At 35.4% G+C, this 71,900-nt stretch overlaps 6 protein-coding genes across 8 annotated transcripts; 4 read left to right on the top strand and 2 right to left on the bottom strand.

Annotated features, from left to right (window-relative positions):
- Positions 1-407: 407 nt before the first annotated feature.
- LOC136797617 (protein CFAP20DC-like) lies at positions 408-9,163 on the top strand. The gene is made up of 5 exons (XM_067054206.1): positions 408-557; positions 3,293-3,862; positions 4,266-6,367; positions 6,807-6,913; positions 7,838-9,163. The coding sequence occupies exons 1-5, from the start codon at positions 537-539 to the stop codon at positions 7,942-7,944; spliced, it is 2,907 nt and encodes a 968-aa protein (XP_066910307.1). The 5' UTR covers positions 408-536; the 3' UTR covers positions 7,945-9,163.
- A 3,942-nt stretch (positions 9,164-13,105) lies between these two features.
- Positions 13,106-13,867, bottom strand: LOC136797471 (uncharacterized). The gene has a single exon (XM_067054046.1). It carries the CDS (start codon positions 13,865-13,867, stop codon positions 13,106-13,108), a length of 762 nt encoding a protein of 253 aa, XP_066910147.1.
- Positions 13,868-14,715: 848 nt separating this feature from the next.
- Positions 14,716-16,642, bottom strand: LOC136797616 (uncharacterized). Its single transcript, XM_067054205.1, has one exon. It carries the CDS (start codon positions 16,141-16,143, stop codon positions 15,385-15,387), a length of 759 nt encoding a protein of 252 aa, XP_066910306.1. The 5' UTR covers positions 16,144-16,642; the 3' UTR covers positions 14,716-15,384.
- A 15,745-nt stretch (positions 16,643-32,387) lies between these two features.
- On the top strand, positions 32,388-34,629 carry LOC136797615 (uncharacterized). Its single transcript, XM_067054204.1, has one exon. The coding sequence runs from the start codon at positions 32,909-32,911 to the stop codon at positions 33,998-34,000; it is 1,092 nt and encodes a 363-aa protein (XP_066910305.1). The 5' UTR covers positions 32,388-32,908; the 3' UTR covers positions 34,001-34,629.
- An 894-nt stretch (positions 34,630-35,523) lies between these two features.
- On the top strand, positions 35,524-53,392 carry LOC136797614 (oncoprotein-induced transcript 3 protein-like). Of its 3 annotated transcripts, XR_010845274.1 has the most exons (8): positions 35,524-35,634; positions 36,710-36,853; positions 39,167-39,270; positions 41,167-41,259; positions 43,721-43,843; positions 44,516-44,638; positions 52,442-52,606; positions 53,185-53,392. XR_010845274.1 is itself a non-coding variant. In XM_067054202.1 (7 exons), exons 1-7 carry the CDS (start codon positions 35,546-35,548, stop codon positions 45,634-45,636), a joined length of 1,086 nt encoding a protein of 361 aa, XP_066910303.1. In that variant the 5' UTR covers positions 35,524-35,545; the 3' UTR covers positions 45,637-45,808. The 3 variants fall into 3 exon arrangements, 1 of the variants encoding a protein (XP_066910303.1); XM_067054202.1 differs by lacking the exons at positions 52,442-52,606; positions 53,185-53,392 and adding an exon at positions 45,227-45,808; XR_010845275.1 differs by lacking the exons at positions 35,524-35,634; positions 36,710-36,853; positions 39,167-39,270; ... (1 more) ...; positions 43,721-43,843; positions 44,516-44,638 and adding an exon at positions 51,766-51,947.
- Positions 53,393-56,168: 2,776 nt separating this feature from the next.
- Positions 56,169-67,478, top strand: LOC136797573 (transient receptor potential channel pyrexia-like). Its single transcript, XM_067054158.1, has 9 exons — positions 56,169-57,321; positions 58,317-58,478; positions 59,935-60,170; positions 62,963-63,220; positions 63,447-63,825; positions 64,050-64,252; positions 64,730-65,020; positions 65,705-65,987; positions 66,401-67,478. The coding sequence occupies exons 1-9, from the start codon at positions 56,493-56,495 to the stop codon at positions 66,418-66,420; spliced, it is 2,661 nt and encodes an 886-aa protein (XP_066910259.1). The 5' UTR covers positions 56,169-56,492; the 3' UTR covers positions 66,421-67,478.
- Positions 67,479-71,900: the final 4,422 nt, after the last annotated feature.

The following is a 71,900-nucleotide window of genomic DNA, read 5'->3' as shown; positions in this document are numbered from 1 at the left end:
GCTTGACTTTCTCTATTATTTTTTATTGTCTGCCAGTTGACTCGGTTTCATTTTTTTCTATAGTATGAAAATAACAAGAAGAAAATGTGGGTAGAAATCATGATTTCGGTGCTTCTTTGAGTGTATTGTTTATTCAAAAAATTACACTATTTTTAGGATTATTCTTCATAACCATTTCAGTAGATTAAATTAGGTATAATCTTCACAATTCCTGATAAAATTGATGAAAGATAAAGAAAATTTACAATTTGTTTGGTCTGATTTATGGTTGTTTTAATTAGGTATTATCTTCATAGTTCTTGGTAAATTGAAATAATCCAAGGCGTTAGCTCAGTCTGGTTTGTATTAACGGATATTTTTCTTGTATTCAAGTTAATGTTAGGTTTACGATTGATTTTCTTCTCACCAGACGCAAAAATAATAAACACTAAAAGAGGATAACAAACATGAAATAAAACCTTGGTACTGTGGTTGTATTTGTTTTTGGTACCTTTGTTCTTGCACAAGAATAATGAAAGAGTTTGGTTGGACGAAACATGTTTAAAAATGAATTTCAGGTAGGTGAAAACACATGTATTTGTTTAATTTACACTTCTTTATTAGGACCCTGTTTATAACTAGTCATAGCTTTCACTAAATGCCCCCAATGAAAGGTCATGTCATGCACTTATAAAGCTTGTAATGCTTTAAAGATTGAAACATAAAAAATAATCAGGAATAATTAATTGATTTGATTATTGATTGATTTAATTATTGATTGATTGATTGATGTTCTCTGTTGACTTGCCTAAACACTCTGCGCATCTAAATAGGGCGAAATAAACCAACACTAAGACCCGGACTCCCTCGCCTACGCTGTGATTGCACTTCTCAAGCAAAATCTTTTATGTTATTGGTCAAAAGAAAATAAAGGAATCCATTGTGGTCCATGCAGAGTACATCGAGAAAAGTTGAAAGGCCTAATTTTTTTAAAGTGCATAGTATTTTTCATGATGCAATCTTTTCTCCAAGTGAAAAGATTGAATCCATTAAGATGATTGCAAGCACACAATGAAGAGACGTGCCTTCGGAAGCTAACTTTTGAGTTTAAAGCTATATACTTTCACTTTATGGTGTTTCTGTCTGACTGTCTGCGTGCCTAGTCTAACCACGTAAATGCCTTCGGGAAGGTCCCTCTAACTTGGAAAGCTAGAATTTGAGCTATTTCACCAAACTACTGGAGCGCAAGTTATTACGTATGCTATCACAACTGAAAAAGTTGAATGTGCGCATATACAAACTTTTTTCATGTTTTCCAAATAACTTTACCACACTGAACAAACAGTGAAAACACTCTAAGTGAGGTAATCTATTTTGAAGACCAAAAAAATAAAGTTTGTTTACATTGATTCACTTCAATTTTGGATTCATATGATACTTCTACTTTTTTGTATTTGCCGGTATCTTGTTTTACCAAGTTAAGAAAGACATTCCCGAGTTACGACCATATAATGGGCTTTAAAGCTCAAGAAGCTCTATAAACAATAAAGTAGTTATTAAAAATAACAGACAAAGATAAATTACAGTTTGAACAAAAAATATCAACAATGTACATTGAAAACTTGAGCAAATTTCTTTAAAGATTCGAAAAAGAATTGAAATCATTGCTGAAATGAACTCTGACTAAATTAGAGTATTTATTCAGTTTTAAAGACAAGAAACAAAATTAGACATACAAAACACTTTTTCCAGTCAAAGACGAAAGAATCAAATCATTATCATAACCAGTCAGCCATTTTGTTTGTTTTGATTTGCAAAAGTAATATTGTAATTCGTGTTATGGTGTAATTATATACTTTTTCTATAATTTGCATTTATAACACTAGCTTCAGCTTTTCAATGCTAAATCAAAACTTATGAATTGTAATATATAATAATTGTAATAGCATATAATAGCATATAACGTAATATGAAAATGTGTATAGCATTTGCCGCTGTATAATTTACCGCCATATTTTTGCGGAACACTTAATTAGCCGGAACATACAATACGAACAAACGCGCGCGCGCAAAAATTCGAGATTCCTGTCCAATATCCTTGCGTGAAGCTATGAAGGCAATAACATTTTAGGCTGAACATTGTAAGATTATTGGCCACCTATAGAATTGAAGAAATTAGCCAAATTTGCTCAAAATTATCTGAAATTCATAAAAAACATGAATGTAGTAATTCTTTTACTTCAAACTGTAAGTTAGAGCAGATTTGCTCGACTAGAAAGGCCAATGTAGTAACCATGTAAGACACTGGATTCTAAATCTAGATTTAGAACGCCATGATGTAAGTGTATGTTACACAAAAGCACTCCTACATTGTATTTTCGATACCGTCGTCGAGAAGAATTTTCCTTGAATTTTCGTTACCAAACTCCTCAAAAGTTGACCGCGCCGCTGAGGGTTGACAGGGTTTCTTCTATCCTCATTCATTTAAGTGTCATGAAAAATATATTAAATTAAAAAAAAAATATTAAGCAAACTTATGTTACTTTAAAAGTATCTATTGATTGTAATAAAGGTATTGTTAGCTGAAAAAGATAGGAATTTACTCGTCTTATTGAAAGTGTTAATTCTTGCGGGTTTTTTTTTTTAATATAAAGACAAAAAAAGCCAACTTGCACCCTACCCTTGCAAAATCAGCTGCATAAAAATGAATTATTCAAAACGAGGTCTAACTCTCTCATTTGACTTTAGGATGCTTTTGAGAGTATAAAAATTTTGTAACAGTCCATTTTTTTGAAAATGTGAGATGAGAGAAATCATAGATTATGTATGCTAGAATATCAGTATGCTGTAACAAGAGAGAAACATGTTTTTAATTCATGAAAGAACTTGAATACGAGGTTATCTAGAATACACGTTTTTAAGAAACACACTTTTAAGAAACATGAGGCTCAGAATGCCTAAAAACTAAGAAACATCTAAGAAACATGCTGAGGCTGAGAATGAGAAAATAACATTTTTTATTCGTTTTTTTTTTAATAACCTTCCAATCCAGCCTTCCATGAGGCTGATTATGTCAAAAAGTTTAGAAACATGTAAGAAACATTTAAGGCTCAAAAGACCGATTTCTTAAGAAATATCGAGGCTGCTTGGTAAAACTAGTTTCTTAAAAAAAAAACGTGTATGGATTCTAGATTATACGCCAACTTCTTCTTATGGGATGGTCAATGCTAATAACGATGACTCTAGATGTTTAAATTCTAACTACAGGTATTAAACTTCAATTTTATATCTCTTCTTTCTTTCTTTTTTATAGGGAGGTCCTTCTCTCGACGTCTTTTCCGTTCACGGTAAAGATCCTTTATCCAAGTTGAAAGTACATGGTCCATCATCAGCAGTTCGGAAGGAATTTGATAACTTATTACGAACATTCATCCTCAACTTGAATGGAGATTCTGCGCGATCCAAAATCGCGTACCCGAAAAACACGAAACAATCATTACATCTAACTCAGCAATTTCTCATCCTTCAATTATCACTTCAATCGGGAAATTCATTCACACTTGAAATTTCAGTCATCACGCAATCCAACCTAAAGCTACGCATCATCTTTTCCAGCTCAACGCGCGAGATTTCGATCACAGCTCATCACGTTAAAATGCCTTGTTCCGTAGTCGAAACTGATTCTTGGATCAACCTAGGTCTTGATATGAAGGATCTAGTGGCAAGTTATTTCGAAGGAAACTCCTTTAGTCACGTTGACAGTCTTGTGATCTCAGCCAACTGTAAATTGAAGAGAATATTCACTTTGAAGGACAAACCGGAACACAGTATTGATATCCCGAAGAATTTAAATTTTCCTGTCAACATACAATTTTTAACACAGGTGAGAGTTTGAAAGTAACTTTGTTTCAACTATCTAATTTTAAATCTTTTCTGTGTGGGAATCACCTCTTCCATCCAGCTGAAAATCAATCCCTCTGAGATTTTAACTGCAGCCAGTTTACGATTCTCTTTCTTTAACCATTTGCTTTTCATAGTATTTCGCCTTAGTCTTACAACAAACTAGCCCGGGGACCACTTATCAGCGCCATCAAGTCTATCAAAAAGCCAAATTTGGCAAACATCGTTTTTTGGCTTTGCTTGAGGTGGTAGCAGCAAATCCATACCACTAGATCCAGTCTCTATTTGGTGAAAACAACAAACATAAGCAGTGATTTTCACTTCTTTTAACCCATGCTCTCAATCATGAATGTCAATATGGAATTTTTATTCCCTTTCCTTTTCAGATTATTGATTCACAGACATTTGACGAAGCCAACATCAATATACGTGCTGGTACTGGTGGCCACCCACTCAAACGAACACCCGTCAAACCGTCAACAAACACTTCAGAAAACTCTCATATCGCTTTCGGATCTCGTATTCGTTCAGGATCTCGTTCTAAACTTGATTTAGAGGAAGGTACCGACTGCTCAAATACCGCACGTCGTTTTTCTAAATCCGGAAAATCAAAGACTAAGCAATCAACTGATTCAAATGGCTCTGAACCAAGTTTAACTTCTAGAGGTATTAGCATTCTACCTTCGAGACCATCGGCTAAAAGCGTTCGCCAACTAGATTTGAACAATAATGAATTGGAAGCTCGCCCGCCAAGCGTTCAGGTGGAGAAGAAAACACCATTACAACCTCGACCGCCGTCAGGTAAGAAAAATAAAACACCAAACGTACGAAGAGGGCGTATTGTTAAAAGTGCTGACGTCAGATCACGCGAAATACCTGCCACAAATGACCGCCCGAAACAACAAATCTTCTCGAAAAGTGCTGACTCAAGAAACAGGCGGCGCCCTTCTATAGCAGAACCAGATGAACTACCAGCTGTTCTCAAAATCAAGAAAGGTATTTCTCGCTCAGCATTCGATCTAGAACAAACAGAGAAAGATATCAGTGATAACCGAGAATTGCATTTCAAAAGTAAATCTTTGACGGTTTTACCAAAAATCGGATCAACGACTAAGCGAAATAATAGATACGGCAGAAGTATTTCTATCTCCCAAACCGAGAACGATGAGAGTGATACAAGAGACGGTGCCGATGATCAAATAACAAGAGCCGAAAATGATGTACCGAATAACGAAGACTTGACCGACAATGTTTTCGCATCAACGACAAACGACGAGGATGAAACGAACGAGGATGAAACGAACGAGGATGAAACGAACGAAGAATTAATGGCTCTAGCAGATGAAAATGAGATTGATGACTATTTGAAATTGAGAACTCGGAGTAGTTGTCGAGAAGATGAATCTACGTATAGTAGTTGTAATAGCGCCAACAGTGATTTGTATGTTTACTCGTCTAGACCAAGATCTGTTATTAGACAGAATCGTAACTCGTTAAGTGTTTCGCAACAGAAATCGTCGACCTCTCGTAGTCGGCCAGCAAGTGAATCCAAATCGCGGTCTTCTTCACGGAACGGGGATGAAAGTGCTCCTAGACCGAAATTTCTTGATCAACCACAAAAGAAGTCTTCACCTGAGGCTCAAATCTCACCTCATCAAAATGGCGGACATAATGACACTTACACTATTTCTAATGCTTCAAACGGTGATCATAAGGAGCTAGAGAAATCGTTTGGTGTCGATTTGAGTTGGGAATATTCAGAGTCTACATCTATGCTTGTTCTACCACAAGAACTAAAGAATGAAAATACTAGTAATAAGATACTGTCTTCGAAAAACATGAATAACAAAAAACATTCCTACGAGAATATTCCAGATTCTGGAATATCTGATATTGACTTAGAGAGGACAGATAAAGAATATGTAAACGAAGAACATAGAAGCTCTGGGAATTCACCAGAACTACATGTCACAGATATGAATCAGAATTATACCCACGAGGAGAGGACGTCATTGAAAAATAGTCACTCCTTCGTATCACAAGATGAAGATCAATTGAAAATTGAAATTGACCAGAAAACTGACACCAGTAGCGGTATCATCAGCGACTTTTCAAGTAGTGATAATCTGAACAGTAATGGTGAAATCCAGCCTCAAATCTCCAGAGATTCAGAACTAACGAGAGCAGAAAAACAACAGAAAAGTATTATCCCCTCATCTTTCATTATGAGAGAATCATGTGATTCAGATAGTATGTCATGGTTAAATAGTTCTCAAGATCAAACCAATAATTCAGTTGCCATGACAATGGATCATAATAACAAAATGTTAGATAAATCACCAAACATGGCTTTAAGACAACGTTTGAAGGAACAGTTAGGTTCACTTATAATGCAAAGCAAAGATGCAGAAGATAGTGATAATGTTTCAGAATGTAGTGATGATACAACTTATACGGATATGCCACCCAAGAAGTTTCGAAACTACAGGTAATGTTACATTCCTCTTCTGGCCCCGGAGAAAGGGAGGTTACATAGGCAAACGGGTTCGAGTGGGTACCTCTTTGGATATTCAAAATCTCCGGAAAGGGTCGAAAAAACCATAAAATCTAATATTTTCAATCCCCTATTTTCCTAATTTCAGTTTGTAAAAGCGTTGAAAAAAGTGAATTCCTATATTTGCTCCTCATAAGACAAATTTGGGAAAAAAGTCCCAGTTAAGGTCCCAAAATTACCCACTTATTGGCTTTTGTCATTAGTTTTTTATCCAAAAGTTCCAAATCCCGTTCGCTGTGCGAACACCGTACTAGTCTACCATAAGCGGTTTATGTGTGTTCCTTTATTTTCCACAAATATTCCACAGATAATGTTTCACAGATAGTGATGTTTCCACAGATAGTAATGCTTTTTATTTCACTTATCATTGTAGATACCAAGATGAGATTCAAAGTTTGAATTCAACATTGGACTTATCAGCCACCATACCAGCAACACCCCGCGTTGGTGAACAAGCAGATCCGAACAATAACTACCCAGGTATGTTGATTTGTAAATGGACGCTTTTTTATATAACAGCAAAGTAAAGCTTCAAGGCTAAAAATCTAAGAACGTTTTTAGAAAGATTTAAATGCTTTGCAGACTCCAAAACATTCAATTTTCATTAAATTCAGACCAAAATTCTCAAAATAGTGAAAATGGGCTCTTCCAGAAAAAAACCATTCATGGGGGGTGGAGGATATATTGTCCAGGGGTATTGAAAAAAACCCTGAAAAACTGCCATGTCCATGGGGTGAATCTGCGATGTCCAGGGGTAAATATTTCTGTCCAGGGGGTCAACTTGATGGTTGTCCAGGGGTAAAACACGTGTCCAGGGGGTGAAAAATCGAAATGTCCAGGGGTAGATCACAGAAAAAATAATATATCCTCCACCCCCCATGAACGAATTTTTTCTGGAAAAGCCCAATTATAAGAACATTTTTTTTTAGACTTGAAACCTTGGAAAAAATTCAGAATTTCTTCATTGAATCTTATCATTTTTGACGAAAGGGGTCCGCAACCCATTGAGTTTCAAGCCCGAAGGGCTAGAGGTCAATCTCTAACCTTTCTCAGGCAAGAAAAATTGAAGCCTTAAAATATGCGCCGTATTTTTGATGTCGGATTGAATCTAGCAATTCCTTTGGTTTCGAGTGATATATTTTTCGAAATAAGCGGTAAATTTTAGTTTCAATCTGTCATTTGTGTAAAAACCAGGCGGGTCGCTCAAGGCCGCGCAACTTTGGTAGGATTTGTTGGCTTCAAATCCTACCAAAGAGATTGACCTCTAGCCCTTCGGGCTTGAAACTCAATGCCGCAACCTGAGCATATTCTCTTACGCATACGTCCCAGCGCGGAGTAATCAGAATCTTCTCGGAGATCAAATATGCACTGTCTAATATAGTTTGAGATTTCTTTTTTTAATAGGTAAAATGGACGGTAGTCAATCAGAAGAACTTTTGGATTTGAAGTTCGATCCAGACCTCAATTGTTATTACGACCCTATCACTCACAAATATTATGAGTTGAATTGACCATTGGATTTTATAACGAGTGTTACATTCTGAGGTATAATTTCTTTTCTTGAAGGCTTGTACATACGCCATCTTTTGGAAGTTTTAAAGCTCGATGTATGATATCTGCTTGTTTTGGATTTATTTTGCTAAGTACTAAACCATTCCTTCCTTCCTTCCTACAGTGAAAGTTGTTGTAAAAGACGTACAAACCTTTTTCCCTTCCACGTTAAAAAAATAAGTCCTTTGGAAGCGATGATGATAGATTTTCAAAGTTTTTAAAAATCAATATTAGTCAAATGATAATAGAAGGGCTATAAAAATATAATCAGATGGCACAGTAAGTTCAGTGTTTGAATGCTAACTTGCAACAACATACAACCTCTCCATATATTCAAATCAAAACTGTTTTTCAATTTTTTGTTTTTAAAAAAATCCAAATTTTTAAAGTTAGCAATTGCATATGATCAATTGTAAATAATATAGTTAAATCGTATAGGTTTTATAACTTTATAACCATAGTTTCATTTTCTTAGCTAAATTTTTTCTCAATTGGGTTTACTTTTTCTAATTCGTGGAACTACCGTAAACCCTCGAATAAGCGCCCGGGGGCTTATTTAATTTTTTAGGCTCTAAGGGGGGCGCTTATTCAGGCGGGGCGCTTATTCGAGCGGGGCGCTTATTCGAGGATTTACGGTACATTATTCGAATCTTTCTGTTATCCGAATTCAAATGTCCCCTCAGCTGGGAAGTCGTACAAATAATTCGAATCTTTCTATACTTCTTTAGTCCCTTGAAGATAGAATTAGAGAGGGTCAATTGAGTTTATTCTCAAATGTTTTCATTGGCCAGTCGGCTAGGATGCTTGGTAAACATTCAAAAGCTATCCAGGCGCTGCTTTTAAAGATGTCAACCTGTCAATTTTGATTTTATTTCGCTCTTATTACTGGGTAATCACTTCATCCCTGGCAAGTCAGGTATTCTTATCAAATCTACCTACCATTCATGGGACATTTTTAACTTAAAGAGGCTCCTTAATGTTGTGACTGTATAAAATTTAATATATTGAATGATTTTAGTTTTAAACTGGGAAAACATTTTTCTGTATATATCAAAATTGAAACATAGAAACTTATAGAAAAATCTATTTTTACTCTAACCGTTGTAAATATTTTAAGTTATCCAAAAACATTGTACATTTTTAATGGTCATGAAATAATATACTACTGAAACATATCTATCCACAGACACGTGTTCCGTCCTTCCCAGGGCTCACCAGTGCGGGCTGGGTAAGCTTCTGAATCAGCTGCACATAATTGGGGATTGAGAACGAAACCTGCATATATCTGTCCTTACACCTATCCGCAGACACGTGTTTCGTCCTTACCACAGGACTCATCAGTGCGGGCTGGGTAAGCGAGCATAGACTGCTCTTGTCACCGGGGTGCTCAAAACCATATACTTTGTATTAACACATACTGAAATATAGAAAAAGTCAAATATGATTGTTGTAAGTGCTCGTAGTCCATTTGACAAGCAATTCATTTAAATATTATATAAATAAAATTTAAGAGGAAAAAGAATTCGGCCACTCTTCGTTGTTTGTAGGTCTGATAGGAGAAAACATTTTATTTTTTCATGCTATATATATCCCTATTTTAGACTGTTGCATGGTGAAATACACCCCCTTCTCACAGACCCGACGGGATTTTTTCTGCCAGTGGGGGTAATAATAACATTGATATTCCTTTTGACGAGGGATTTGAATTCCATTGTTTTTGAGCAAGAAAACAGTGGGGAGTTTTCCACTGGGGACGATATTTTGGCAAATTTCTCCAGTGGGAAGTTGAGGTGTTGAAATTTAACTCTCAATTTTTATTTATTTTTTATTAAAACATAGAATTACATTAGGTCTTTATTGGGTATATAGCTAACTCACGACCCGGCCTATTCGTGTTCGCCTAACGCCGAGCTCGGAATAGATATGAAACTAAACAGCAAAAAGCCCAGACTTAAAAGTTAGATGCTGGAAAATTGAACACAAAAAATGCCTTATTTTTCAGATTTTATTTCATTCTCAACTTCAGTTGAGTTAGAATCTGAGAATGTGTGTGTGTGTGTGTGTCTGTGTGTGTGTGTGTATGTCCCAAAACTTTGGGGCAGCCTGGAGACTTCAAAAATTGGGGCCTGGGGACGAGTTTTTCGCCAAAACGAGGCTAAAATTTTGGGGCAGCCTGGAGACTTCAAAAATTGTTCGATCTGGCTGAAATTTTGCACACTTGTTCCTTGGGTGAATATCTGGTGGTGTTTTTTTTCATTTTTTGAAAATTTTGATTTTTTGGGGCCTGGGGACGAGTTTTTCGCCAAAACGAGGCTAAAACTTTGGGGCAGCCTGGAGACTTCAAAAATTGTTCGATTTGGCTAAAATTTTGCACACTTGTTCCTTGGGTGAATATCTGGGGGTGTTTTTTTCATTTTTCAAAATTTTTGATTTTTGGGGCCTGGGGACGAGTTTTCGCCAAAACGAGGCTAAAGCTTTGAAGCAGCCTACAGGCCTCCAAAATGGTCGGATTTGGTTGAAATTTGGCACACTTGTTCATTGGGTAAATATCTGGGGGTCTACAATTGGGCCTATGAATAATTTGAAGCCACTGAAGTTGAGCCCAGTGCGTTGCGCACGTTCGACTATTGTTATTATAGATGATAAATATTCAAAATTCTAAAACCTATAAGAACAATAATGTAAGTTGAAGTTTACCAAGATTACTGGTTGATGATTGGTCAATGTTCAAGGAGCTGGGTATCTGAAAAACCCTGCCATTGATTCACTCACACTTGTTTGGCTTGCTATCCGAGTTGGCTCCAAAACTGGTGCTGCTTTCTGGTGATCATTTCTTCTCGAGCTACGCGTTGAGACTCATGACCCGGCCTATTCGTGTTCGCCTAACTCCAAACCGATGGGGGTGAGTGAGTTTTTTATTACTTTACAAGCTTTTTTTATAAGAACACGAGGCTGAAAATTGGCCAAAACCTAAGAGTAAATGGAGAACCATTGACTTCCTAGCCGGAAGGACTAGACTCGAGATGGAATGGATGGAAAAGGAAGCCACTTATTGCCTATCCAGAACTCCCGCACGTGGTTTTTACACAAACGCTATATTGAAAGTAAAATCTATCGCAAGATTTCAAAAAATGCAATCCTCAAAAACAACATGATTGCGGCGCGTTCCGGATGGGAAATAAGTGGTTTCTCTTTCTCGTGCATAGGAATGGTTAGAGATTCTTCTCTAGCCCTTCGGGCTTTAAACTCAATGTGGAGAATAATCTGATTAGATTTCAAAAATTACTGATTTTGAACCTATTTAACTAACTTGTAAATTTAGTTATAATACTCTTTTTTTCTAACAGTGCTTTCTTAGTAACCCGTCAGTCAGGAAACTTACAGAAGAAGTGAGTTGCCACACTGAGGCTCACTTTTTTTCCGTTGGGACGATTCCAAGGTGTTGGTTTAGGGAGATATGAGTCTAACGTAGAAGATTCTTTCTGTAGAGGAAAGAAATAATTCCACAAAATCTTTGAAATAATTTTTCGAGTCTTTTTGAAATTCATTACAATTATATTTACACGACATGAAGTCATAGTCATCCTATTTGCAAAAATTACCTTATAAAATGTAAATTACGAAATACCTCCGTATTATAAACTAAAACTAAATCTAAAATGATATTTATATAACCTAGATGTTTGAGTTGTTTTTAGTGGTCTCCAAAATCACAGTAAAGACAGTCTTTTTTTAACCTTATCACAAAACGTCAGAAAAAGCATGGTTTTAACCTTTAGAAGCCGCTGTCTTTTTTTGAAAAAGGTCAAAAAGTTCATCATTTTTTTCTGGAAATTTATTCTTTCAAAGGCAATTTCTGGACCAGGACAAACGATTTAGGTATCAACTTTGGTATCGTTGGAAAGCTCTTTCTCTCAGCTACAAAAAATAGCAGATTTTTTTTCTCTGAATCTCAAGTGGTCAGGAGTTATGACCAAAAGACTGTGTATCGGTAAAATGGCCTTTTCAAAACGTATATATACGTATTCTGGCTTCTAAGGGTTAACATAGACTCTATTGTTTTTCATTTCTCATTTAAAACGCCTTTATCTACTTTCTCTTAGTACCAGTAGTCATTTTGGACTGTTTGGACCAGTTTTAAAGATTTAAAAACTTTTTATTAACCTTTAGAAGCCGCTGTCTTTTTTTGAAAAAGGCCAAAAAGTTCATCATTTTTTTCTGGAAATTTATTCTTTCCAAAGGCAATTTCTGGACCAGGACAAACGATTTAGGTATCAACTTTGGTATCGTTGGAAAGCTCTTTCTTTCAGCTACAAAAAATAGCTGATTTTTTTTCTCTGAATCTCAAGTGGTCAGGAGTTATGACCAAAAGACTGTGTATCGGTAAAATGGCCTTTTCAAAACGTATATATACGTATTCTGGCTTCTAAGGGTTAACATAGACTCTATTGTTTTTCATTTCTCATTTAAAACGCCTTTATCTACTTTCTCTTAGTACCAGTAGTCATTTTGGACTGTTTGGACCAGTTTTAAAGATTTAAAAACTTTTTATTAACCTTTAGAAGCCGCTGTCTTTTTTTGAAAAAGGCCAAAAAGTTCATCATTTTTTTCTGGAAATTTATTCTTTCCAAAGGCAATTTCTGGACCAGGACAAACGATTTAGGTATCAACTTTGGTATCGTTGGAAAGCTCTTTCTCTCAGCTACAAAAAATAGCAGATTTTTTTTCTCTGAATCTCAAGTGGTCAGGAGTTATGACCAAAAGACTGTGTATCGGTAAAATGGCCTTTTCAAAACGTATATATACGTATTCTGGCTTCTAAGGGTTAAGAAAAAAATGAGAAAGAACAAATTATTTCCAGAATTCTAGAACACAGCTCATTAACTTCGTTTCTTGACCAAAAAGTTAGGGAAGGCAAAAATTATGTTGCCTAAGTATGAAAATCCTGCTATGAGTTTGTCAACAACAACAAAGTCGAACCCAGTTCCTTAGCTCTCTTTTCATTATTCAGATAAGCTCACGATTATATCACATTCATCAGTAAAATCAAAACGTGGCGCAAGTGGCTCTGGGTACGAGCTTTCCAAAACAGTGCAAAGAATTTATTCTAATGTGTTCAATTTAATGGTTTAAGAAAGCTAACACCATACCGGTTAACGTATCAGCAGGAACCATTCTAGCATTCCCATTTCCACGTTCCAAAGCCTGTCGATCAATAATCTTTTTACGGATTAAATTCCCACCAATAATGCGGCCTAATGTTTCATTTTCCAGCTCTGGATGGCCTTGGAAAGATAGAATATGATCATCATATAGTAACGCTTCGGCCTTGCAAGTTGTCGAAGAGGCAACTGTGATTGCATTCTTAGGAACTGTGTAAACTTCTTCACCATGTGATTGTGCTACCATTATGTTACTTGAATGATATTGCAAAGCTTGCTTAAACCATACTTCATCGCTTAACTTGTTGGTAAAATTCACTTTCTCAGCACCGTATATAAATTTACCGTCTCCGATGGGTTGGACAACTCCACCAAATGTCTTTGCAATCAGTTGATGTCCGTAACAAATTCCGAAAAGTCGGACAGGCTTATTTCTGTTCTCTTTGTTGTATTGATCGAGTTGAATGATAAAGTTTTGTAAATTCATGATCCATTGATAAGGATCGTTTACACTATGATGTGAACCGCTGATCACAAATCCGATGTAGTTTGGAAGCTGACTTATTTTTGGTAAGGACCCAGTTACACCGTGAATGACTTCATATTCAAAACTATCATCAACTTGTTGGAATCGTTGTAAGAAATATTTTCCAATCCCTGCTTCACCCTTCCATTTTTCACCATCTTCGGTCATGATAAATCCAATCTTTTTCGGCGACATTTTTGTCGAAGAGTATTTTACTGATTGTAAATGAGCTAGATTTACTGTTTTAACTTTTATAAGCTTCTTTGTTGACAAATTTTGTCGGTTGTACTGTGTTAGTATGTTTCTAAAACGAGAATAGTTCATAGTTAGAAAAAGTTGTGAATTTAAAGACAAAATGAAAGGATAAAAATCTATCATTTTTGATTTTTTAATAATTTATCGGCATTAATTTTCCTTGAATAGTATACAGACACCTATTGAATTTACAAAATTCAAATATTGATAATAATATTGAGAAATTTAATTCAAGAAAATTATATTATTGATGAAATGGTATTTTTTCAATAAAAATACATGCTCGCCTTCGATTCAGTATTTTAGAGCATTTTTAAATAATGAAACAGGCTTGACCACCACGTGCGGTTAAAGTTTCTCAAACTTTATTTCCTAAACTTTTAACTCTATTCGTCATAATTTTGAATTTACCTCGGAATTTAACTATAACTAAAATTTTGCTAGAAAAAATATTTGATGAATGGGAAAGACTAAATTGTCTCATCATTGTTAGTCACTGTGTCAATTCTTCTTAACACATATTTTAGCTAAACATTCGAAAATCTCTCGGAAAATTACCAATCTAACATTAGACGATCCTATCGTCTACACAAGATCACTAAAAAAGGGAATAGTTTAGGAGGCGTGATAAATTCGGGTGGATTAAGCAGTTGGTGGAGGTGTTTACAGTGTTACGTTTGTTCCAAACTCTACCGCCACTTTTCCCGTGAACCGCCCTGGCGCCCTGACTTTGCGCTAATATATTTTCCCGCGGTTACTGACCCTCTAAAACGGACGATAGCATCGTCTAGTTTAACATATATATTTATAATCTGGGAGCAAAGATGAAACTAAAGATGATAAGTGATGGATGTTAGGGTGTCGGTAATGGTATCTTATTTATGTACAATGTATGAAATTACAAACTAGAGAAAAATATTTTCATTTAAGTATCTCGTGTAATAAAGTGCAGTAGTTTCATTATCTTACTTTTTATGGAATGGATTCTTGATAGTTAAATGTTTACAAACTTTGATAACAGAGAAAAGGAATACTTTTTTATATTATAACCCCTTCTCACAGACCCACTGGGACCCCTTCCCACTGGAAAAATTGGCCAACACATCGTCCCCTGTGGAATTATACTTCAATTTTTGTCCCCACTGAAAATAGTAAAGCAAAATATGCACTCACTGCAAAATATCATGCTATTTTTCCAATCTCCTATAAATTTTCTGACTTGAAAACAATGGAATTTAAATCCCTAGCCATAAAAAAATATGGGAATATCGATCCCCATCGAGTTTCAGTTCGTTATTTTTACCCCAACTGGCTGAAAAGATCCTACCGGGTCTGTGAGAAGGGGATGATGATATGAATATTTGAACTCGCCAAGAAATGTCTCTGGTGTGAGAAAACATCCATCGGTATCACCCAGATCTACGAGGCGAATACGTGATAAGAAATTCCAAACGCTTTCAGTGTTTAAGAAATCCTAGCACAAAACCGGTCACCAAATCATAAGGTACCGTTTCCACTTGTTGCTTTCCAATTTCAAATTCTTCAGAAGTAATCATATTGTTTTTAAGAAAGTTGCAACCAACTAGATTAGTCATCACTTCAATCTCAAATTCCGGATGCCCTTGTGTTGAAAATATGTTACCACCGTATGCCAAAGCCTCTGTTTCACACGTATTTGATGCAGCAACGACAATGGCGTTATTAGGAACTTTGCTAACTTCCTCACTATGAACTTGACACATCATTACTTCATTTTCACACTTCAATGCCTTTTGAAACCAAGATTCAGGTGTGATCGTTGAGTTGAAGATGATCTTCTCAGCACCGTATATCCATTTATTATTTGCGATTGGTTGGACAAGTCCACCAAATGTCTTTGCTATAATTTGATGTCCAAAACAAATTCCGAAAAGTCGGACAGGCTTATTATCGGTTTCTTTGTTATATTGATCGAGTTGAATGATAAAGTTTTGTAAATTCATGATCCATTGATAAGGATCGTTTACACTATGATGTGAACCGCTGATCACAAATCCAAGGTAATTTGGAAACTCGGAAATATCCGGTAAAGACCCAGTTACACCATAAATGACCTCATAATCAAAAGTATTATCAACTTTAGAGAAACGTTTTTTGTAGTACTCTCCTTTGCCAGCTTCTCCTTTCCATGCTTCAGTATTAGATGTTATTATCAATCCAATTTTGTTTGGAGACATACTTAGGTTGTATTTATATGCAAATCTGACTTGCGATTCAAGAAAGTGCTCTATACCATCGGTAGAGCGATATATCAGTCAAGAATAGATACAAATTTATTTTCCGATTCTGACTGAAGACTGCCTGAAACGGCACGAAACTCCGAGTATCGGAAAATAAATTTGTCTCTATTCTTGATTGATAGGTTGTATTTATATATGACTGGTTGTTGGAAGAATTAAAATTTGCAGTGGGACCTGTTATTAACTATGTCACTCACTTTCAGTTTTTTTGGTCATCATAGCTACCTGGCTAAAGTAGGACCTTGGAAAGGAAATAAAGTTAGTAACACAAATTTTGTACAAAATTCATCTTTTACCATAATATCAACTCCATGTATACTTTGGTCTTCATCTAGCTAAGCTTCCTCGTTAATCTGTTTCGTGTCTACTTTCTCTAAAAAGTAATTTAAATTGATTGGTTAGTGGGTAAATCAGTAATTTACACTTCTAGTTATATGTTTATAACCGGGTAATCTGATACCGACAAATCTCCTAAGAAACTCTTTTAAATTGACTAATGGTCTGAAGTGAATTACCCAATTTAATGGAAGAAAATGTACTTTTTCCCAAGATTCTGCTCAAAAAATTAACTTAACGAACTTACACCAAATAACGAAAAGTTTGTGTGTTAGCAGGGAAAAGACAAATACCATATACCTTCCTAGCACAGTTTCTTAGATTCATTGGGTCATCATTATAAAGTGACAGACTTGTCAATCAAAATTTCTCTATTGATTACAAAATGTCCTTTCTAACATGAGGGAACATAAACGTCCTCTGAAATGGCGAGAGAGAAGTTTTAGACTCAAAACTTTTGATATTGGGTTCGGTAGAAAATTTTTCGTAAAGTTTGGCTAATGTACATGTGTTCTTTTTGCTGCACCTTTTTCATCTCGAATTCATAAACCATAGACTAAATGAAATACAGCGAATCAGAATAAAAAGTATCAGAATATCAAGCTGAAGAACTATCTTTATCAAGAAGCAAAGAAGGCTTGCGAATCCACGATTCATAGCTCATCCTATAGTTATTGTAATGTATTACCAAAAAATATCCAACCACATATCTTCAAAATAAACTCTACTGTTATTTTTGACACAAAATGTTCTCATCAGCAACCTATCGACTCTTCATATTCCTAGTATATATAGTCTTTTACGATTACTAGTAGAATTTGATAAATAATGCACGAAGGGTCTATCTTAGAGACGTTCAGTGAAAAAACATAATAGCGTTCAATGAGAGTATGTCTAAAGAACATTTTTCGTCCAATAAAAACGTCAGAGTTAAAGCTATCGTCCAATGACAAGGCTTTAATCATAAAACAATAGAAAAAACTGTCGACTCAGCATCTCAGTTTGCGGAGGCGTAACGGAGGTTTGTGGTACGATAGACCGCCTAGTTTTACAGACCTAATGCTTATGTAATCAAAGAAAACATGTCGTGAGACGGACAAATATTAACATTTGAATTCGTTGCTTTACATAGCACACTTTTATAATGCGATGTCATGATGAGTGTCCCGCTAAAAAGCCTGCTGAATCATTTTGAAATATTGCTTTTGATTTCAAGATTACTTCTACTATGTTTTTTTTTTGTATGGTTTTTGAGCAAAAGTCGAAGTTTCATTTTTAGTTTTTACACGAAAACCAGTTACCTTATCCAGGAAAAAAATGTCGGGGGAAAGTTTTGAGGGGGTGACGAAATTTTCCCCCGACTAATTAAAACCCCGACATTGTTTTCCCCGATAAGGTATGCAGAAATTGTTCATCGTTGCAAATAGCCCATATTTGTACAATATCACGCATCAAGCTTTATAATGGACATGTGATCACCAGTTTGCTTTTTCAAAACCACGCTGCAATTACGTAAAAAGTACCCAAACTCACATCAGCCAGCGAACCACGCGCAATGGCCTGATGAATTTGTTACTAGGAGTATGACCTGTACAAAAATTATTCTCGCCTTTAAAACCAATGCAACATTATGTAACAGTTTTGTCAACGCATAAAGCATTAAGTTCATCAGACATAAATTGACAGCAAAATAAGATACGTATAAAACTCTACTCTCAATTTTCATTATACACGCTCTTTTGAAAGTAGAATATAATCTCATAAAATTGACCAAAAATTAAGACATAAGAGTATGCTAAGAAAACCATCATCATAGAATTTGGCAACACTGAACCAGCCACTTATTCCCCAGCAATGCTAAAAATCTTTACAAAAGTGCAAAATTCTTATGTTTTGGTATGTAATTTAGGTTTTGGTATGTATTGCATGTTAGATTTAATTCAAATCGCAACTAAGAATACCGTAAGAATATTTCATGATGATTTTTCCTGAAACTTTAAAAATATTAATATGATGAAATTGAAAACCATAATTCCTATGAAAAAGCTTGCATATGAGAATAGCAAGAGTGACAATTAAATCCAAGATTGAGATCAGCTGACGCAAGCTCAAGACTCAGGACAACTATTTTAGGTTGAGTTAACGGGTTAAATTGGTTCTATCTATCATGAACATATATGAAACGACTGGACATTCATCTCCTTTGTATTTTTAAAGATAATACACTGCTAGCTTCGTTCTTGCTAACAACGTCAAAACTTCGACAAAAGACTCTGCTGTTCTACTCTACTGAAGTCTTTTAACTATATCATTTACAAAGATAACAGAGGCAAAATCATTGTCAGCTTGTCAAAACTCCGACTATTATTTCTAAAGTTTGAATCAAAAGTATGAAATTTTTTTTGAGAGTATGGGATTCAAATTATGATATTCTTATGAAACGGGCTCTCGACTTTGGCATACTATTTTTTTCAAGTCATAAAAAAATTATCGGAGTGACATAAGTGATTCAAAAGTATACACGCAGTCTCAAGTGAGTTACGGCATGTCCAAGGTAAAAGTGAACCAGTTCCACTCACTTTCCAAATGTCAAACATAGCTAGAAAGAAGCGCCATATGATGTAGATCAACGTGATGGGTGTTAGAAAAATTTAACTTGAGGCTATAAGAAATTATAACCCAAAAACCTGTATTATGACGTCATAAACATTACGTAACATTACGTCACAAAACTTAAAACTTAAATAACTCATAAACTATTAATGATATCAATATGGAATTTTGACAGAACAAATATATCGTAATTCTCTAGAAGTAAAATTTTGTAAATCTCCTGAAAAATGATGACGTCAGCATTTTTAAGCTATTTTAGTTTTTCGGCTATAAAAAATGACGTCATCATTTTTTTCAAAAGATTTTTAACTCAGAAATTTTCTTACATCAATATCTATTTGTGGTCAAAATTTGACGTTTATATGACTATTAGTTCACGAGATATTCAAATTTTTAGTTTTATGACGTAATGTTATGTAATGTTTATGACGTCATAATACAGGTTTTTGGAATATAACTTCTTATAGCCTCAAGTTAAATTTTTCTAACACCTATCACGTTTATCTACATCAAAAGGCGCTTCTTTCCAGCTATGTTTGACACTTTGAAAGTGAGTGGAACTGGTTCACTTTTTCTTTGGACATGCCGTAACTCACTTGAGGTTGAAATTTTGCATTTCAGTGTTGAAAAATGTTGATAAAATATATTGCAAACTTATGAAAAATTTTGAGAATAATTCTTTTGTGAATTACGAGTAATTTTCAAGCTCTATGAATACTTTTACCTTAGTAATTCAAAGAAATAAAATTGTGACGGAATATTTTCAGATTTTTTTAATACCAATTTTGAAACACAGGCGGCAACGAAGCTCACTTCAAAGACACAATAGAAGATAGACGTCCAGTCGTTTATATGTTGGGGCCGTCCACATAGTATGCGTACGCACTAAGGGGGAGGGGGTCTTCTCAAAAGCGTATGCTTGCGTACAGGTGGAGAGGAGGGGTCAAAGGAAAATGTACGTACGCAGAGAAAAATTTTTCATAGAACTTTATTGCTTGTTTTTTGTCGACTTTTACGCTTCTTATTATACGCATCAAGGAAAGGAAAAAGTTTCTTAATAAACATTGAGTTTCATGTATGAAATAAAGGTCCGAACCAAACGATTTGAATTCGAAATTTTCTTCAACTGAGGGGAGGGGGGGTGAATGAAAAAGTACGTAATTGTCAGGAAGGGGTATAGCAATTTGCGTACGCTTGCGTACAGGGGGGAGGGGGTATTCGATTTTCGATATTTTAGTGCGTACGTACTATGTGGACGGCCCCGTTCGTGGTTCTATAAAGATTCGTTAACCCTATTTGTATTAGGCTTTTAGGGTGGCTCAAAACTAGGGGGAGGGCTGTTCCTGTACCATCCCTTAACTTTTGATCTAGTGCCGTGTAACGGGAAATATTTCTCGAACAGGAAGGTGGAAAATTTCCCGAAATGGCTAGACTTTCCAAATCGGGAAGTTTACCAGTTTGTTTCCCGATCGGGAAAGTGGCCTCTGAGCACTCCGGAAATGCCCGTGGAAAAAAGTTTAATACTTTTCCCTCTTGTGTAAAAAAGGATGGTAAGTAAATAATATTCACCAGGTAGTTAAGAAATCCACCGGGTAATTGCTTCTACTTTCCCTTGTGAACGACGGACCGAGTCCGAAACATGTCGGGAAAAATCAAAATATAATTATAATAGCTGCATTCTTTTTCACCGTTCAACACGCCACATTCTCAATTAACAACTTCCCTGTTTTATTTTGTTTTTTTTTCTCGATCGGGAAACAAAAATCTGCTTTGTTTTCAAAAGTTCTATTTCCCGTTTGGGGACGATGAAAAGTTCTTGACCAAAGCAAAACGGGAAACAGAAAAGTGATGACATTTTCAATCTGCTGTAAACAGTTTCCTTTTTCTTTCGGGTTATTTTACCTTCCCGTTCGGGAAATATTTAGGCAGTAGTTGCCTTTTTCATGTTGTGGTGGTACCGGCGACTGACATAGCCTAGTTAACTAAGCCCGTATTCACAAGGCTAGGACACACGGCTTAAATGGCAATATAGCGTTTTTATTATATTTATTACATTTTTTATATTTACGGATTTTAAGTTTGCCTTGGAATAGTTATTCAGTCACAGCTTAACCATCAGATTTATCCAAGTGACTGAATCAAACTAGCTTAGATTTCTAGGCTACGACTGACAGGGAAAAACTCTAAAAAAGATTTGATTCTTATCATTCTGAAAATCTGCAAACCAATTCTGAGTTTGGACTTTGGTTTTTCTGGCATTTAGAAAAACAACGAGACTGAAATAAACAAAAAAAAATAAAAAGTTTTGAGTCTGCATTTTATACACCTTACATAGATTAAGGGGACCCCCGGGAGAGGGCCAACAACCCCCGTAGCGCTGTTTCTTCAACTTTTCAGGACTTCGGACCCCTTTTTTTGGAATCTTCAAAAAAACATAAAGTATCAAAACCTGGCGAAAAACTTTGACGTTGACCCGAACCCAACTCGAGATCCCTAGTGCAAGAGCACACTGCGCTACCATTAGGCTGACTTCTGTTGAAAAAATTAAAAATTTTAAGGGTCTTATCCCTCGGTCAGATAGACAAGACCTACGTTAAGAATATTTCATCCTCAATTTTGGCACTTTCTTAAGATAATTGACCCTCTCATCCAAAGTACACTATTCTTATAAAAAAAAGCGTTTAATTCTTAAAGCATTTAGAAGATTTGACCAATTGTTTGTCGTAAAACGGCTGATGCAATAACGCCAACGCGCTTTATGATGAAATCATAATGAAATTATAGCGCATCCCGACGCATACATATCATTATAACCTGGTTGTCCGAGAATAAAATCGGGGAAAAAAATGTTTGAAGGTGGGCCAAAGGGTGGGCCAAGGGTAGGCCATATGGCCCGGGCCAGAGAGGTGGGCCAGGTTTTCTACCTACCCGTAAGCGGAGTCGTTTTTTCCCGCATTTGCGCTTTTTTGCAAATCTCCGACGTTAAAGAGCTTGAGCTTTAGCTTCTTTCTAGCTTCGGCCAATCAGATTTAGCTATAATCACTTGGTAAATGCACCAACATTGAATTTAGCGGGAAACTCGCCTGTTCACGGTTTGAATTTTTTTTCAGAGAAATGTATAAAATTTGCAGAAATGTATAAAATTTGCACCAGAAATAACACAAAAATAGTAACATTTCTCGTTGTTCAAGCGGTAAGTAGTAAATATTTGTTAATTTTTTCTGTTTTGGTTTTTGTCATCTGTAAACTGTCAGAAAACTTACCAAAACAGGCCAAAAGCAAAAGAAAAATCATTACAGTAAAATAAATTATCTAAAAAGTTTAGCTGAATGTAGATTTTTTCACTTCAGTTTGAAACTAAGTGCAAGTGTAATTGAAAATATGAAAATGTACATTTTATTCTCCACTTTTACATGGTTGTGCACATGAGACTTGATGAGATATATCAATCAACAGTAGTGTGGTGGGTCGACCAAAACTTGGGCAAACTTGGCCAGGCAATTTTAGAAGATTTAGATTGTGGTGGTTTAGAAACTATGCAAGCAAAGCAAGTAACAAAATTCGACCCTTGTAGTGCAATCTCACAGAAACACACCCTTACAGTGCATTTTAAGCGGGGCACATGATGTAGCCTGGAATTAGTGCGCCCTACGTTACGACACCGAATATATTTGGTGTGAGGCAGTAATTATTTTTGGCGTATTGGTGTAAATCAAAGCTTTTCAAGACGAGAGGAGCACCACCATTCAAACAGAAGGTGATATAAATTGACCGTCAGTCGAACATGGTTTTTTTTCCTATTTACGATTTTGTGTTTCCAGGGGTTTTGTTGTTTGGCAGTGTAGACCTAAAGCTCTAAAACAGCATCTAATAACATGAAAGCCAGAATATGATTCTTCAATGGGAATCAAAACTATAAAGTGCACTTACAAACATCAATTTGTCAGATCTAACAAAATTAATAACCACACTGTCATCATTGACAATAAAACAAACGATTTTCTGTCAAGAGCCTTGTAAACATTCCAACAACTTCCATCGAAATGATCTATCACAGCTCAGTCTACCATTTTTAGCGCGGTCCGAGGATTGAGCTGAAAACGCTCCGCGAACTCCTGCGCGGGTGAAAAACTTCAATCTGTCAATCATTTTCTCAAGCGAAGAGTACGCGAAGCGATTCTAGCTTTACGATAGTGCCGCGGCTCATCAATGGATAGTATTCAAATATCATTATCCCTTTATCTTCATTCCTAGAACTTTTGCAAAAGAAAGGAAAAATAGAAAAGTTGTATTTTTTACTACTCTATTCACCATACTGAATTTGAAAGATCTTCTATGTGGCGTTTTTTTGCAAACTTCAAAAAACTGATTTTTGTCCCGCCTTTGCGGGACTTTAGCTTAAGTGCTTGAGTGCAGCATAGGGTACAAAGTCCAAACATGTGTTTCCCGTAATTTTTGTGTGAAGAGTTAGGTCTACACTGTTTGGAATTGATTAACGGCTGGAATTTCAGTCAGGTTAAAAAAGGGGTACTTTTACCCATATTATAATAACATTACCCTCGTCTTTTTTGTCATTCTATAAGTATTTACAAATTTTGTATTCTGCTGTGCGAGTGAGGACCCTGCCGAGGCACCGGACTTAACGAACACCAGACACGCGAAAGTCCGGTGTAAAATGAGAATTTGTTTCACCACCGGACAATCTCTACACCGGACTTAAGGAAGTCGAATGTCCGGTGTCGGAGAAGGATATTTTTTTCCACCGGACAATCAAAACACCGGACATGACAAGTCCGGTGCGTTCGGTGTTTCTAATTTTTTGTTTCATAAATGTCCGGCGTCCAAAATTCCCTGCATGCAACACTGGACTGACACCGGACTTATTGTGTCCGGTGTAGCGAAAGGATACTTTTTGCCACCGGACAAATACACCGGACAGTCCGGTGCGTCGACAGGGTCCTTGCGAGTGTGGCTCAACAGATAATGCACTGGGTTTCTGATCAGAGACTCTTACATTTGGTGGTTCGAATCCCAGCCGGGTCGATATTTGGAGAAAGTTTGAAATATCAAATTCATAGAAAAGTTAGTAGAAATCAGAAAACAAGTCTCAGAAAGTCAGAAAATAGAAAAGGAGATAGAGAGATAGGAAGTAGAAAAACAGAAGGAGGATGTTCGGTTGACGGTCAATTTCTATCACCTTCCCATTCAAACACCCGAATTCATTACGCCAGGTTTAAACACATCCACCTCGCTCTCCCTGTGTCCTCTTGATCGCCATAGCCATATAACGACGTAGAGTGTTAATTCATTATAATCCCTAATCCCATTAATTCCTAAAATATGGCTCATGGTTATGATTTATTCAACTTTACACTTTTATTTCTTTCCTAGAAGTACCGACAATCCAAGCTCTTTTTCTACAAATTTTGAACAACTTTTAGTTTTAGGCATGAGAAGATCAAATTTCTCAGAGCTTTTGGGGGCTTCGCCTCCAGAACCCCCACCAGGGCTCAACCCTGGACCCCTTTGAGGGGCTTACATCGCCCCCAAATCCCCCGCAAGCAGAACTTCTTTTGGCGTGCACATCAGTTTAATCAAGTGTAACAATTCGGCGTGGACTTTGCATTGTTTCCACATTGGGATTTAGGCCTATATAATTTTTTTCTTCAAAATTTTGATTAAGTCAGCCAACCCAAGTTTTTTTTTGTTTAATTTTTGGCCTTTTTTTGCTGACTACATACATCAAAATTTCAAAAAACTTTTTTATCAAAAGATCAACACTGGCAAGATAAATATTTGGTTAAAATTCGAAGGGTATTGGATGAACCATCTTTGAGAAATTCAATTTTTAGTTTTCATGACATGATGTCAGGTTAAAAGCTACATCATAGTACCTTTCATTCTCAATCAGGTAATGTTTTACAATTTCACTTTCATGGAACCGTAATAACCATCATTTAGTAATTTTTGTACTATTATTCTGATATTATGATTCATGGTAGCCATCTTGAAATCAAGAAAATTATAGCAACTGTATCAGAAAATTGCCTTTTTTGGCCTTCTAGACAATCAAGCAAATCCTTGTACATTAGATAACATTCCAATTTTGTCATCAATAGAATTTCTTTTTGAGGCTTTATTTTTTTCATAAATAGCTTATAAATAGCTTTTACAAAAATTGAGCACAAATAAAGTTATATAATTGTTCTAATCCTGCAATACAGGTAGATAGAGCCACTGTGGTGGATGTTTATTCTGTATTTACATCCCTCAATTATACAGGAGGCTTTAATTTCTTATGCCTGTCATTATCAGTTTGGCAAGTTGCATAGTTTCAGTAGTACTGCAATATGTTACAATAATATGGTTTTTGCCAATGCGTTTAATTGGAACTTAAATGATTTGAAATTATGAACACCAACCAATTTTTCCAAAATTACAAGCATAATCGCACGATGGGTTATTTTTTCTTATTTGGCGTGCCCTCAAAGAGAGCAATTAATCGTTAATTGCATCCTGTAGAGAGCAATTAATTATTAATCACTCTCCAATGCGGCGCCAATGTAACTTTAACAAATTTTCTAAATTTAGACAAGTACCACATTCAATAGCAAAGTTTTTTTTTTCGAATAAAGAAAATATAATTTCTAGGGTAAGTTAATGCTATAATACAGTAAGCTTGTGATTTTGGTTTTAACAAACATTTTAGAACATTTAACATTAACATTCTAAATGTTTCAATTGTGAACTTGAAATAATAACAATTTTGAAAAAATCCAGGTTAGGAAAGTCGATTTCACTTCTGAAAAATCATAAGGGATTAATTTTTCCAATGTGTTTAGAATGTATACAGGATTCAAGGGCATTAAGCTGGCACACTCACGCAGCACCACTGCAGCAATAAAAGTTCTTGAAATGAGCGATTTTCAAGATCTAGAAACATACTTTTCCATTCATAACTTTTTTAAGGTTTTGAAGGATTTTCTGACTAACTTTTAATATCTTCTTGCTACCCTGTTACTTGGTTTTCCTAAGTTTTATAGTGTTTGTTGTATGAGTTCTTTTACCACAGCATAAAACTGCTTGACAATAGTCAATTTTATTTTGAAATGGAAAGATTGAGATTAGAGGAGATTCGAATTCCACCAGTGTTTAAAAACATAAATTTCATTTCGATTCTTTTAAAACTCCAACTTCAGCATTATTTTACCCCCTTTCTTAAAGGGGGATAGTATTTCTCAAAAAATTTAAGAAAGGGGGTTCCGAAATTTTCCTGAAAAAGAAGCAAAGAAGTGGGATGAGCAGGACGAGAGATTGTTTTAGAAGGAGATGTCGATATTTCAGCTCTATGTAGAAGTACCATATGTACCTCTATGTAGAAGTACCATAATAAATTTAAATTGTATTTACTATTTTACTGATCTAAATATATAACATTCCTTTGGATTGATTGGATGTAACTTGAAGACTTTGAAGGATCAGCACTTTTGAAGGTTGTGGGATGGTGGGAATACCGAGAAGGGAGGGGAGTTATTTAAGTAGGGGGGGGGTCAGGCCCTCTTCCACGTTTTGTTCAGACAACTGTTTTGAAGTTTCCAAATATAGAGTTAAAAGAAAACAAACAATGAAAATACACATTTTTCATGAGAACATCCAAAAATTTCAAAATTCTCAAAATGTTCTTATTTTCACCAATAAGAAATTTGGTGTTTTAAACGTAAAGTCTGAAAAACCTTTTAATATGTGTTCTTAACTTGTTCTTAAGGTTTTAGCCGTCGAAGTCTTATGTTCTTATGTTATAGTCTGTTCTTATAAAAATAAAACCGTATACCTTCTTCTTATTCAATAAATAATACTGAATTCTTTTTTTCTTTCAATTATTCCAAAATTAGGTTTTGCTAACGGCTCCATTCTCCGTTCAATATTTTATGAATAAATTGATGTTAGTTTGAAAAATTTATTTTATGCTGAATGTATAATCACAGGAAATTTATTTGTTCTTTTTATAGAGATGCTAGGAATGATATGAAAGATGAGTTTATAATAACAATCTTTGTTGGAACGCGTGGTCAAAACTCAAATGTTTTCCGATTTATCCAATGTGATTATTTAGAGCAAGTGGAATGTAGATTTTTATAAAGGTAAAGTTCGTGTTTCTTTTTTTCACTTCATTACTGGATAATGTACGATAATACATCAAGGTGTATCCAGGGCCCTAATGTGATCCAAATTCTTGGTTTAATTGGTTGCTTTATGACTTATCTTTTATCAGTCCAGTAGAATTTGTGAAGTAGTGTGTTCTGGTTTATTTCCAAAAGTACTTCCCCAATTAGTTGCAAGTAAAATTAAGGAGTCAGATAACTTTGGTAGAATTTGAACTAAATTGCTATTTTATACTCGTTGAAAAGACTAAACAACGTCAAGAATATTTTCCTACGAAAAATATTTGAAATTAAAATTGAAAATGGAGTTTTCCAAGCCCCTTTAGGCCTTTACTTTTCTTTTCCTCTTGAAATTGTAATTTGGAAGCCAATTAACCAGTTTAGTTCCTATTGTCGACCTGGTTTTCGCTACCTAAATAATAAAAAACCGGTAAATAGAAACCTTACTGCTACTCGAAAAGAGATTTTCTCAAAATCGCGAGATTTCATTTCGTTTGAAAATCAAAATCTTAATCATAATATTTCTTCAATGCTATTTAGAAATCTTGGGATAAGTCTTTAAGTTTCTGCATAAATGCTAACTTTTCAACTTTTACAGAGATGTCAATGCACTCACCCACCTTTTATCGATTCTCAAAGAAACACTTAACAACCATGCACCTATCATCACTAAACGCATCAAAGGAAAACCATCACCTTGGATGACAGAGGACCTCAAAAAACAAATGAATACTCGCGACCAGCTAAACCGACGTGCTAAAAAGTCTCGAAACAACTATGATTGGCAAAGTTATCGTCGAAAAAAGAACTTTGTTAAAAATGAAATCATACGAGCCAAAAGAAATCACTTTAAAAACGAACTGAAGGAGAATGCTAATAACCCAGACCGCTTTTGGAAAATCGTTAAGAAAATTTTTCCTGTCAATAACAAATCGAACGTTATTACGAAAAGTTTTAATCTCTCTGATGGTAAAACAACGACTGACGAAGACACGATATCTGACGGATTCTGCAAGTTTTATTCTTCAATCGCGAAAAATTTAAAGGAAAAGTCTTTTCTTTTGAAAAACTTTCTGTGGAGCTATGCAACACCCAATAATAGATACTCCACATTACCAAATTTCAAACTTTCAAGAGTTTCTGATATTCAAGTACTCAAATACCTTAAAAACTTGAAACGGAAATGTGCTACTGGGTTAGATGATTTACCTGCATCTTACCTCAAAGATATTGCTTATGTCATCGCAAAACCGTTAACCCACACCATCAACAACTCTATATCAACTGGTATTGTACCAAATGAGCTAAAATCGGCTCGGATTACACCGATTTTCAAATCAGGGAATAATCGTCAGTTTGAAAATTACCGCCCCATCAGTATACTTCCAGTTATTTCCAAGATCTACGAAAAATGCATTCACGCCCAGTTGATGAATTATCTAGAATCCAATCATCTCCTTGCTCCGAATCAATACGGATATCGAAGTAAAAGATCAACTGAACTTGCAACTGCTTACTTCTGTGATAGCATTCGACGTGAGATGGACAATGGAAAGTTGACTGGTGCAATCTTTGTCGATCTCAGCAAGGCCTTCGACACCATAGGTCATTCGACAATCATCGATAAATTGTCGAGCTTCGGAATTAACGGATTAGCAAAGGACTGGATCTCAAGTTACCTCTTCGGACGACATCAACGTGTGCGCTACAATGGATCATTATCACCTCCATCTCAGATCTTCTGTGGCGTACCTCAAGGATCCATCCTGGGACCTCTGCTGTTTCTGTTAATCTTCAACGACTCAACAAAATCCATAACCACCTGTAAAATGATGATGTATGCAGACGACACTGTAATTTTCTATTCAGATAAGAATATCGCCCGAATCCATGAGAACCTGCAAAGTGACTTTAATAGTTTTGTCACTTGGTTAGAACACAATGAACTTATCATCAACACAAAAATTGGTAAAACTGAAACGATGCTTTTTGGTACCGGGAAAAGGATCAGCATGACAGAAGATACTTCTCTTTCAATAAAACATAAAGAGAATATTATCAATCAAACCAACAGTTACAAATACCTTGGTCTCTCACTATCAAACACACTCTGTATGTCACAACACATCACCTCGTCAATCAAGGTAGCATCATCAAGACTAAACCTTTTGAAGAAAATGAGAGCATTCATGCATACAGAAACTGCCATAGTCATCTATCGATCCATGATCCTACCATTCTTGACCAATTGCAACTTTGCAACATATGGTGCCACACCCAACTATTTGAAAGAAAGGACTGTTTCACTTGAGAATCGTGCTGCAAGAATAATTGGGGAGAAAGTAAACAGCACTGATAAGATCAAAATTAAGCGAATGTGTTGTTTTGTTCATCAATGTGTATATGGTAATGTTTGTGAGCCCTTTCAAAAATACTTTGAACTGAAGAAAAAGCAAACTGCTAGAAATTTATCTACAGTGAATGTTCCAAGATTCAAATTAGAATCTGCTCGATATTCTTTCTATGTTCAAGGGGCCTTGGCTTTTAACAAATTACCAAAGAACTTTCAAATTGAGAAAGACGAATCAAAATTTCGATCATTTTTGAAAAAATATTAATAATTTTATTGTGCACCTGACACCTACTTTTAGATTTTTGCTACAAGCATACGTTTTTAGTTTCTAGCTTTACTACTTTAGTCTCTTCTCTCAGCGTCTTTCCACCTTCTAGTCTCTTGTGGCGTTTTAGCATTAGATTTTACCACCACTTCTCCGAGTCTTGTATTTTACAGAATGTCCCATAAAATTTCATTCAAACAATAGTTCTTAATCTATTGTTTCTCGTGAACTTTATGAGGCACGCTGTAGAATTCTTTTATTCTAAATCTTTTAAAATGATTTTAAAATGAATGTTTTTAAGAAATTTCTTTATGGTATTTTTAATATTTATTTTATATTTATATATAGTTAGTTATATTTCATATTTACAGGACCCGTTGGAAAACAGTATATTTATATAACTGAGGTGTATATCCTGTATAAATATTCGTAATAATAATAATAATAATAATAATAATAATATGTCGTCAAATCTCCTTCGATTGATGCATTGCAATTTTAACGTCAATGCTTCCAAGGGAAAATGTAAGGAAAATAAAGAATGACCATCGCGGAAAAATTTTGTTGTGAAAACTCTGAAAATGATCTGTATACAGTTGATGCTCTGTAATTCGATATTCAACATTCACGAATTCTCGAATTTCACCGAGCAAGGGTTCTTATCGAATAGAGGAGCATCGTTTACGAAAATTCTTTATTGACGGTGACTTTCAATGTTATCGAATAATGAAGCGTATCAATTAGTAGAACGTCGAATTAGAGAGCGTCAACTGTATCAACTATTAAATCTCCGGTATAAACCTTGATTTCTGACCTCTGTCAAAGGTACTCTCGCAAGCTCGGGTCAATTCTCTTTGCCAATCTTTTACGGTATAGCCCTCATAAACAGTATCTATAGGTGGTTTAGTATTTCTCTTATAAGAAGTAATTGGACTCATTGGTTTCAAAGCGGCGAAGGGACTAGACCCCGGGGGGGGCAGTGGGTTTACCAACTGACGGTATGTGCGGCGAAAAAATTGGCTTTTAGAATCGCACCCTTACAGTGCAGAAAAAAATCGGTGAAATTCATACCCTTACAGTGCATTTTTTCAAATTTAAACTCTTTTAGAGCAAAAAAAATCAACATTTTCGAGCAAATATTTGCATTTTTTCCCAGATTTGCTGAAATTTCCACCCTTACAGTGCATTTATCAAAAGTCCACCCTTACAGTGCATTTCTGATATTTTGAAAAACATACCCTTAACCGCCGCACATACCTGTCGGTCAATTTGCCTGACTGCCCCCCCCCCCGGGACTAGATACGAAACTCCTGAATGGGAAAATGGAGCCACTTTTATTTCCCATCCAAAACGTGTGACGTTTCATAACGTCAGATTAAAAATAAAACCTATCGCCAGATTTTGAAAAATATATCGCGAGAAAACAAAGAAAGGGCTAAATTCAATCCATCATTCTAAATGCGGTGCAAATCTAACAGCATCACATTCTCTTACTTGTAAAAGGTTAAAGATTTCTTTTTAGCTCTTTCGGGGCTTACTCAATGATTGGACTGTTAGTGTCAATGGCAGCTACGGATCGTTTTTCCGGAAGAAGGGAACATCTCGGTTTCTTTCTAGTCAAAAATTGTGATACTATTTCTCATCTTTCGAATTGCTTATAATTATATATTGTTCCCATGACGAATCCCGAACCATGACACTGATTGTCGGTGGGTTGTCGGTAATAAACGGACGCCGATCTTTTCGCTACGATATATCTTCGACTTTTCCTCTCATGGTCATAATATTCTCTTTGCTGTTGCTCGAAAATTTGTCAGTTTTTTTCTTTTTATGTCTATAAGATCTTTAAAATGTTTGAAAACTATGCTTATAAAAAAGTGTTGTTCTTACATAGAAATCCACTTGAAGATATATCCGATAGTTACCGATAACAAAAGAATATTAAATGATCAATCATCATCAAAACGCATGCAACTTTTTAATGTCTTTTCTTATTCAAAAATTGCTCCTCGACGATGTTAGAACACTCTCCTACTCGGATGCTTTTTTCTTTACAAGAAAACTCGCGATTTAACCACAATTCCTAAAAAGTAAAAAAAAAAAAGATATCAAATTGAAGTTATATGAAAAAAATAGGGAAACGGTGAAAAATTTATGTTAGGGTAGCCCTGATATGAGGTCGAGATCTTGTCTTTAAAGATACAGAATTATAGATGTAAGGGGTTTTTGAAAGACGGAGTTTTCTTATAATATATTGTATTATTAGAAACCCGACTCGCGTCGCGGCTTTTTTATTTTAGTTTGATAAAAAAAAAACTACGATTGAGATTTTCATGTCTTTTCATCTCAAATTAAAAACAGATCTCCCCTTTTATGAAAAGAATGTTTTTAGTGTTGAATAAAAGAACGTTTTCCTGATTCTATCCCCGACCAATTTGTTATCATAATCGAAAAGAGGTTGAAAAAGTTGAATTCCGATTTTATTCATAAATCGTGTAAAATCGGTGAAACGTACCGTCATTCAAGAAACGGCCTCATCGTGAAAAGAATAACATAATACACAAACTAAATCGTTCACCGTTTATGATTTTGTCTTTCTCTTCTCTATGATGATGTTATGATCGAGGAATGAAAGAAGCTTCTTCATGTATACAAATTTTTCGAACGTTGTAAAGAACTCGAATTATACAACTACAATATTGCTTTGAAATTCTAAAAGAACTTCCTATTGGTATACCAGGTCGGTAGATTGAAAGCCTGGAAGGATACATTGCAATTCTCAATTCTGTCTCGCATTGCAATTCTTATTATCTTGCAACATACAACCAAAGACCTTGACCAGTCAGTAACATATCTTGCTTTTGGATGTCACAAAAATAAAATCAACGGAACATAAAAGACGGACTGCATCTTTATTCATCAACATAAAAAATATCTCAAACAGTTAGTGATTCATCTACTGACATTTGAAATATGATGAGAGACCCAGAAGAGCCAAATTTGCAACAACAACTCAATTCAGCGACCAACAATGAGCATCAAGGTGTGTCTAAAAGCTCAACCGAGGTACGTTTAACAGATGAAGAATTCATGGAAGTTATACGTGATTTTCCAGGTGTCTACGACAAAAATCATGAGGATTTTCGCGATAAAACACGAAAAGAAGAATGCTGGGAGAAAATTAGCGATATTTTAAACGTTCGTATCGAGGATACAAAAAGACGTTACGAGACTATTCGTACCCGACTTTCTCGGTATTTGAAACGCATCAAAGAAGGATACTGGACCATTGAAACTAAAGACATAAAATTAGACTTTTTACATTGGTTAGTTCCTTACATTAAAACGAGAGATGCTCCTTTTCAATATAAACACGATAATAAAAGAGACTTCTCAGTATCTTACGATGATGACGATGTACAACACCAAGAAAACGGCAGTGGTGAGTCATCTCATCATTTTATGACACAACATGGAGATGATAACGATGACGTCACACGAGTCTCAATGATTCCCATTGGGGATTCTGGTGGAAAAGCGGATTCTTCAAGCTCAGCTTCAAACCACGAGGAGGAACCACACAACCCCTTACCTATCGTTACGTCAGTTTCCAGTGTAATTGATCTCGAATCCACATCCGGAAGTATGCACTCTGCAATCCGGAAACGAAAATACATGGAAAACCACACGAACAATAACATTAACAACAAATCGCCCTCAATGTACACCCCACCACCGCCCACCAACATCTCCTCAAACCATCATCAAGTTCATACCCCGAAACAGCATTCTTACGATAAGCCACTATTACTACACTCACAGCAACCAATCAATAACTCGACGCCTAATGCAGGGAATGGCGCTTCATCAACAGGGGTTACCAAGCAACAATCTCTTGATGAAGATGAGCATTATTGCTTAAGTCTGGTTGGTCGTATGAAGAAACTAGACTCTAAGAAAAAAGCTTACTTAAGAAGCACTGTTGAGAAACTATTCCTAGATTTTGAGCTAGGATATGTTCAGTTCCCGAAACAATCTAGTTATCCACCACCTCCGCCTCAATAGAGAGATTATGTATCGGAGATATTCTACGGCTACGGTTGCGGGGCTGCCCATGCGGATCATCACCAAAGGCGACATGTCGTTGTCTATTTTGCTCTGTACGGGAAAAACACCAAAGCACCGTATAAGCAAAGTCGACATAATGCCTTACGTCAAATATCGAACTTGCTTTCACCCGCCATTATTTGCCTTACTCGCCATTTCCCTCGCCACTTTAACCGTAGCCGTAGAGAATTCCAGATACAGAATCTCGCTGATGACATTGTTTAGTTTGAGGCGATATACACGGCGCTTTTGACTTAGTCAGATTCACAAATTGTCGTTGGTTTTTAAAAACATTTTATATTGGGTTTTTATAGTGTGTGTATCTTTTTAGTTCCATTTTTGGGGTATTATGAACGGAGTGTCATATGGAAAATTAATTACAACGAAGGAATGAAACTAGAATGTATTTGATTGTTCAAATAATGATGACAATCTGTATGTCGATGACCTGTCTACCATTATTCTTGTTGATAATTTTCCGGTGATTTTTATTTTTATAAACCGCTAACTTTCCTTTTCACCTGTAAATATTTTGATTTTTAACTAGGATTGATAATTTAAAATATTAAAAAAATACTTTGAAAGAAGATCTAACACTTCCCTCTTGAAATTTTAAGGTTTAACTTTACTTTTCCTGGGAAAAGTCTAAGATTCTTCCTTAGCCATTTTGGCATCAAACTAAATAAAGTGACGTACTTTTTTAATGGGAATTCGAAGTACACGTTTTTTTTTTATAAGAACAAACTATATAAGAACATAAGGCTTCGAGGCCCAAAAATTTAAGAACATTCTAAGAACATTCTAAGGCTTTGGAGACTTAAAAACATGCATTTTCTTAAGAAATTACATCAAAATGCTCAAAAAATGCTGAAAATAAGAACATTTTAAGAACATTTTTAGGCTTCAAATCCAAAAAACTAAGAATTTCCGAAGGCTTCGAAAATTTTTGACGTTCTTATAAAAAAAAACGTGTATAACTATTAACTTTAAATCCTCGAAGGGCTAGAGAGAAATCTTTAACCTTTCTAAGCCTTAGATTTGCGCCGCTTTTAGCATGACGGATTGAATTTAGCGCTTTCTCTGTTTTCATGCATCATATTTTTCGAAATCTTGCGATATATTCTGCCTTCGATCTTGTGTTTGTGTGAAAACAACGCGATTCACGCGTTTTCGATTGGAAATGAAAGGTTCCATTTCCCATTTTTACTCGGACAACTTCAATGTTTTTACTCTGACGACTTCGATGTTTTAAACTCCATGAGTCTTTTCTACTCATCGTCTGATGCTCAGGGTTTTTGCTTGGCGTTTTGAACAATACGATCGAATTATTGCTTAATAATAGCTGATAAATTCTCTTTCTTTACTATAATACCAGAGGTTTTGTAGAGGTCACTGATTTAGACTAGGGTTAGGCCAGTATCAACGAATTTGCTTGTGAAACATGAACGTGTGTAATATTCTCCCCCTTACTTTTTAGGGTGAATGATCGGATAATTCTGGACAATGTTGATAAAAGTTCTCATTTTCGTTTGTTGGTTGGTTTACAGCGTGAATTCGAGTGGCAAAAATGAAACTGGACTTGATCCTACTGGGTAAGAGCATAACACTTTCCTTTCGTTTTGAAATAAGAGTGATATCGCTTGCTTACTCGTCAATTTTAATTCACAAGCTTTTTCACATTGGATTGACACAGATGTGGAACAAGATTGGTCAGAAAGAGGAAAAGAACAACAACTTTTTGCTTAATCAGCATAATATAACAATGGGCAGACACTGTCCTGATATGAAACATGTGTCTGATATGAAACGGGAACACTCATTTAAAAATAAATCCTTTAAGGCTATCTAATAACCAACATTCAGCTACTTTGTTCAAGGTTGTTGGTTCAACTTTTAACTAAGGTCATACCATAGATTTGATATAGGCACTAAATAAACAACAAGCTATATTTTCATTGATTTCCTCATGTTCTTGTCTTGTCCGCAGCAATGACATTATCGTTCACTCTCCTTCCTTAATGAAATAATTTTTTTGCTGTATTTTAATCACTTTTTCCATCAAAACGCGGTCTATTCCAAAAGGAGTATTAAAGTTTTCCTTATAGAGAGGCAAGAGCATCAAAATAATTGCTAATTATGTTTCGTTATGACGTTTCAAGTTGCGAGAAAGATGCGAAAAATATTCCTATTTAAATATGAAAATTAAATGTTGACACCAGAAATATTCAACCGATACACCACGAGCCTCCAAAAGATTTTCATACCAAATTGAAGCCAAGACCGCACTCAAGTCTAATATATGTAACCAGATTGCAGCGGGTCATAGTTTTCTTACAGGCACGGTAAACCTCTGAAGGCGCTTGAAAACTAACCATCTGTGGAAAATAGTCCTCAAACACAATCATGCAACCTTGCTGTCATTCTCAGTCCTTTGAAACGAGCGTGGTCCCTCCGAAATCAAAAATTGCATATTTGTCAGATTGTTACGTTTTAACCCATTCCTTTAGAGCTTCAGCGTGGTGGGCATAGGAAACATTTACAATCTGATCTCAGGTTGAATGTATGTCAATTTTAGCTCGTCTTAGCTCGTCCCTTTTAAAAGTATTGCGGTAACTCCAATTTTTTTAAATATGACAATTAGCCGTTATAACCAATTTATTTTTTTAGTGAAAATGTTTGCACCAGAACCATCAAATATTTTGTGAATAAAACACAACTCTACATGCGCCAAGTATTGGTTCCTTACTACGATTGTGATGGGATCAGTATTTTTGGAGATTGTCCGTTTTGGGCTCAAACCAAAAAGTTCAGGTAAGTCTTAGATATTATACTGTATCATCGGTTGAAAGTAGATCTTAGCTTAAAGGCTTTGTTTTCAATTAAGAGTGATATCGTTTGCTTCTCATAAATTTTGATTTACAAGCTTTTTTACATTGAATTGACACGGATGTGGAGCACGATTGGTCAGAAAGAGGGAAAGAAAAACATTTTTTTATATCAGCACAATATAACAATAGGGAGCCACCGTCCTGATGTAAAAATATGTAAAGATAAAACCTTTAAAAGATTATTTAGAAATTATAACGTTATGTCGGGTCTTTACCCCTTTGTGCGCGCTGTTTTTGTTTGAAAAAGTTGAAATTTTTCTGATTCTTTTTTTGAAACTCAAAACTTAAAAGTGCCATAAAAGCTTGTAGCTTTTGATTTAGAAGATGGTTTTGGTACCATTGGAAAGCTATTTTTATATTCTTTCTAAAATCGGTTTATGCCTCTTTAAATCAAGTGGTCAGGAGCTATTGCCTCAGTATTTTGGCTTGTTTTTGACGCATATACGTGTCCCTCGTGGTCTAAGAGTTAATTGAATGGTCGAGAAGTCGCTATGTGAGAACATGGTTTACTCAACTTTCTGGCACGTAACATAGAGTGCGTTAAGAGCCCTTGTTTCTTCCACTTTGTTTCTTGTTTGGAATAAGCAACGAGGGGAAATCAAAGCTCAACTTTCTAGTTAACATTCAACATTCCACTACACCCTACTGCGCCAAGCACTGCGAAAACGTTATACCTTAAGAACACTACTTTTGGCGAGGAACACAATTTTGTATATTTGCAAGAACATAATTTTGGCTAACGGGAGGGTAAATCAGTTCTTTTCTGCCTAAAAATAAGGGACAAGCTGGAGTTTTTACAAGCTCTTATTTGATTTGGTTGGTCGTTAAGATGTATTGAATCTTATTACTTTTTCTAAAGAACGCGTCATCTCTATCACTTTAAATGACCAATTAGTGAATTATCTTGTAAAAACTCCAGCTCATCCCAAAAATAAGTGTTTGCAAAAAAGGGGGTTTATTTCAAAAATCGAAAATTCGCCAAAATTAATTCCCTTTAGATACTAAATTATTATAGGGTGTTTACGGGGCCTTGAAAACCTTGAAAACCTTGAAATTGGACTAAGCAACTTTGATAACCATGAAAGTGATCGTAATGTGAAAGATTTCCTTGAAAACCTTGTAAAAGCATGATTGTGACAGTATAGTTGTTTAGTTTTGGTCCTCACTGAAGTCGATGCTAAAGCTCCAAAAATTCTCTTTCTCGCATCGCTCGTAATCGTTTTTTATGGACCAAATGCTGGTACTAGACTTTCACGCACCTCGTCAAGTACGGTGATATCGTAATATTCAAATCAATTTGAGTTCTGAAAAACATTGAAAATCGCTAAAATATTGCCAAAAAGAACTTTAAAACGTATACTATTTAAATCAATTTGAGTTCTGAGAAAAACATTGAAAATACCCAATATATAATGGTTCAAAAAACCTTGAAAAATCGCTAAAATATTGCCAAAAAATCCTTGAAAACCTTGAAAATGGTAGAAAAATTTCTCTATATAATATAGGTGTTGGATGTGATTCATCATTCTTAGTGGGGTCGTTTAGCATAATTTACGGGAAAACAATATGATCTAGCTGAAACTTTCTCCAGACCTTCTCTATAGGATGGTTATGCCTCAGGAAAAATTCCCCTAAAATCCCACTGGTGGAACATCCCTTTTTTGGAACATTTCTTTTTTCCCCAGGCAAAACCCTAAGGGCGAAATTTTTTGAAAATTTCAAACTCATTTTCAGATATTATCAAGTATACCATTCGAAAGCTCTCGAAAGACTATATAGAAGACTTTTAAACCGGTATAGCCGATTTCATTACCTAACTCAAGATAATTCACGCAGAAGACGCTGTTTATGGTCAATTTTGACCAAAGTGTGGCGAAAAGTGGAACTTGCGCATGAAATATCTCGAGTTAGGTAAGGAAATCAGCTATAACCGTTTAAAAGTCTTCTGTATAGTTTTTCGAGAGCTTTCGAATGGTATACATGATATTGTCTGGAAATAAGTTTGAAATTTTCAAAAAATTTCGCCCTTAGGATTTTGCCTGGGGAAAATAGAAATGTCCCAAAAAAGGGATGTTCCACCAGTGGGATTTTAGGGGAATTTTTCCTGAGGTATAAGCATCCTATAAAAAAGGTCTGGAGAAAGTTTCAGCTAGATCATATTTTTTTCCTACAAACAGCCTGTATTTTTGTAACACGACCACACTATCTGTCATTTATTATTATCATTACTATTTAGATCTGAAAGTAAATCATCAGTGAAAAATGTATTGGTTGTACGAACGAAAAACATATCTGAATGCTGTCCGGGATATCAACAATACAATTCTTCATGCCCAACAGGTGGTTATGTTTGTTATGGTGGTTTGTTAAAAGTTTTGTTTTTAGATAAGAGTGATATCGATATTGCTTACTCATCAATTTTATTTTACAAACTTTTTGATATTGAATTGACACGAATGTGGAGCAAGATTGGTCAGAAAGAGGAAAATAAAAACATTTTTTTGCTTATATCAGCATAATATAACAATAGGCAGACACTGTCCTGTTATGTGTCTGATATGAAACGGGAACACTCATGTAAAAATAAAACCCTGATATGTTTTGATTTAAGAGATGCCTAACGTGTATAAAATTCCTGTCCAAGAGATACCCCTGTCTTTTGTGTTTTTGAGTTTTAGAAACTTGATTATAGCTTGATTCGTTAGCTTTATATGAGAGATCTTGAAATTTCCTTAAATTTGAATTAAAAATTTAAATGGTTAGAGTTAATACAATCATTGGATTTCTAAACCATTTTAAGAAAATTCGAGCTGGTTACCCCCAAATTTGGGTGTAACTCTCGGAATGGAATTTTATGAACGTTGCTCATCCCCTATATAAAACATATCAGAGTGGATGCGTGCAGCCTAGTTAGAACACAAAACTCATTAAAAAAAACAAACAGAAAGGTTGTTTTAGCAGTCACTGAAGAATTATCTGGTATTCTACATGGCCCCTCTACATGCCCCCCCACTTTTTGGTAGACCATGTCATACGTTTTTAAGAGTTACTATTTTAAGCTGGTTTAAGACCAAATCAAATCACAAAAACTATTATTCTCCCCAATTAGATATCGTTTTAAGGTGTTTGAGGATGTAAAAAGTGAAAAATTTTCTTCGTCGCCCAACCATGGTGACAGACATTTTTTTCCAAAATGTTGCCCCCCCCCACTCAAAATGACTCGCTGGGGCCCATGAATTCAATGTATCCTACATCTAGGTCTAAAACTAGGGATTTATTTGGATTACCAAGTTTGTTGTGACCGTGCATCGAATTTTGTAGAAAAAGTTCATTCCCAGTGAATGTTCAACAAAATGATATCAAATACAACTATCATCCAACATCAGGATCCTATCTAAATTCAACGATCCTAAGACTTGATCAACATGAGAAAAAAGGTTAGAGGGGCTCAAGCGTATGAATAGACGATATTATCGTCCGTTACAGTGATAGTAAAGGCGGGAAAATATGACGGTATGGCGTTATGGCGGTATACGAAAAAAAAAAAATTCGAAGAAACGAAAAACAGACTGACAAACTCTACCGACTGTTAACTCTTTTCGGCAAAAAAAAAAAAAGATAGTGATTCGTCTTAGACTATAGCATAGTCTAGCGTATGAATTTCAGAATGTTTATGATAAGAGTATGAGATCCAAATCACCTTTTTTTTTGTCTTCCCCAGTCAGACGTATTACGTAGTGGACTGCCGGTTATTCGAACCTGCACTTTTTCGAATAATTCAGTTATTTGAAGTGAGATGACGTTCCCCTTGAATCTGCTTACCCAACTCAGGCAAAAACATTATCGGTTATTCGAACTTCAGTGATTCGAACTTTCAGTTATTCGAACTTTCAGTTATTCGAAGCGATTTCTATTCCTCTTGGGGCCAATTATAAGCTAAATCACCCTCGCAGTTATTCGAATTTTTCTTATTGGGTGATCGTCGAGTGAGAACATTGATTTTCTGCGAATAAAATTAGGTTTCAATATTCATGGCTATTTAAACTCTTCAAGCAATTTCCCAGACATGAAACCCGTGTATTGGAGCGCATGCGCATGCGTAATTTGTTAAGTTGAAAATCTGGCGGGAAAATGAAGTTTTCGGTTGTTCGAAGTGAATTCTTATATCCCTTAGAGCTTCAAATAACCGTGAGTCTACTTTATATTCTATCAGAATTCTTTCATTTCTACTCATAGCTGTTTGCAAAGATGGATGTTTAAATGGAGTTTGTGTAGCACCAAACAAATGTCTCTGTTCCAAAGGATATACTGGACCAACATGTAATCAAGGTGAGTGATTTCAGATTATAAAGAATAGACCTTATCGGAGTTTTTGATTTTTCTAAAAAAGCGATGCTTTGTGGGATTATTTCGAGTGCATTACAATAGAAATCTCTTAGGAATTCCTCGAGAGAATTCTATTGTAATACACTCGAAACAATCCCACAATGCATCGCTTTTTTAGAAAAATCAAAAACTTCGATAAGGTCTATTGCAGTCAACTCTCGTTTATTCGAATTTTTATAATTTTAACTTACTGTCACCGTCAGTTCTTGTCAGGTAGAAAACCTCTCAAAACTCTCTACGATTACGATTCGAATCTCTCTGTTATTTGAACAATTATGATAATAATGATAAGAAGAGTCAGAAACGTGTGGCAAAATTGTTTGACGGTATGCATCCCAAAAATCTCACCCGGCTTTCGTCATTCCTCTAAAAAAATGCCAGCAGATCTGCGTGTTTTATTTCCATAAAGGAGTTCTGGAGTTTAAATTGCTTCGAACAACTCTACTTGATTCCTTCATGATTAAACTTCACTCAGTTTAAAGGGATCCTCCAGTTATTTTTTATTTTTTTCATATTAATACGCTCATAAAAACATTTACGAAAACCAAGTTTGACAAATATAGAAACAGATTCAATACAACGGCCATCTTGTTTTCAAACGTATGTTCTAACCGGATGCCGAAAGTAATGGTTTGTGACGTCACGAATTAAATCAAAAGTAAGGGGAACAACGCTATAGTTACCCTCCACACCATACCCCTGCCTCACAGCCCCGTTGGAACTTTTTACCACAGAGGGCACAAAAATTTATTCTTTCGAAATCCCAATGGGGGTAGAAATTCTATTGCTCAAAGCTTAAAAACCCACTGGAGATCGTTTTGAAGTGCAATTTTTGCACTCGAATTTCGAATGAGGATAAAATCAAAGTCAATTTCCAACATGTAATGAAGGGGAGTGATTTCAGATTATAAAGAATTGCAGTCAACTCTCGTTTATTCAAATTTCTATAATTTTAACTTACTGTCACCGTCAGTTCTTGTCAGGTAGAAAACCTCTCTAAACTCTCTACGATTACGATTCGAATCTCTCTGTTATTTGAACAATTATGATAATAATGATAAGAAGAGTCAGAAACGTGTGGCCAAATTGTTTGACGGTATGCATCCCAATAATTTGATAAAAATCCACTTTTTTAAGATTTCGACCTTTTTTTGACCATTTTTGGTCAACGAGTGATCCAAGAACCTCTAAATTTAGCCCTGCTTTACTTGATTCTGCCCTCCAGCGAATTAGTTTGAAGTTTTACCATTGGGCTCCTTTCTATCATTCAGGCAGGTCCAACGAGCTATAAACGAGCTTCTAACTCCTTCTAGATCCGGAGATATAGGCCTTTAAAGTTTGAACTAGCGATTTTCTTTAAAAAACTTAGAAAAAAATGACCGTGGCACTTAAAGGGTTAAAGAAAAAACTTAGAAATAGATATTCAAGCTACAAGTTGTTGAATGTGAATGAAGATTAAATTAATTTAGGATTTCAATTTTAGTAAGTTAGGGGTTTAATTTTGAACTATAAGAGGACTTTGTAGGACAAAAGTCTAAAACCGTCAAATTTAAATCAAATGGATAAGAAAGATTTAAAAAAATATAGGAGAGACGTATATGGGAGTGGCTCAAACCGTCTAATTTTACATTACTTACAACCAATCAACTATTTGGTCCGTGATGTACATACAATGAATCTACTTTTCTTTGTAAGAATTGGCCGCGTAGCTTAGTCGGTAGAGCATTCGCCTTACAATCTAAGGATTGTGGGTTCGATCCCCGGTCACCGCCAATTGAGCGGGTGAGTAGCTTAGTTTGGGTAATTTGATCTAGGCGATAAGTTACTGAGAGCTGAGAGTAGATGCGGTGCTCCACCGGGGGGGGGGGGTACTAGGGTTGGCGGATAAGGGGTCTGTGTGGACGGGACCTCCGAAAACCGACCCTTAGAGAGACTGATTTTTGGTGAAAAGGTGACCCTTAGAGAGACTCTTTTTAAAAAAGTTTTCTTCGACTTTTGAAAAAATTAAAAATTGGTACCCTTTATAGAGAGACTTTTTTACAATTTTTTCACTTTAAATTAAAAATTTAGTAAAATCGTGATTTTTCCGACCCTTAGAGAGACTTTGAAATGTGAAAAAACCGACCCTTACCGTCCGCACATACCCAGCACCCATTTTTGCCTAAGTACCCCTCCCCTTGGGGCTCCACCTCAGCATTCGACCTGCTACATTCGACCTTCCAGATCTAGCACAAATAGAAAAGGGAATAGACTTCTTCACTCCCGGCTCCGTTGACAGCCATCAGATTAATATAGTTGAGAAAATCACGATGAAAAGATCCCAAAATAAGAAAATCTTTAAGACCAATTTGAGAGCTCAGTTGACTAAACCATTACAAACAACATCTTTTTTTTAAATCTGTAGATCACAATGAATGTCTAGTCTCGAATGGAGGATGTTCACATGCTTGTATCAATACGAAAGGGAGTTTCCTTTGCTCGTGCCCGATTGGTTGGATTCTGAAAGATGATAAAAAGACTTGCGAAGGTAAATCCGACTAATTGTCGACCAAACTTATTTCCTTTGGAAATATTTTGATATTACATTTTCATAACTTAAATAGCTTTGCCATGAAATAAGAGGTTTCATTTATGACTATAAAAGGCTTTTGCAGGCTAAAAATCTTCAAAGCATTTGGATATCATTTCAAATAAAGTGGATGAAGATTTAAAAATTGGAGGAGCGGGGGTGTATAGAGAAGTGTCTCATCCAGTAGCGTGGTGGGTCGACTAAAATTCGGGCAAACTGGGGATGCAATTTCAGAAGATTTTGATTTTGGCGCCCCCTATGAAAAGTAAATATTTTTTAAAAAATAACTCGAGTGAAGCGAGCACGAAATTTTCTCTCTTTTTGGCCGAACACTCTCACATCTAAGGTGTAAAAGAGCAAAGGAGCGCCGAAATTAGTAATTAAAGGCGTCTTTTTGCACCCACGGTGCCCCTTTGAAAAAAATCCGCTGGGGTCATCCAAATAAAGTGGATGAAGATTTAAAAATGGGGGGGGGGTATATAGAGGAGTGTCTCATCGCCCTGCAAGATTTCTATTATTCAAAGAAAATTCTGTCGCGCTGATTAGTCAAACAGGTCAAAAAAAAGACCAAATATTTCGAGAGCTCATTTGATTAAACCACAAACAACATCTTTTTTTTTAAATCTGTAGATCATGATGAATGTCTTGTCTTGAATGGAGGTTGTTCACATGCTTGTATCAATACGAAAGGGAGTTTCCTTTGCTCGTGCCCGATTGGTTGGATTCTAAAGGATGACAAAAAGACTTGCGAAGGTACGACTCAAAAACTGAATTAATTTTAAAGGTTTTGTTTTTAAATAAGAGTGATATCGCTTGCTTATTTGTCAATTTTAACCCACAAGCTTTTTCACATTGGATTGACACATATGTGGAGCAAGATTGGTCAGAAAGAGGAAAAGAACAACAACTTTTTGCTTACTTTTTGAAAGACACTGTCCTGATATGAAACATGTGTCTGATATGAAACGGGAACACTTATGTAAAAATAAAACCTTTAAATTTGGAATCGACAGTGAATATTATGAAGTCTTTTTCACTGTTCTAGTATAAGCCTTATTTTATTAAAGAGTGAACAGATATCAGAAGGGCCAATGTGTCTTGATGCATTCTACTATAACAAGTTTTATGAGAACGAGAGAATTTCTTTACAACCTAAAGAGGCTGTTTTGGTTTCTATGAACTCCCAAGCTCTTCCCCAGGCAGGGTGTTAGGGAAATATGGTGATAGACTCTCTACCTTCACTCACATGTCGCTATGAACTCTAGTTTGAAAAATACCAAATCTAAACTTACATACGAGATCAGCCTTTAAAGTATATATCGAAAAACTATTCCTTAACAGATACTCGTTCACCAATAACCACGACATCTCTTACCACGACTACTATTAAATTAACACCAACATCTCTCTCAGTCACCACTAAAATTGTCACTAACGATAATCGAATACACCATCAACCATCAGTTAAACCATCACCAGGACCTCATCATCATCGATTGAAAACATCACGAAGTATCTCAAATCAGACTAATCTGAAATCTTCATCACCTAATAACACTAATACTAACTTAACCAGTAATTCATTAAACATTACAACGTTAAACTCCGCTAACCATGACATTGATAAACTGGTTAAATCCAGTGATGGCAAATTACATTTACATTCACCTTTGATAGTCGGTTGTATTGTAGCTGTGGTATTAATAGCTGCTTGTATTGTGGTCAAAGTATGGCTAAAAAAGAATTCTTAACATATTATTGTGATAGACCATGGTGTTCTAAAGTAACTTTAGTACGCCATGTGATAGACTTAACAGACTCGATCTTGATTAATTTTCAAGCAGAGGTACTAAACGTTATTTTTATAAGAACAAACTATATATGAACATAAGGCTTCGATGGCCGAAATGTTGAGAACAAGTTAAGAACATTTTAAGGCTTTGCCGATCCTAAAACAGCCGGTTTCTTGCATTGGGCAAAAGTGCTAAAAAAATGGTGAAAATAAGAAAATGTTAAGAACATTTTTAGGCTTGAGACTCAAAAAGTTTTAAGAACATCCGGAGGCTTCAAAAAGTTTGGATGTTCTTATAAAAAAAACGTGTCTATTAACAATTATCATTGCACTCTGCAAGATAGTTTGACAAAAAATTGGTGAGCTCTTCGATTCTGGAATTTCTTATGGCATCAACACCCAATTTTTACAGTAATGTTGATTCGTTCTTTTTGCATAGTGGCTTTGGTTTTGATTTTAATAGCCTGAACATTGGATAAATTATGACTTTAGCCACACTCACTGGTATGATAGCGAGTTTATGTATCGAACGATATCGAGGGCAACGGTAAATGAAGTCAACGCAAAAAAAACTCGCTATTGTGTTTTACGGTGAATCCGAAAGACTTACTTTAGCTTCGTTCTATAGTTGTCCATTTCTATTTTTCGACAAGAGTGTTATATTTTGGCATTTGAGCTCGCTCTGTGACATAAAGATATTTGATGTGATTCTACTGTCAAAAGTGAAGGGGTATTTTTAGTTTTTGCTTGCATAAATAAAATAAAATTATATACAGTTGACCGACAGTTGACGCTCTCTGATTTGATTTAAGATCCATTGGATTTCCATCGAATAGTAGATTTTCGAATTACAGAGCATCAACTATACCTCGAAATTTAATGGGAATATGAATGAAGCAATCATCTTTGTGGAATTCAAGAAGTAAATGAATTTCATTTTTTGGACCTAGGGGCCATCCATATAGTACGTACGCAGTGAAGGGGGGAGAGGGGGGTTTAGCAAAAGCGTATGTCTATTGTTTGAATGACGTCATTTATATTTTTCTCGTACAAGGGGGGATGGGGTGTCAAATATTTGGAAAATTCTTGCGTACGTACATGACCCCCTACCTCTGAGGTCCTTTAGTCCGTCTGTTACCAGCTTTTCTCGAGATTGGCTCATTAGTTTTTTCTGATTTTTGGCACAAAGGTGCAAAATTATGATGCCCGAAATGTAACCCGAGCCCGATTTTCGAAAAAACCGGCTGAAATTCCCGGAAATATGCCTGAAAAACCGGCATTTTTGGCATTTTTCTCGAGATATCATCATTAGTTTTTTCCTGATTTTTAGCACAAAGATGCGTATTAGCAATGCTCAAAACATGGCTGAGTCCTATTTTTATAAGAAAAATTCTTTTCTGGCCGAAAATGCCGGAAATATGCCGAAAATCGCCGTTTTTGCAGATTTTCATTGGACTTTTTCCTGATATTTCTTTGTTTTTTCACACAAAATTATTATCGATAACAATGCCCACCATCAAACACGTTCGACGGAACAGCAGAGAATCGCCGGAAGAACAGGTTTTTCTTGAATTTCTCGAGTTTTACTTTATATTTTTTCATGAAATTTTGCACACTGATGCAAAATAGCAATACCTAAAATGTGACAGAGCCAGAATTTCAATAAACATACTTTTCCAGCCGAAAAAAACTGGCCGGAAAAACCGGTTTTTAGGGATTTTCTTGAGATTTTATCCTTAGTTTTTTCTGATCTTTTGTACAAAGATGCGTATTAGCAATGCCCAAAACATGGCAAATTTTTATCCTGCCAAAAATGCCGGTAATCGCCGTTTTTTTCAGAATTAATTGGGTTTTTTGGACCTACGCCGGTGGAGGTTCTATAAATTAACCTTTGTCCGTTCGTTCGTCCGTCCGTTCGTTACCAACTTTTCTCGAGATTGGCTCTTTCATTCTTTATGATTTTTTGCACAAAGATGCATAACTATAAACCCTCAAATGTGATGAAACCCGATTTTCAAAAAAAAAACGGGTTTTTTGGACTTTGTGAAAAATTGGATCATTAATTTTTTCTAATTTTTGCATGAAAGTAGGTAACAGATGGCTCAAGCTGATTTTTGTAAAAAACGAATTTTTCAGCTCAAAAAATGCATCTTTATCTATAAGAATCACTATTTATAAGCATACATCAATGTTCTTAGCTGAATTACTCAATTTTTTGTTGAGATGTTCTTTGTGAGGGGCTTACGATATTTCGGAATCGCCGAAATTAACCCTTTTTTCTTCAGAATTGCGGAAATCGGGCAAAATTCCCGCAAAACTCCTTCGGTATTTCGGAATGCTGAAATTGTTTCGGTATCGGAAATCCATGAGCTTTTGTTTTGGAATTTCGGTATTATAAAGTTTTTCGGAATTCATACATGAAAAATCAAATTTGATGAAAAATTAGTCAAAACGAGGAAAAATACCCAAAAAAGTCGGTATCGGAATTGCAAGAATTTTTTACGGAATATCGGAAATTTTAGCAAAATTATTCGGTATTTCGGAAATCACAAACCCCGTACGCCCCCATTTCTTTTTCATTCGACCCCCCACTCAATGCTCATTAAAAAACTTTTTTCTTTTTTTGATGTGTATAAGAAGCGTAAAAGTCGACAAAAAAAACAAGCAGAAGAGGGCTATGAAAAATTTCCCTCCCCTCCCCCTGTACGCAAGTATATGCTTTTGAGAAGACCCCCTCTTCCCTTTAGTGTGTACGTACTATGGACGGCCCCCTAGCTGACCGCATTTCACAAATGACCCCTCAAGATTTAAGTTTATCCTTCCATTGCAAAAGGATTGACTCTTTAAGAGTTAATAGAACTCCAGAAGAATTGTTTCAAAATGGGGCGATTTTTTCTGAGAGACCCGGTAGATGGCTATCCACGGAAATTATAGACTTTATATTCTAACAAAAATATTTATTGTTTGCTAATGGAAGACAAGAAGCCGGAGTGGCGTGAAGGTCCAGCTGACGTGGCAATAACCGAATATCGTTCGTACCGGGTTCCTTAAGTGACGCAAAAAAAATTCCTTATTCCCATCCTCCAATCTGAGCTTCTATTTTTGACACTTTCTTTGTATTGCTTTGTATTGTTTTGAAAGTTTTTGATGCATTTCCCGAAATTTCGAAACTTTTGCCGCTGATGGGATTCGAACCCACTATATACAAAGCACCTATGATTAGAACGCCAGCGCCTTAACCACGCGGCCATCTAGTCACAACTGCATAAGGGAGTTCAAAGTTCCTTATAAACATGGTATTTACTCCAAACGCTAGCCGGGGGCTAAAACCATTGAGTTTGAAGCCCGAAGGGCTAGAGTAGAATCTCTAACCTTTCTCAGGCAAGAAAAAGTGAAGCCTTAAAAAATGCGTTGTATTTTTGACGACAGATTGAATCTAGCAATTCCTTTGTTTACGATTGATATTTTTTTCGAAATTTGGCGGTAAATTTTAGTTTCAATCTGTCATTTGTGTAAAAACCAGGCGAGCCGCTCAAGGCCGCGCAACTTTGGTAGGATTTGTTGGCTTCAAATCCTACCAAAGAGATTGACTTCTAGCCTTCGGCTTCTACTTCATTGGCTAAAACCCTAACCAGGGGTTAACTCCCATCCCCAACCCTAGCCCTAACCCTACCTGAAACAACACTTTAATCTAACCGGGAAATTTGACTCTACTACCAATTCAATCCAAAACATAGGTCAAACATCGCGCGGGTAGGCGGGGCAAAAATTCTAGATCGGCGGTTGGTTTAGCCTGGACTTGTTAATTTATTGCGCGCACAGGCCCCGACAAAGACAAAATCTTTTCGATCAGTTGCTTTTTAAAGGTCCATTCTGCTGGGCGCTGGACCAATGAGACGTTTTACGTTAGAGGACATTGAATGGGCCATTCCATTTTATTTCCATACAGGGGGGTGGACGAACCAAGGAATTATAAGAGACTCTCAGGAAAATTTTAACCCTATTCGTACTAGGGGGGGGGCTCTTTCTGTTCGGAGGTCAAACTATTGCTAATAGCTCCTGAAATAATAGAGCTTTTGCCGTGAAATTTTCTGTAAATTCTTAACTTTTATTTAGCTTCAAAATAAAAAAAAAATTGACACCTAAATATTATCACACCTTGAGCATGATGACATTTCTGACAGTAAGGTGTCACAAAAATTGACACTTTTCCAATACAAATTTATTTTCATTGTCAAATATATCGTTTAAACCGTAATTTATTGAATATTTAGGATAAAATAAGCATTTTAAACTCAGGCAACTTTTTTCTAAAGTCTTTGTTAGAATACAATAGCTATTTATAAGAACAAAGGAAATTTTCGGTTTTTGCTCACTTTGGGCATGATAAGTGACGTCATCAAAAAAATTTTTAGTCAAAAGTTACCTTACGTCACAAGGATCTTGTCTGCCAAATTTCATCCAAAAAGACCCACCAGATCAAAAGTTAAGGGGTGGTACAGGAAAAGCCCCCCCCTAGTTCTGAACCGCCCCTAAAAGCCTAGTTTGAATAGGGTTAAGTCTCTTATGGGAATTGAATGATCACAACCAATTTAATGAAGAAAACTTTTTTCCTCGGAATAAAAAAGCAAGGCAGAAAAATCTGAATTGCAAGGATTGTATTGTCTCGACTCGAACTTGTTTCGACTCGCGATGTTTAAAAATGAAAGCATGTGTCGCCATGATACTTTCACAAAAGGAAAAAAGAGCATGTAATGAAGAATCGTTATATGGTAATTACCTATTAAAAACAAAATCTTTAAAACATGCTGGTTTAAAATTAGTAAAAGAGGTGTAAATTACAAAAAATGGCAAGCAAAATTTTATAAAAAAGTGTGGTAAATCAATGCCATAAAACTGCTCGATTAGTTAAAGAACCAGAGCCATATATCAATATTTTGAAAGCTGTTTTCCATTAAAAACCTAAAAAGTACATCACTCAGAGTTCAGTGCTTATGCACTAATCATATGTACAGTAATGATTGAAAATTTTTTGTAATTTTTGTATTGTAAAATTTTAGAAATTTTAGAAATTATCTAATATTTATTTTCATCTTTCATCATAAAATGTTGATAATTTAGCAGTCGAGTAAAAATTAACGCCGGATTAAGGTAAAATTGTAAATTATGTCCCTCTACGACGGCCTTCTTGACTCCGACCCTAATCTCCTAAATTGTCAAGGTCCTCACAAAAAGGGAAAAGGCATGCTCAAAATAAATAATCATGGAAAGACCAAACCTGGTAAATCATGGCTCTTCTTATGACGGACCTTTCTGAGACGGCCCTTTCTACGACGACTTTAAGCGCTCTGACCATAGTGAATTTTTCATAGTTATCGTGTATAAAATGTATTTTTCTGACTGATGTAATGAACAAAACTATGGCATGTTATACTTTTTCTGTTGGGTCAACTATTCCTGAATCTGAGAATTCAAAAATTGCATTGAAAAAACTTAACGAAGAAGAAAATTAAGACACTTTGCGAAGACAAGTATTTTAACTTTGAGGACCTTATTTTCGGCGAAGAAAAGACATTTTGAAAAAAATCTTAAGATAGTTCAATCTTTTGCAGATAATTAAAAAAAAATTGAAGGTTAATTACCCATCGAAACTAAGCACTTTTTTAGGGTAATATCACGCTTTATTTATGTCTTTTTCAGGTTCATAATATCTTTTTTGTAATTAGATTGCTAATTACTCTTGATAGAATAAATTCACAAACAACTTTTAAAGACAGTGTAAAGGAACTCAAAACAAAAGTTTTTATCTTCAAATCTCATAACTGATCTTTTGACTATGGTTGAAATTCGTGCTCAAAACAAATACGCATGGAAAAATCAAATACGCGCATGGAAAAAAATGAAATCTTTTTGTCGTTACTTTAACGTGTATAGTTGGAATAATAACAGCTAATTTCTAAAATTGAATTTTCTTTCAAAAATTAAAGCGTTAAACCTATTGTTAATAGATAGTTGTATGTCTTTGAGAAAAAAGCTCTTTTCTTATGCTAATGAGTTCTAAATCGAATGAGACACAATAGCTTAAGTTTTTACTTTTCCAAGGAGTAAACTTTTCTTTCTGAAACGGGCGAAAAACTATTGTTTTGTATTGAACATTGGTGACTATTCCGCAGTAAAAATGACGTCATAAATCAAATGAATAAATGAAGTAACGCACAGCAGATTTTGTTATTCAGCAATTTTCTTTGAGGGATATCTACAAACAGAAAGGTAGGTTTCTGCCTTATTTTTCTTCTTCAAATCAACTTTACACTCAGTTCATAGACAACTAGCCCGAGTATTATTAATTGTATCAATAAAAATTTCAAAGAACTGCGAAATTTAATAGAATCAACTTCTTCCCGAATAGCCTTTGGGAGATCATTCAAAAGGCGACTAGCGCTCCGCAATGCATACGTCATAATTATTACTTTTCACTTTTTTTGACATTTGTACGAGTTGTAATCCCACAATTCAACGCGGCTCAGTTAAAAATACGTGCAAGCTGTTATATATCTTTTGTCAAACGATGCAATTAACATGCAAAAGAGATTAACGCAAAGGTTGATGGGATTGGAACTCGTACAAATACATCGAGAGTAATGATTATGTCAAAAATAAAATCTATTTTTAGATTCAGCGCGGTGCGCTATTGAAAAGGCATTACAGTCTAATTTTTTATCGAGCACTTTTCAAAATTTAAATTTCATTCATTCTTTTTCCAGTATGAAGTCTACAACAGTTATCATTTTCGCCGTCTTGGCTTTATCTTTGGTGGTCGATGGTTACCCAATGGAAAATGAAAGTCAGCCCAAAATGGAGCTTCCTAACGTTTTCGTTTTGGATGATAATGTGGAAAGCAAAGATCAAGATGTTTTTAGACATAGATGGTAAGACTTGTATTCTTAGGTTTTCATTTTTTGATTTTTCGAAAGGTCCCTCCGGACCTTATTTAGGACCCCCGCCCTGTTCATTAACTTTTGAAAATGTATTCAGCTGTCAAAAGAAGGGTTCCTTATTTTGTCTGATATTAGTCTATAAAACTCTTATTCTGGGGTTTTAGAGGTACAATACCCCCACCTGGTGTTTATCAAACTTTGAAGATCTTTCCAAAACGACCCCCCCCTTCCGCTGAAAAAAATAGAATGGGCTCTTCCAGAAAATGCCTGTACATGGGGGGTGGAGGATAAATTGTCCGGGGGTAGCTAAAAATCATCAAAATTTGCCTTGTCCGGGGAGTAAATTTGCCCTATCCGGGGGTAATTTGGGTTGTCCGGGGATAAATCACTAAATATAAATCACTTGTTATATCCTCCACCCCCCCCCCCCATATTCAATTTTTTCTGAAAAAGCCCAATCTAAAAGGTACCACCTTCCTGAAGAACTTCCATCAAAGAGGATGGATATAACTTTGCGCGGGGGCAATGATTAAATGTGAATCAACAGTGAATCAACCTTTATCTTTCAGCACCAGTCTATATTGCATTTGGGATTCGGAACTTTGCGAACATTGCCCACAACACATACCATAAATTGTAAATCAGCCTTCAAAAAAACCCGAATCGACAACGAAACAACAACAGAAAAAATATTTTTTTTATGAATTATTTATTTATGTTGTATTTATCGTATAATGTATCAATTTATATCGTTGGAAAGATAATTCAGCCCTTTAAGTTTCCACGGCTTTAAAATTTGACAACCTTCTTAACCTAAGGTTGAACTACCACTGGTGTAAAAATGAACGTTGTAGCATGATTAGAAAAAGCTCTTTTCAACAAAAAATACATTCAAATACGTAGTGCTTTTGATTCTCTAAAACAAGCAAAAAAATTTTCGCAATTACATCGGACTATCAAAAGTTACAGGCATTCTTGTCTCCACTGCCAATTATATCTGGATAGACTTTAGGTGGACATGTTCCGACAGAGATGTTCTTTACGCCCACCAAATCTGTAATTGTAAAGTCATGATAAACTTGATCTGGAAATTACTACATTGGTTTCGTTGCCATATGTAGTGAGTGATCTTGGTTGGGACATACTGTTTGTTATCCATTATCGCAGATATTGAATTGAATCCTTCTTCTTTCATCTTTCTTGTGGAAACACAATCTTTCAAATGTTTACCTCAAGAGTGATTCAAAAAGTTTGTTTTCAGCAGCTTCCAAAAGTTTGGTAGTTTGAATGGAATAATGTAAATGAAGAACCATAAATTTAAATTTGAAGAATCATTCTGTAGACGCATTCAGCGAGTCACTTTCAGGAGGCTTCCAATCATGTCCTTTATTTAGAAAATTCATGAAATAGGTGCGCTAATTACTACGGAGCTAACAAAAATGTACGGCAAATTCTGCCTGATGATATATTGCATGGCGTAATATGAAGGAGATAAAACGGCTGATGCAAGAATTTACGCGGGAAATAATTTCCCGGTTTCCTGGACTTTAATTCCGATCGGGCAATCGTATCGTATGGAGAAAACACCGAGATTAAAGGTCTCCCTCACTTAGCGTGGAGCCACCAATAAAACTGATTTTTGAAAACAGGACTTTCTATTTCTTTTTTCCCTACTCCTCTTCTCTCTCCCCCCATCAACAATCCATGATGAATCTAATGCGTTATGCATTTTTGCTAATCGCTATATTTTCTGACTGATTGTTTTCATTTTTCTCCTCATTGCAATTTAACTTTCATCATCAGGTAGGTCCATTCAGCATCTATCTTGCTATCTCTTATATCCTTATGGTATGCAAAGAGTATTGCAAATACCAAAGGTCTTGTTTTCTGGTTTTGGAAAGCTAGTCATAAGTGTGCGGTAGTTCACAGATCATATGTCGATTGGTTTTGTCTTGTTTTCAATTGGCTGTATCGTAGCCAGAGTTTCAGGCGTGATGTAACCTCCGTTCAACGACTTTTCACTATACACTTTTATACAGACGTCTGATCGCAAACAAATCTCGTTGCGGCTCGTTTTATCGCATCTACAGCACCTGACCCCGAGAATGTAGGTGAAATTTGAATCAGACCTGAAAGATGTAGATTTGAATTTTAAAATTTTTTGAAGGTTTTCAACGAAATTTTGAACACCCAAAATATTTTCCCAGGGGTTAGTTTCATTACTTTTGATAGATAGGCTAATTTTTTATGTCCTTGAAGTTGACTCCCATTTTCGTTATAGCCCCCAGAATGTAGGTTTGGTTTTATGGCTTTAGACCTAGTAATTGTAAAATGATGATATTTTTTCAATTGGATTAATTATAACAGCAAATTTTAGAAATGTTTTGTGGTAAAACAATATTCTAAAGAGCATTTTGTTATTCTGATTGTTATTCATCATAACTTAATTCCAATAGATTTCAGAGTTGAGTACAAAAGGCACATGGCCGCATAATGCTACCACGGAACCAATTGTATTCAACTCTGTGTGAAGTAGTATGGGATCTAAAATTATGAAGTAGCTCAGACCAGTCAGTGCAATCTGTCTTGGTTCTATTTTAGTATTTTAGATGTGCGATCACATAGAACTTTTACCACACAGAGTTGAGTACAAAAGGAACATGGCCGCATAATACTACCATAAAATAACGCGTTCAAATCAAAGCAACGGATTGATCAAAGCAAAGAGAAAGAGTTTGTTATTTTTAATTGCTCTTGGGAATAACATAGATGTTATTATTTTTGCCTTTCATAACAAAATATAATTATTATTGCCTTTAAAATACGACTTTAGAATGAGTCTTCGGCAAAGGCGATCATGTTTTTACTAACATGAGATCAGATTGTGATTTTTTTCTGCACTCCACGCTAAAGCTCTAAAGGGATGTGTGAAAACAGAGGCCCGGAAAACCCAAGTTACAAAAACTCGAGTTACAAAAACCCGAGTTACAAAAACCCGAGTTACGACGAATGTTACGTCACAAGTCTCAAATTATGACGTCATAAATGGGCTTTTTAACTCGAAAAAGTTTTTAGTGTTGTTTTGTAACTCGAAATATTTTTTTAAAATTTTGTTTTAGAGTTACGTTACTCGAAAAATAAAATTTAAAATTAAAATTAAAATTAAAATTGAAATTTTAAAATTAAGATTTAAAATTAAAATTTGGACAAAAGTACTCAACAAATGGCGAAATTAAGAATGTATTAAGAACAATTTTAGGCTTAAAACTCAACAAGCTAAACAGGCTTAAGAAATTTTTGATGTTCTTATAAAAAAACGTGTAACCGGTTTGCTATGCATGATAGCGCCCAGATAACGAAAAATGACATTTAAATGTAATGAGTTAATTTGATTCCCTTTTAGCTGCAATCAATATACTATAATTTAGAATGTACTCCACCGTACAGACGTTGTTAACGTAATGGTGATTTTCCTCTCCTTAACTCCGGAGGAGAGTAATTCTTTACTGATAGGTTTTATCGAAATTGCTATAATATGTGATATAAGTGTATGGAAAAAAAATTGCTGACTTCCATACAGCTTGCTATCAAAAGAAAATCTGAAAGTTGTTGTCAAATTTGGTTAAGTAGAGAGAGTTATGCGAAGTTGAGGTGGTCTGAAAAAAATGTTACATGTTTTAGTTTTGTAAAAGAGATATTTCCATAACAATATTTTTTTGAATTTAGTAATAATTGGATTTCCTTTAGAGAATTGAGTGTTTTGATTTTTTCTGGAAAAACATTCATAAAGTAATTATCTGGTTGTTAAATGGGCACAAAACAATAACAAAAGGTTAAGTTGCTATAACATTGATTTGAGTAGAAAGAGAGACGTGTGATGGATATGATGAAAAAATTACGTGGTGGTGGCAGTATTAAATCGTCGTCACCGTCACCTGTTCAACATGATATAGAAGCTTCGACTGTGGTTGGAAATCCAGCAGCTATTGAAGACGAGAGTAATTCTATTTATGAAATAGATGTCGAAGATGCGATTAGTGTATTAAGTATACCTCAATCTCATAAATCGAGTCGTTCTCTTGTTTCGAGACCTACGTCAAGTCTAAACGGTCACACACCATCTGAAGAGTCACCTGACAAGAGAGAGGACAACACTAAGAAATCAATCTTAAAACAAACCTCTGTTAAACCGTCTTATAAACTTAAGAACGATATTAAATCAGTACTACTAATGAGTTCCAAACAAGAAATCCAAGATGTCAATACACGCTTTAAGCGTACTCGACGCTATGATACAGCTGGTAAATACCGTATTGGACCAACGTTCATTACCAAAGCAAGATTATCATATCTGGATGCCAATAAACCAGCGAAATTATCAGTTATTCCTGATCCGTCATTCAAATCTTTGGAATTTGGTTTGCTAACATATCTTTGGACCTTTACTGACCAGCACGATAAAACGGAAATCGATTTAGCATTTCTACAATCTTTGATAAACTCTGGTGTTGATATTAATGCCGCAGATGAGTATGGTCAAACCGCCCTTCACGCCATGGTACGTGACTGGCACCCTGACGTCGTGTCCTTTATTGTTCGTAATAATGCTGATGTTAACAAGGCTGATAAATGGGGCCGCACACCTTTGCATTTGGCAGCTGCAATCAACTCTGTGGAAATTGCAAAAATTCTTTGTCTTAGTGGCGGTAAGAATATACTTTTTTTTTTGCAATTTTTGTCATTTCTCTTTTTAATTTTACAATGTTCAAATTGCAATTTTTGATAGTAACTTTTCCTAACACTACTCTCAATCTATTGAATTTTTAAGATATAACGTAAAATGTAAAAGCAGCAAATTTAGAAAACAGAAAAATGAAGCGACTGCTTAGTAGAAATTTTCATCAAGATATCTTTATTTTTAAGATATAGATCATATAGTGGTTGGCGGTTGTGAAACTCCTTTTAAGAGTGAATTTTTCAAATAGATTTTACTGATAACGGCTTGATATGCTGGATGATATCGTTTTCACCGTGCTAATGATCTAAAGGAAGGAAGGAAGTCAATTTAGAATTAATTTTGCGAATGCATTCCGAAGTATAATCAAATTGCATAGGTGTTAGCAAGACTAAGAATTAATAGACCTTTGCTAATCACGATACGATTTTTTTATAAGAACCAGTAAATTTTTGCTGAGGCTCGGCTGTTCTTAATTTTTTGGCACTTTGAGCCTTGAATTGTTCTTATTTTGTTTTTATTTTTTCTAAGGTAAAAAACAAGTTTTGGCTATTTACTTTACTATTTAGAGGATTTTATAAACCAGTGATTCTTTTTGCTATAACTCTCTAACTTCAGCCTCTCCACTGCTCTTAAATTGTTCTTATTTTTTGGCATTTTTGAGCCTCATTGTTCTTATAAAATTGTTCTTATATAAAAAAGTGTATGTTGAACAATTAAAAACTCCAAGTGCACTAATTTTATTCTTATCATTGTTTTGATGCCGAAGTTTTTAATTATTCAACATTACACTGTACTACACTGTGATTAGCAAAAGGTCTATTTCGCAATTTGAGCTAAGAAAAATACCCTAGCTTTAGGAAAAAATTCAACATACGATTATATAGTTTAAAAAAAATTCTTTTTCAAATTACTCTTGATCCTTATTGGATCGAAAACTCATTTTTTTTCTTCGATTAATTACAGCCCGAGTTGATTTAGAGACGGATTCAGAACATCAAACACCAATGCATTATGCAGCCAAGTACAACTCATTGGCAACGATGAAACTATTGATCAAATTTGATGGAAGCATAACACAGAGAGATGCACAAAATCGTACTGTTCTTTTTCTAGCTGCAGAGCAAGGTATTATTGGGCTTTCTTTTAATGGGCTTTTTACAGAATATTTTGCACATGTGAAATATCAGATATCGCAATTATTTCAACCAATCAAAATGCTTATATTTTTTCTGGGTCGGCAATAATTTTACTCATAGCATTTCAACGTATCTATACCCCTTATGTTCAGGAGATGTGACGTCGAGAATCATCAGGAAAATAAAAAATCCAGAAGGTCTTGTTTTTCCAGTTTAAAAATTCAGGGTGGTCAATAAAAAGAGGTGGAAAATCCAGGGTGGTCCAAAAAATGAGAAGAAAAACCCTAAGGGGGTCCTGAAAAATAAGAAAAATCCAGGGGGTCAACTTTCCCAAAAAAGACCTCCTTAGCCCCCTAGGTACAGATGCGTGGAAAAATGCTATGAGTAAAATTATTTGCGACCCAAAAAAATATAAGCATTTTGATTGGTTGAGAGCATCGAAATATTTGCGACATTTGATATTTCACATGTGCAAAATATGACCGCGTTGACTTTTGGGGGAGTCAGTGGGTAAGTGACGGGAGAAAAATCGAAACAAAACGGCCGAAAAAACAGGCTGGAAGTCAAAGGAAAAAAACGTAACCCCAACGTAACAAAATATTTTCAGATTAACTTTTACTTTGCGGATTCTTCCATAAAATCTGACGAACCATAAAGAAATTATTTTAAAACTTGATAGGACCCAAATATTTTCAGCTTTTGGTAAATTCGTCGTTGTGATAACCAAACCGTTTTTTATCAATGCATACAAAAAAACTTCAGATTTTTCATAGCATAACAAGCTCCATCTATGGCTCTGACAGCTTCTAATCAAATCCATGAAATCTCGGAAAAGTATTGTGTTCTAATTCTAAGGCGGAAGTTATCACAGTACCAGAAAAGAATTGTACTGATAATTTTTAAATCTTAAAATCCCGCAGTTTTAACTATGTACAGAAAATTCTCAAAGGCCAAAATCGTGAGAATCGCCAATGTTTCTTCTGACTTTAAGATACTTGCTTTAAAATCTTATGATAATTATAAATTTTTTTAAAAAGCTCATAGATTCTTAGCAATGGATTTGGGCCATTTTGGTGTCTTTAAAAGCCGTTTTACGTTTTACCTAAAATTTGGCTGAGTCTGGATGTGTTTATTTTTTTAGCAATTTTCAGCCTACAATGTTCTTAAATATGCGTTCTTAATTTTTCAGACTAGTCTAAATCGACAATATCATGCAAAATAAAGAGCACTTAAAATTGGTAAAATTCGGACAATATTTGACTCTCAAAACTGAGGCTGGGCATGTTCTTACGATGTTCTTAATTTTTCGGCGAATTTCAGCCTTGAAGTTCTTATAAACTGGGTTCTAATAAAAAAAAACGCTTAGGTAAAAAAAGAGGCTCAGCTAAAACTATTGATGTATTTAAGTCTTACAATATCTCTTTACTTTGTCCTAATTTCAACAGGTAGTACAGAAACAGCTCAATTTCTTCTGGACATTGGTGCTCCAGCGGGGATATACGATTCAGAAGGCAATTCGTGCATAAGTTACTTGCTAGAAAAGATGCCACACGTTGCATACTGTGCTCTACATCAATTCGTTGTCACCAACATGTCACTGAAGCAGAGTCACATGTATTTGAAACATTTGGAGAACAGCACGAAAGGGAAAACAGCAATGATACAAAAAAGTCCTCTTGAGGTAAAATACTTTCGTCAGGTGAAATTTTGCAAAATATTTATTTCTCATTCGACTTTTCCTAATAGCTGTTTTTAATAATACGTCTCATAAAAAGACGAGCCCAGAATTCTCCCGGACTACCGGGTGCACCAAAAAAAAGTATACAGGTTTGTCGAGATATTGTGACCTTCAGAATATAAATTTTTTGTTCATTCTTTTTTTATTTTATAGAGCATCCTCTATACAATAAATAAAGAGTTTGGAAACTATTCTAGTCGCGAGTTAGGGAGTTGCTAGTTTCGAGTTGGGGAGTTGGGGAGTTTTTAAAAAACGGCTAACCGAAAATGAATAACATACATCAAAAGTACGATTTTGAAAGTAAATGTAATATGAGAGTAATATATAACACATATAATACGTATAATACATAAACCACCTGTAATATGCTTATTTGCCTTAAACACGTGCGCTGAGAGCATGGAAAGCTATTTTCTACTGTCAATTCATATCCATTTATATTTCCTGCATCACATTGAGTATAAATATAAATCTTGATTAAAGTGACTTTAAAACCATTGTATTTTATAATTTGATCAAAATTTTTATTAAAAAGTGTCAATTCCAATGATAAAATGACAAAAGAAAGTGTGATTATTTTTCTAAGAATTTTTTGAGGCTAAGGTGACTGTCAACTTATATCCTTTTATACAATAAGCATCACTTGCAGAAGCAGCCGGCGGAAAGATTTTTTAGAAATATGTGTTCTTATCTTCTAGGAGACCACATGTTTTGACCTTTCAATTGACCTTTCAATCTTATACAAATGATTTCTAGGAAACCTTTATCGCACTATTTGTCTCCCTAAACTTATTACTACTTTATGGTTGGATGTGTTCTAAAATCTAAGAAAAATAGTTCACCAAACTTACGGAAGCCGAGAAGGGACATCCAAACTTTCTTTTTTGTCGACTTTTTTTCTTTTTTTGCCGACATTTTTTCTTTTTTTGCTGACTATTTTTCTTTTTTGCTGACATTTTTTCTTTTTTTGCGGACTTTTTTTCTTTTTTTGCCGACTTTTTTTCTTTTTTTGATTTAAAGACTTTTTTTCTTTTTTTGCCGACATTTTTTCCTTTTTTTTGCGGACTTTTTTTTCTTTTTTTCAAAAAACCCCCGGGTTTAAAAATGGCATGGTTTGTTATGTTTTAGTGTCCGAGTTAGTGTCTAGATCTCGAGATAATTCATATCTAAGGTGTATATATACTGAGAAACTACTGACTCAGCTGAAAATATCGATAATTTTCAATACTTAAACCAAAATATATGTCGACATCTAGACATCAAAAGTTAACAAACAATACCAATTAATTAGAGCTATCCAGCCGCCAGCTGTGAGAAAGATTTTTCCTAAAAAATGCTCCCAGCAGCAAAATGCTGACGTCATCGGAAAACACCATTTTCGCCTTCAAAATGCCATTTCTCGGCACCAGATGGTCGAAACTTAACAAATAAGCCCATTTTCTTTATCTACTTTTCACACTGAATTCATTGGTAGCCTCCGATAGCTGAAAGCTATAGCTCAGACCTTGAAAAAAACGTTAAGGGGGGGACTTTTGATAAGTTCTATTGATTATCTAAATTCACTTATTGATTATCGATTCACTCGAAAACTGCAGGAGATTCGAAGGGCAATTTTTTCTTTTTAATTCTTCACTTTATTAGGAGCATAATATCAAAAATTTGCCCTCGTCGAAAGCAGTCTCGAAAAGTAAAGTTAAATTAAAAAAAAACCTTTTTTAAAAAATAGAAAAAAGTCCGCAAAAAAAGAAAAAAAGTTTTCAAAAAAAGAAAAAAAAGTCCGCAAAAAAAGAAAAAAAGTTTTCACAAAAAGAAAAAAAGTTGACAAAAAAAGAAAAAAAGTCAGCAAAAAAAGAAAAAAAGTCGGCAAAAAAAGAAAAAAAGTCGACAAAAAAAGAAAGTTTGGATGTCCCTTCTCGGCTTCCGTACAAACTTGCAAGATATTTGTTTTTCCCCACGAAAGATGTGTTCTGAAACTTTCTAGGGTTACTAGGCAACAATATCACGTCAATTTTCTCTTGATTATACCCCCTGTCTCCTTAAAAGATGTGTTCTGAAGCTTTCTAGGGTTACCTAGACAACAAGAACACATTTGATGACTTGATTATATACCCCTGTCTCGTCAGAACACATCATTATTTCTAGCTGATTAATTTTCAAGATCAGAACAGATCGAAATTTCTAGATGAAACATACTCTCAGAACACATCGGAAAAAAGGTCGCCTCGCCGGCTGTGTTCGCACTTGCAGTATGATCAATATTTTTTGGGGAATTAGTTTGACAATCATTGTATTTGAAGATTTTTTCAATATTTTTACAAGAACGTGTCATGTTGTCAGCATTACGACAATGACATAACAGTACTAAGTATTTTGGCTTTGATAGCCAGCACCTTACCATTTTCATGATCTTAAAGTCAATAATATGTTTGGTACAGGCTAATTTGAAATTTGTACTTTTGGGCTACATTAGTTTAAATTAGAAAATTTTCGGTCGCCGTAAAGTTTTACGAAGTTCCCAACTCGAAACTAGCAACTCCCCAACTCCCCAACTCCCCAACTCACCAACTAGAACATTACCTAGACTAATAAAAAAGAATGAGCAAAAAAATTAAATCCTGAAGGTCACAATATCTCGACAAAGTTGTGTACTTTTTTTTGGTGCACCCGGTATTAGTTGCAGTTTGACTTTATAACATAGTACTTGACTTGAATCTTTATCCATTTCTTGACTTTAGATTATCACCATTTATGATGACACAGAGCTGGTCATGCATCCCGTCATTCAAAAAGCTATAGACATTAAATGGAAACTGTTTGGTCGTATGGATACTGTTCGAAAACTGTTCATCACTCTTATCTACCTGGTCTGTTGGCTTGTCCTGGCTTACACGTTCCGTGATGATAACACTTACTATCGGCCCTGGTCTTCACAAGGATGGAAAATAGCTTTTGAATTGTTGGTTGTAGCTTTTGCTATCTATTTCTTCTACAAGGTGAGATAACCCTACAAGGAATTAAGAAAAACTTATTTTAGGGCCTTTATCCCCATATTAGCGTGAAGGTGACGTCATATGACGCAATTTCCGAGAAAATTATCTTAGTAATTTCAGGTCTAATGCACATTTGGAATGTGTTTATTCGATTACCATCTAAAATAAAAACTTTGATTTCAAATAAACCAATGTTTATAATGTGAATGGCTTTTCTTCTCTTTGTTAGGATGTCATGATAAAGAAGGACGCTATGAAGTATCATACAGCCTGGGTCGAGTGGCGTCAACATCTGATTCGCTCAAATTATCGTTATTGTCATCCATCATGGCCGAACGATCGTGAAAATTTGGAAGCCGAAACTGAGCGTATAAGATCCGTCCCAAGTTTAGGTAGCAAAGAAAAGACCTGGTTTCTCTATGAATGGTTCATGCTCATTGTTCTCGCCGCCATTATTGCAACTCGTATTCTAACCATGACGGTTGATTCCAAACCATTGTTTATTGCTCACAAATGTATTTTTGGTGTTGGGATCATTTTCTCATTTTTGAGAGTGTTGAAGATCTTGAATCGTTTCCGTTTCTTTGCTGTGTTCCTGAAAATTTCAAGTAAGTGTTTTAGATTCTTTTCAACAAGAGAAGGTTTGGCAGAGATTCAGGACCTGGACTCCTGTCAATATAAAGTCCGTTGGATAGTGATCCTTGTTATGTTTCAACCCTTGTACATAGTAAAAAATAAATACCTTCGTAAAAATTAAAAACTTTCTTGAATTCGTCACTGAATATGAATAATTTTCATACTGATTTTTTTACTCTCACCTATTTTATTTCAGGTTTGGTTTTGTTAACGACTGTCCAAGTCTCGTTGCTTTACATCCAATTGTACATTCCTTTCACGGCCGTCTTTTGGTTGAACTTTGGGAACAATGAAGTGTTGACAGAGATTCAGAACTTGGACCCTGAACACACACAACATAAAGTACAATGGACGAATCTCAAGAATGATACTAACTCTCTTGTTGGAATGAATAATATTGTAAGTCTTATCGTTCACTAATAGACCTTATCGGAGTTTTTGATTTTTCTAAAAAAGCGATGCATTGTGGGAATGTTTCGGGGGTATTAAATAGAATTCCCTCGAGGAATTCCTAAGAGATTTCTATTGTAATACCCCGAAAAAATCCCACAATGCATCGCTTTTTTAGAAAAATCAAAAATTCCGATAAGATCTATTGCAAATCTCTACAAAATCGCAGGTATATCAGGAACATGAATCCGTTAGTGGATGTTAGCAGTCTACTTTTTCAGTTGGTGCATCCAATTCGAAATAAATATTTATAAACGCTAAATGTAGATGTAGATACACGCGTTTTATGACAACACTTATAAAATCAGTAGGTTCAATTTACGCCAATACCTAAGAAAAACTTATGAACAACTCTATTCTCCAAACTGTAAAGTGTTAGCCACAATATATTAATCACTATAAAATGATCAAATTTCTTTTTTTTAGTTCTACCACGTTTACACCTCCTCATTCGGTCAAGGAATGCTCGGATATTTTGTCGAAGTTAAAAAAACTGAAGCTCAAACATTGATCACTTTATATCACATTTTCGTATCATTCATCATTTTCTCTGTCTTTGTGGCTCTCATTACATCTAAATTCACCACTCATTACAGCCGTATGGTTGCAGAGGCTTCACTATTAAGAGCATCTATTGTTTTACAACTGGAAAAGAATTTGAAGAAAGAAGATAAAGCTAAACTCACCAGATACTATAAACAATACTGTAACCCATTGGTAAGACTGAAAATCAGTTTGTTCTATCCCAGCTGACACACAACGTTGTCTTGCCGTTTATATAACGTTGTGAATATTAGATAAACGTTGAAACAACGTTGTGTGTCAGTTAGGATATATGATAGCCTGCTGATTGAAGCGGGAAATTTCGGCTGATTACCTTCTCTATGACCAAACTTAATCCCAAGCTACGTTTCCAAAATATTTAGTCCAGTCAGGGTATTGAAATATTTCACGCCTCGATATCCTACATGATCGCTAAATGTTTCTCTATGACCGTTTTTCACTTTCAGTTTCTTTGTTTAGAAAATTATTACATTCAACTTCACATATTAATCTTGATCATCACGACTGTCTTAGCATTATTAACGACTCAATTTCACCAAACTTGTTTCCCGTGGTTTTACCGCGTTTAAGAACTATCTGCACTTCCCAGGCTCTTTTGAAAATGTCAACCATATGGACCTCAATCTCCGTATATTGACTCAAGTTTAGTGTGCAAAAAACCATGAAATTCATTTGCTAATCTTTTAAATTCCACTTTGATCATACGGGATCGGTCCTTTTATAGTATCGTACCGGCGACACATGACGCCCTTTTTGGAAGCAATAAATCCTTTGGGTGTGTAAAACTTAAAGTTAAGAAATGATGCCAAGGTTTTCAAATCTCAACTTTCATTTCAGGTCGTTCCAATGGAGGCTTACACTGAGACAATTCTTAAACGAAATGCTCTTTCTAAATTACGCTTATCAGAGCGCCGTTTAAACGGTATTGAAAATATTGTCACGGAAGCCGAAATGAGATTTTTGGCCAATGACCAAAAGAACCAGAAATCAGTATTGGAAAGTATAGCTTCGGTGATTGCGTTGCTACAGCAACAAGAGAAAGATATGAATTCTAAACTGGAAACGAATTTGAAAGAATTGACATCGAAACAGGAGTACATGAACAAATATTTGCCGAAATGTAAGTTTAACCTTTCGTTTGAACTAGTGGGACTAATTATAGGGATAATTATGGTTAGAGAATTTCAGCTTATGAAATTCTTTTCACGGTCTTAACTAAATCCTCCAAATCTTTTGGGTCCAATATTGTTTTCCAATATGATTTGCGATATGAAGATATGAAATTTTTAAATGAGTTCTTACACGTTGCCTACACGTTGAAATTATACTGAAATTTAAAAAACTTGTAGGCGTGGGGTCGCTTTCGTTTAATATAAGCCTTACGTTAAAGAAAGGAATTACTACTCGTCAAATTTGGATTTTTTTCCATCCGCCCATATTAATTCTCACCAAATTTTAGAATTTTCTTGATTCGCCAAAACTAATTTCGCCAAATTGTAGGAAAATCAGCGAATTTTCTCATTATTTTTTCAGTGCTGAAACTGACGTCATGATTCTTCTGAGTGGGCCACACAAATTTCATTATTTCTGGTGGTTACATTCAAGACTTGTATGGTGGATGTAGAAGGCTTTGTCAGAAAATTTTATTTAGCGACTACTTTTTGGGATAGAAGGATAGAACTTAATCCTAACAAGGTCTTTCTAGAACTAGAATCGATGGAATGATTGCAGATATTGGAAAAGAATGGCTTGCTGATTCAGGAGTGTAACGAAGTCTTTTAAATTTAGTGGAAAGACTTTGGAGTAAACGTAATTTTTATGTTTTGATTTTGTACCTTTCAAATATAATGTTATATAACCCTTTAATTCGAACCTCTGCCTTTCGAATCTTGGTCTAATTCGAAATAAAGATTGGTCCAGATTGGTCCCCTCAGTTGAAAAGTAGTATAAAATACTCTCCGTAATCCCAATTTTTCTCTAATAGACGATATCGGCTTTCCGAATTCTCCCCGAATGATTACCCATGATGCATTGCGTAAAAAAATTCACGGACAATATTGACTAACTGAATTTTTTTGCGCAATGCATCATGGGTAATCATTCGGGGAGAATTTCGTTAAGCCGATATCGTCTATTTGAAAACAATTTTTGGTCCCTTGAAAATCGAATTAGAGAAAATCGACTGTAGTAATATCTCTTGTAATATTATTAGGTTACATCAATGGCAATAAGGGGTATAAACAAAGTTTTTTTTGATTAATTTTCTATTTTATCTTTGAAAAATATATATTGTAAGTAGTAAAGTACGTAAATCCAAAAATTGAAAAATAAAAACTTTCGCATGGGAATCGATACTCTTGTTTCTACTTGATCATACGGAGCCACGATGAAACATTTTCTATTGGTAATGATTATTAGATTATAACAAAATATAAATTTCGAAAAAAAAACACGTGTATTGAAAAATAATCACAGTTTTAATTATTCTGCGTCTACTAAAAGTGAAAGTTGCTCTCCGAAAAATTCAAATGCAATATATCACCAAAGACATCTGCCACAGTTTATAAAGCTTAGGTTTTTCTGATTATTGTCTTTTCTTTTGAACCTTTTCAATACCAATCGAAAATTTATGTTATTTTACATCGTTTTCTTCCACGTTTCATAATAAGAATATTCTCGAAAATATTATTGTCAAATTCTTGTTATAATGCTTAAACTAGTTTCTAAGTCTCTACAAAAAATCGTCGTTCAAGCACTTTTAGTAGGTTGCTTCATTGCACATTCATTTGGTTTATCTTGCCCAATACTCACTGACACCACACCTTCGATATGACCGGAAGAGCTTCTTTCATCCTGGTTCACAAGGAGATTTTTCGGTGTTCGTATCTCGTCACCGTTAAATTTCCAATAAATCATGAAACCAACTAACAAAATTATGACCAACAAAACAATCCCCAAGAAACAATGTCCAGAAATTTTGATATAAATGTAATTATATCTATGCCATTCTTCGGTGGGCTCGGCAACAGATGTATCTTTCTTATTATTGGTGCAGGATATCCCAGTATCACTGCCATCTTTAGTTAAAATCAAATAGCCTCTGACATTCTGCTTGAATTCATCCAGGCTAGATTTAGTATTACAAATAGCTGTCTGATTTTCTGGTGATTGACTACAGATTAGATCACCTTTTGCTTTGTTCTGAGGATTAAAATACTGGAGATTTAATTTTCCATTGATGGTGCGTTCTGGTGAATTGCCAGTGATGACAATAATCGAGTTGTGAATTTCACATTTCAAAATAGTTTGACCAATAGGGGTCGATTGGACAAAAGAACTAAATGCTGCAATAAAAATATACGAAAGCAGATACTCCATTTGTTATATCAATACCCTCTCAATATTGGCGCAGGGTTAGAAGCTGCAATCTAAGGCCCTATGAAGAGAACAATTTGAAATTTTACCTTAGAGGTTTCTTTCAAGCTTCTTTTCCAACCATATGCCTTTTTCAATTAAAGACTGTTGATGAACCATAAGGAAAACCTATTGCTGATAGTAATCATCAAAACATAAAAATAATAAGAAAATTTATTGAAGAACTTTTTATAATTCTTTTGTTCCTTATTTATTTTCTTATCTTTCATAATGATGAATCGATTTTGGATAGAATAAATATGCATGGATCTTAATTTTCTCATAAGAAACTCTTCTGTTGTTTTATAGTTACCTTATAAACAAAGGCTCAAAGGTACAAAAGGTACAAAAGTTATATAAAAGGGGTCGAATTTTGCTTGGTCACTCCGGCCAAAGCCCGGTTTGCGAGCTGACGGGGGGGGGGGGGTGCCGCCCGACTTTTGAACTTTGGACCAAAAAGGAGAAAACAAAGGAAAATTTTGGGAATTTTACGTCCCTTAACGGGACAAATTTGACCAAATTTCGATCTTTCAGGGGTAGTAGGGGGAAATTTGTAAAATCGCTCGATTTTTTTAGTCAAAGCACTTGTTATACATTTTTGGAAAGCTAAGGGGTAGGGGAATCAAAATAACTTGGGTGCCAATTTTTTTTCGGACACTTTGGTGTGATTTTCGGGCAAATACGACGGTCTCAGGCAAAAATCATAGGGTGAAAAATTAATGAAAATTTTAGCTTGAGAAAACGGAGACATGTATATTTTTGGAAAGCTCTCAAAAAATTAAGATTAGTGATATATTGCGAGTATAGGTGATTTCAGTACCTAACTCGAGATATTGAGCTTCCGAAAGCGCAAAAACTGGACAAAACAGCTGTTTCTGGCTGAAAAACACCGAAAAACACTGTTTTTAAGGATTAATATCTCCCCCCCCCCGGGTCAAAGTTTTAAAACTTTTTTAAACATTTAAATGCCACTAGAATTTACAATTTTGCCTTTGGTAGGGTCCATATTCACAGGACCAAATTTTTGAGGTTGTCAGAGAATCCTTTTTTCCAGCTCCAGCGGAACGACCCCATCGGCTTCCAAGGACAGTTTATTGCAAATTTTAAAAAATCCAACTTTTGCTGAGGCACAAAATATTCAAATCTTTGCCAAAAATACCACCGTGTACATTTATTACATCTATCATTCCTTTTCCTATCGATTAATTTGGATGCTTATAGGTAAAAGGATAAAATATTGAAAGAGGAGGGAGGGCTCATCAAAAGTAACCTTCTGTTGTGTGAGCTCTACGAAAAAATAACAACAAGACGGACCGAATTGTTTTTATAGCTAAAAATGTTGATTACTCAAATAAATAGAAAAACAGTGAAGAAAATTTGAAATATTTCTTTAAAATAATTTATATAGAAAAAAAATGTTATTGATTAGTTAATTTGATAATCTAGTTTCCATTTTATTTTATTTTTGTTTCAAAAATTGATTAATTTCGACAACAATATACATTTCCCGGGAAACGTTTTCAACCTTAAAAGGGGGGGGGGCGTACGGTTTCACGGTATCCGGGATAAGGCTTTTTTAAACACGGGATAACGGTATTTGTGAAAAAAAACTACGGGATGGCGGGATTTCAGATGACACACGGTGACGGTATTTGTCAGATTTCAATATCGGGATACGGTATTTTGAGTAAAAATCTACGGTATTTCGGTGAAAATCATAGAAGGGTGGTACAGCCGGTACGCAATTCTCACCACAACCAGAGAGTTAAAGTGTAAACGGGGCTTTAAATATTCGAATACTTTTTGGGTACAGCCGTTTGCTCCCATCTTTACGCAATTCTCACCACACAGACACAGAGAAAATTCCCGCACAGCGTAAAGTGTAAACGGGGCTTATAATATTTAAATGGAATATTTTTCGAATATTTTCAATTGAATCGAATGTTTTCATTGAAAAGTTTTTTTCACACTCGTGCTGCGTGGGTGACGGAGACAGTTGAAAAGTCTTTATCGTATCGATTAGTGTAGTTGCTTGATCGAATGAATTGAGCATGTCTTCAATCCAATGCAGAGGACTTTTCTATAAATTCGGCCAATCTGGCAATTATCAGGAAAGCCTCTTCTTTCGTGTCACAATTCCTGAAGAAGTTCGAAAAAGACGTGACGAAGTTCAAAGATTACATCAGGTTAGTGTTATCCCGGGGGGGGGGGGGTACTAGGGTTGCGAGCTGACAGGGGGGGTGCCGCCCGACTTTCGAAATTTGGACCCTCACCGGGACTAAAAAGGAGAGAACAAAGGAAAATTTCAAAACTGAAATTTGATTTTCTGATTTTTCCGACCCTTAACGGGACTTTGGAAGTCCAAAAAAGTTACCCTTAAGGGCGGCACATACCGTACCCCCCCCCCCATTTGCCTAAGTACCCCCCCCCCCCCCGGGAGTGTTATTTAGAGTATTTTTATCCGTTTTATTTATTGCTGATTTTTTGTCTTGTATGTGATGTATTATGTAACTGAAAGATTATGTATGAGATGTTTTGTTCTCGAAACCATGATCTTTTAGACATTTGATATTTGAGGTCAACCCTTTGTTTTGTATCTATCTTCTTGCTTCCCAGAGATAATCGTAGGGGGCTAGAAGGGGTCCTAGGGGAAGCCAACGAGGGAAGTCTTATTCTGTTGAAGACTGGCATGTCTGGAACCATTGAGTTTAAAGCCCGAAGGGCTAGAGGAGAATCTTTAACCTTTCTTAGAAAAGAAAAAGTGAAGCCTTAAATTAAAAAATGCGCCGCATTTTTGAGGACGGATTGAATCTAGCGATTTCTTTGTTTTTGAGTGATACTTTTTCGAAATTTTGGAGGTAAATTTTACTTTCAATCCGGCATTTGTTGAAAAACCAGGCAGGTCACGCTAGGCCGCGCAACTTTGGTAGGATTCTAGCCTTCTACTTCATTGACTGTAACGGTGGAACCTGGGAGGGGGTACTAGGGCTGCGAGCTGACGAGCTGACTAAAACCGACCCTTATAGAGAGGGACTGAAATCGAGGAAAAAACCAATTTTTCGTGAATTTTGTGACCTTTTTGGGACTATTTTGCTTGAATTTTAGGCTTTTCAGGGTCAAGAAATTAGGTTCCGTTGTTATTACAACCCTTAGGATGACTGAAATCAGATTTTGTGATTTTATGACCCTTAGCGGGATTTCGAGGTCCAAAAAGGTACCCTTAAGGGCGGCACATACCCGTACCCTTCACTTGCCTAGGTACCCCCCTTTCGGGGCTGGAATGACCTATGAGCATGAGCCACCCCTCCTGATAGAGTTATAATACACCTTTCCCGTAACCGTAATATAGGTAATGTCGGAATTCCGGTTTTTTTCTCGATTTCGTTCTACAACGTTTCTCGAACCGTACGTATCATAATCATACGGTTGATGAGTGAGCTAAACGTCTTTTGCCAAATAAACCCTGGTAAAAATTCTTGATAAGATCTGAAAAGATCGTTGAAGATCTTTCAAGATCTTTAACAAGTAAGAACCTTATAAAATCTTTGTAAGATCTTACAACGATTCTTAGGCAATCTTGAAAATTTCTTCCAACAAAAAGATCTTTAAAGATCTTGTA

The sequence above is a fragment of the Clytia hemisphaerica genome, unplaced genomic scaffold, assembly GCF_902728285.1.
Source record: "Clytia hemisphaerica strain Z4C2 unplaced genomic scaffold, Clytia hemisphaerica genome assembly, whole genome shotgun sequence".
Taxonomy (NCBI): Eukaryota; Metazoa; Cnidaria; class Hydrozoa; order Leptothecata; family Clytiidae; genus Clytia; species Clytia hemisphaerica.
The sequence above is the reverse complement of the archived record's forward strand: the minus strand, read 5'-3'. Positions and strand labels throughout refer to the sequence as shown.

Coding starts and splice junctions, on each gene's coding strand:
- LOC136797617 (XM_067054206.1), top strand. CDS start 537: ATGTTTAAAAATGAATTTCAG. Junction 6,368..6,806: donor AAGAAGTTTCGAAACTACAG/GTAATGTTACAT, acceptor TTATCATTGTAG/ATACCAAGATGAGATTCAAA. Junction 6,914..7,837: donor TCCGAACAATAACTACCCAG/GTATGTTGATTT, acceptor TTTTTTTAATAG/GTAAAATGGACGGTAGTCAA.
- LOC136797471 (XM_067054046.1), bottom strand. CDS start 13,867: ATGTCGCCGAAAAAGATTGGATTTATCATGACCGAAGATGGTGAAAAA.
- LOC136797616 (XM_067054205.1), bottom strand. CDS start 16,143: ATGTCTCCAAACAAAATTGGATTGATAATAACATCTAATACTGAAGCA.
- LOC136797615 (XM_067054204.1), top strand. CDS start 32,909: ATGATGAGAGACCCAGAAGAGCCAAATTTGCAACAACAACTCAATTCA.
- LOC136797614 (XM_067054202.1), top strand. CDS start 35,546: ATGTTGATAAAAGTTCTCATTTTCGTTTGTTGGTTGGTTTACAGCGTG. Junction 41,260..43,720: donor TGGACCAACATGTAATCAAG/GTGAGTGATTTC, acceptor TTAAATCTGTAG/ATCACAATGAATGTCTAGTC. Junction 44,639..45,226: donor TGACAAAAAGACTTGCGAAG/GTACGACTCAAA, acceptor ATTCCTTAACAG/ATACTCGTTCACCAATAACC.
- LOC136797573 (XM_067054158.1), top strand. CDS start 56,493: ATGGATATGATGAAAAAATTACGTGGTGGTGGCAGTATTAAATCGTCG. Junction 57,322..58,316: donor AATTCTTTGTCTTAGTGGCG/GTAAGAATATAC, acceptor GATTAATTACAG/CCCGAGTTGATTTAGAGACG. Junction 64,253..64,729: donor TTGTTGGAATGAATAATATT/GTAAGTCTTATC, acceptor TCTTTTTTTTAG/TTCTACCACGTTTACACCTC.